The sequence below is a fragment of the Ochlerotatus camptorhynchus genome, unplaced genomic scaffold (genome assembly GCF_037179485.1).
Source record: "Ochlerotatus camptorhynchus isolate MF236.1 unplaced genomic scaffold, CSIRO-AGI_Acam_v1.1 ptg000518l, whole genome shotgun sequence".
In the NCBI taxonomy this organism is placed as follows: domain Eukaryota; kingdom Metazoa; phylum Arthropoda; class Insecta; order Diptera; family Culicidae; genus Ochlerotatus; species Ochlerotatus camptorhynchus.
Genome location: NW_027041002.1, coordinates 1 through 63,612, shown reverse-complemented (window position 1 = coordinate 63,612; position 63,612 = coordinate 1). Strand labels below are relative to the sequence as shown.

Below are 63,612 nucleotides of genomic sequence, written 5' to 3'. Positions count from 1 at the left end.
TGTGGAGTTTACATGGATATTCGCTAATAAAAATGTGAAGAATTTTATGAGTGTAGAATGACGGGATGTTTTCTGTTCAACGAGAGTTGCGAGTTGCTAAAGGCCGGCGCACATGGATAAGTTTTTTGGTTTTTTGACAGTTAGCCCATGCATTATCTGTCAAAAAACCCGGAAACTTATACATTGTGCGCTAGACTTAAGTCGTCCTCCAATTTGAAGTCGAGGAAGGGATGGAACCATCGAAGACGAGATTTTTCTGGCACAGGCTGTTGCTGTAGTAGTTGTTCTCGTTCACTACTGAAGCATTGTTGTTGCACTAGCTTGATTAGCGTCAATTCGGATTTGATGATTTCCTACGTGGTGGAGAGGGTGGTTGTTAGACGCTTAAACGCTGTCCAGACTGGAGAGCTATAACATTTTATAACGGTTGTCAAAAAGTTGCAACACAGAAACCACCATCGAGATAGCGAGTATTTCTAGTGGAAACTAACGATTTTAAATTTGCTCACTACTTGACTAGCCTATTGGTCCCAAGGAAATCGATTAACGTACTCCATTCTAGTTGAAATAGCAGCGCCGGTGGTGTAGTAGTAAGCGTGATTGCCTCTCACCCCAGCAGGCCTGGATTCAATCCCAGTCGGCGCCACCCGGATGTTCTGAGGCATAACATCGCTGATCACGCCTTCCTTCGGAAGGGAAGTTAAGCCGTTGGTCCCCAGTCATGAGTTGATGGGTCGATAGGTAGGATCCAGGTGTGAGAACTGTCTCCCTGGCGTCGGTAGCATTGGTGCTCAGCACGGAAAACAAGATCGACGGAAAATAAATGAAAGAAAAAAGAATTCAAGTCGAAATTTTAGTACTACACCTCGTACTACACTATGTTTGTTTTGATTCGCTATGAAAGTTTGACAGATAAAATGAGGGGTTTGTGGATTTTCCTATGTTTCGAGGGGTGCATCGATTAGCTTGGGACTGATGGGAGTACCAAAGTTGAACACGTTTCTATGGGACCTTCTACACGCAGAAAAAAATATTTTAAACGTAATAATATTTGACGTAAAATCAATAAGAATTGCATTTTGTTTTGGCTGCAAAGAGAAATCATTATTGTTTCAACAATCCAGTATGTTTGTTTCTGAAAACCCATGGATTGTTAAATCAAAAAGAAAATCTTTTCGAATTTACAAGAGCTTTCATGGTTTTGACGTAAGATGTCAAATTTGGCAGCTGGGTCAACAACAAAAATATGTTTGTTTTTAAAAGAGATTTCTTGTTGATTCAATCATATTTATTTTATGAAGTCTGACAATTCACGCAGTAGAAATAAAAATATGTTTATTGATTTAAAAAAATATGGCGAATTTTTTTTAATGTTTTGTTCTCTGTTACAGAATTGCAATTGAATTTCATGATTTTCAAGATCGACTTTCTGAGGCATAAAATCACTGATCACGCCTTCCTTCGGAAGGGAAGTAAAGCCAACAATCAATACGAAACTAACGATTTTAAATTGGCTCACCACTTTAGTAGCCTATTGGTCCCAAGCAAACGATTAACGTACCCTATTCTAGTTGAAATTCTATTACTACACTATGTTTGTTTTGATTCGCTATGAAAGTTTGACAGATAACATCAGGGGTGTGTGGATTCATGCAGAACATGCAGGGGTCTTAGAGTTACCTCTATGGTAAAGCTGTTGGTCCCCGGTTGGTCATGAGTTGATGGGTCGATTTGTAGGGTCCAGGTGTGGGAGCTGCCTTCCTGGCGTCAGGAGCATTGGTACTCAGTACGGAAAACAAGATCAACGGAAAAATCAAGGAAAAAACCAGAAAACTGATTATATTTAGCAACTGCAGCATACTTACTTACCTCAAGTCTCAAGATTTTCGGAAATCTTGCACTTATTTCCCGAAATTCACAATTTAAAACAATACTTACGTGGAACGCGGAAAAGAGCTGATTCAAACGAGAATAGTTTTGTTATTGTTTACATTTTTGTCTGGATGAAACGAGGGAATGGTTGGTAGTTTTTTTAGCATTCATGGCCCGAGTAATGGACACAGCAAATAAACGCTAAATTAAAATTAACTATTGTTGACTTAATAATAGAATATTGTTATTTTTACAATAGTTGCAGTTGAAAAGTGGCTTATTGAAACCAATTTAAAACAAAAAGAATCCTATTTTGAATTTATATGAATAAGTATTATTGAATGCAATATAATTTCAACCGGAATTGTTTTTTTTTTTAAATACAACTAAAGTTTTTTTTTTTTGGTTCGTTGCAAACAATTTTCTGTCCGTGTAGTCTTCTATGGTAGTACAGTGGAATCGACCCAGAAAAATATAAGGGCAAGGGCCGTTATTTGAAGCGAAGCCATAGTCTTCTCGTAGAGTTGAGCGCCAACAAGTGCACCGCACAGCTCGAGTCACGGAATGCTTTGTTTCTTGAGGGCAGTGATTTTCGATTTAGAGGTCAGGAGCACTACCTTGACGCAGCGATTGGAGTTCGTCGATCGAAGGTAGACACACGCACCGTATGCGTGATCGGAGGCGTCGGTGAAGACGTGGATTTGCAATGATGTTGGTGACGGAAAGAGAACGCAGCGTGCTACCCGAAGCTCGTTGAAGGAGGGAAGTTGAGACTGGTACAATTCCCAACGGGTCTTGAATGTGAGTAGAAGTTCCTTATCCCAGCTCCATGTCTTTCCCTCGTCGTCAACGAGTGTTCAAATCGCTTGCATAAAGATATTTGCTGTTGTTACGACGGGTCCAACAAGACCAAGTGGTTCGAACAATCGTGCTATGTACGAAAGTGCGATCCGTTTCGTCAAAACTTTCGTTAGATGAAAATTGGAGGAAGTTGAGTTTTGTTGCGAAGAACGTCGGTGGCTGGCTCCCAGTGCAGTCCAAAAGTTTTTATGCACTGATACCTGTCGGGGTCGACCGATGACTTGAGAGCCCTGTTCTCGATCAGGACGTTTTCTAGTACCGCTGGTTCGTTTGCATAAAGATATTTGCTGTTGTTACGACGGGTCCAACAAGACCAAGTGGTTCGAACAATCGTGCTATGTACGAAAGTGCGATCCGTTTCGTCAAAACTTCGTTAGATGAAAATTGGAGGAAGTTGAGTTTTGTTGCGAAGAACGTCGGTGGCTGGCTCCCAGTGCAGTCCAAAAGTTTTTATGCACTGATACCTGTCGGGGTCGACCGATGACTTGAGAGCCCTGTTCTCGATCAGGACGTTTTCTAGTACCGCTGGTTCGTTTGATGGTCATTTCCTGATTCGAAGGCTTCCCTGTTGAGGAGAGCTTCTGGCTGCCTGCGTACACTAATAGAATTCCACACATTTTTATAGACGAATTTCCATGTAAAATTCTACATGATTTTAATGTGACCACACATAAACAGAATCCACCCAGAAGCAAACATTCAATTTTTGAATCAAATGAATATTATGTGACATGACTTTTATGTGTACACATATTAAGTATGTGTCCGACACATAGATATCATGTGTGGGACACATAAAAACAATCTTTGAAATTTATCAGTGTAGAGTTATTGATTTTTTCACCGCGTTCGCTCCGTAAAACAAGTTGTTGACGTAAAAGTCCTTACAAAGAACGTTGGCAGCTTCGTGGAAATCGTTTTGCTCGCCATCAGCCAGTAGCTGCAGCACTCGTGTAGCAAGAAACGGAGCGCTAGCGGTACCGTAAGTATCGGTGTTCAGCTCGTATTTTTGAAGAGGGGCTTCTGGTGATGGACTCTACACGATATGCTGCAGCTTGTTTTTACGTTGGTCCGTCAGAATCTGCCGATCATTTGCTTGATATTGGCGTTGAGCAGGACTGGGTGGATTCTGGATCGCATTGTAATTGATCGCAGGTCTTCCTGCACGATGGGTCCGACCATGCGTGCGTCGTTCAAGGATGGTTCACTCGCTGTACAGCAAGACGCGTCGAAGACCACATGTACCTTCGTAGTAGTTCTGTCCTCTCGTACAACTGCATGATGACGAAGATGGTAGCATAGATTGTTGGTAGTCCTGTACAAGTTCCATGTGACCCAGCTGAAGATATGCATCCATGAAGTCTCGGTACTGATTGCAGAATTCATCGTTTCGAGTAAGCTGACCTTGCAGGAGACGGAAGCGACGAATAGCAGTACGACGATAGTCTTCCTTCACAGGCAGAGATACGACATAACGACCTTCGAGAGTTCGATAGAGCGTTCGACGAAAGTACTCTACACATGCAGTTTCGTCCACCGAGTAACCAGTACTTACCTCTATGCTTGAGCTGTCCTCTTCAAGGGACCAGAATTTCTCCATTCTCCATTCAAATCGGCAACAGTACACACAAAAAACGAAAATTGTATCAGTAAAAATATTAACCTTTCAATTTAAAAGTACCCCAAAATTTGTTACTTGAACTATGAAAATATTTGAAACAACAAGGTTATTTTCAATCCAAAAGTAGATGTTTTGATTTTAACTTGTAGTTGTAAAAGTGCAGATTTTCAAATCAAAAATTGTTTTACTGTCAAAACAACTTCTTCGGGGGTAGGTTACTACTCGTTTCTGGTTAGTTTTTGAATAACGTGAGTAAATAAAAATAAAAACGCGCAAAACGAGAATTGAAAAGCTTGCTTTATTAATTTCTATCGACCAATTTTCAAAACAAATCCCTGCTGCATTCACCGGATCATCCGTGAGCTAGACCGGCTGAAAATATAAATAAGATACGGCGATACCACAGCACAGGATGAATATGGTAAGTTTATCTACGATAATGCCTTGTTCAGACTAGAGAGTTTTTTATGATGATAGAATCGCTTTCTTTTCGGAAATTTCAGCATCTGTCAAAAGTAAGATCATCGTTCCGGATTGGGTCACACCGGACTCTGAGCCAGATGGCTGAAACGGTAGCACCACAGTTTAAGGTTGAAGCAGGGGGAGTGGATTGCATGGACGGCTCAACAGATGCTGACGAGGATGGTGGACAATTCCACAATTCAGTATTTTTAATTTTGTTTTTGTTAGTTTTACATTTAAAAAATATATATATACGTAATAATCAAAACAATGAACTTTATGTTTAAAAAGAAATAAAATTTTATTTGATTAACTACGCTCTCATTTTGAAATAATATAAAATTTATTTTGACCTAACCTACTCTTAATTTGACAGTTCTACAATTTCATTTCAAAAGTAGAAACTTTTAATTTGACATTTATAAAATTTAATCATAAAAGTTGTGACTTTTAAAATCAAAGGATTCAGCATTTTTATTTTAACTGTTCATGTCTTTTGCAATTGAAAGTTTCTGACTTTCTACCAAAAAGAACCAATGCAAACTTTTAATTCTACCAATGGTTTTTTTAATTCTATTAACGTTTATTTTTTGTGTGTAGCCTCGACAGTAGCGACGTTGGCAACGATCGGAGTGATTGATGGACACTAGGTGTTTATTGATATCGATTGATTATGATTTTGAAGATTTCCTGCAAAAAGGTGAAGGCGATACGAGTAGATGGGTTTAGATGCAAGAGATGAAAAAAGATTTTTCGTTGGTTGTTTCGCTAGTGTGAAATTTTTCGACCATTTAAAATCGGGATTTAGATGTGTCGCACTCTTCGCCGACTCCCTTGGTACCGAACAGCAAGAAATGATGCGGCGTTATAGTACGTTCAGACTACATAGTTATAACATGTTATAGCGCTATCTTGATGGTGGTTTCTGTGTTGCAATTATTTGCCGTTATAACATGTTATAACTGCTCAGTCTGGACAGCGTTTTAGAGCCACTTGCTCCGTAGACTCCAGCGAAATGTAGGTGAGCGGCCTTGAATTTACATTCGCCTCTGCTTCTGTGGCAAGGGTGGGGTCCCGTGACTCGCACCTCAGGTATGGGCGCCATCATGGTTGGTTGTGGAACCGCCTTCCTAACACGACAGGTCACACATTGCTTCGACACTTGGCGTATTACGGTTCGCAATCCTGGTATGTAGAACCATTGACCGTTGAGCATACTATTAATTCAAACGCTCTCATCTACTAACGGTGATAGCCAGTATAGTGGACTGGACTTCGGAATTGACAATGGATTGCTGGGATACATCTGGTTACATTTCAAAATTGCGTACTAGTCGGGATACATTTCCGCTTGTACCTGCCGCCAGAGCAAGTCTTCTGCATCACGCAGCTCCATGGAACAAAAATTCAGCTCGCAACTCGATGTCCGTTTCCTTCTGCTTCTGAGACGTTTCCTTTGCCCTCTGCTCCTTTGGCTTATACAGAAACTTCTGTGCACTATACCAAGGATTCTTCGGATCGAAGTTGGGTTCGTCTTTCCATTTCGTGGCCGCGTCAGCAATGTTCAGTTTGGAAGGCACGTGGTGTTACTCATACACGCTAGTAGATGTAAGAATCTCTCTCACTTGAAAGGCCACAAATTGTTGATACCATCGACTATCGGGTCGTAACCAGCACAGAACGGAAGCGTTTGTTAACCTGGATCGAGGGGGTGACATATCTAAATCTCAAGTTTAGATGCTCAACAAATCTCACACTAGCTAATCAATCTTCGAAAAATCTTCTTTCATTTGTCGCATCTACTTGCATCGCTCATCATCTTTTTGCAGGAAATCTTCAGAATCGTCATCAATCTTCTTTCTATCTACTCATCGTGCGCGCAGCTAGCCACAGTAAAACACAATCTTTTTTGTATCGTAGATAGAGTCGTCCCCCTCGACCTGGATATCAAGTGAAGTCAACACTGAGTCGAGCAGTCTTGTTCCGATCATCGCCGCTTGTAGCCCCAGACGTGGCACGAAGAGGGTCTTCAGCGGAGTGACTTATGTTTTAGCCGCCACCAACGTGCATCAAGGAGAACCGTTGTCCACGAAGCGAAGATGCAACACTGCTGCACAAGCCACTTCACTCGCATCTACGAATAGATGTGCCTCGACATTGTGACTATGGCATGACCAAACACTCCCGGGTAACTAGCTCAGTAGCATGAGACCCCTGAACTGTGTCGCAGGGCCGGCATGTTACTGAGTATTCGGAGGTTGGCTACGTGGACAAAGTATGAAACACAGGAACATTCACATTTTCTAAAACATTTATTGTCCTTTTCTGTGGCGTGTGGGTGTAGGTTTACCATATATGTGGCGTGTATGTGAGGGTTTAAAATTCGCACTGTACTCACTGCTGCAGCGGGATCTCTTACGACGTCGCGTCGCTGGCGTTGGCCCACACGGCCGAGGGGGCGACTCTATCTAAGATGCAGGAAATTTTTTGCTTTGCTGTTGTGAGATGCACTCGCGCTGAATAGATAGAAACAGATTTTCTGCAAAAAGGTGGAGAACAAAGCGAGTAAATGGGTTTAGATGCAAGAGATAAAAAAAGATTTTTCGGACACAGCAAAAAAAATGTAATATCGATCAACGTAATTCAAGCTGATGTACACACAAAGAAAAATCGTTGCTTAAATTAAAAAAACCATTGATATAATTAAAAGTTTGCATTGGTTCTTTTTGGTAGAAAGCAGTTAGCTTTCAAAACGAAAGTCAATCAAATGTCAATTCAAAAGTTTTCCGGCCATTAATTTTAAAAGTTTAAACTTTCAAAACGAATTGTACTACTGTCAAATGAAAAGCCAGACAGTGTTGAAAGAAAAATATATTTTTTTCTAATTCAAATCAAACTTTTAAAATGACCTGTGGTATTTTCAATCGTAAAATTAAATATTTTCAGAAAAAAAAAACAGCATTTTCAATTTAATCACGTCGCTTTACATTTTAAATTCTAATATATGTTTTTATTTGGTTAAAACAATCCAGAAATATTTTTATCACTTGACATAAACAACAATAACAATAAATCATTATGACTACCCGATTTTCAAAGACGTCGTGCCGGTGGGCTGCTTCCTTCCGGACATCAGTCATTGATTCGGCAAAGGGGGAACTATTTGATTTGATGCGCTATTTGTTGTTGAAAAACTGAGGCAAATTTGTGATTACTGCTGTATTCCCATCACCGGGTTGATCACGTTCATGATAAATCCTCCATCACGCACAAGGGGAACAGAACAGGCATCTTTAGGGTGACGTAAGAAAATCTGTGGTGGAATTATTCGAATAGGCTTGAACAACTCTTGAGGTAATGTCCTGGATAATGCAATGCATGATAATTACCTGGATACTAGATGAATTCAATCCGTTGAGTCAAGTTTGTCCAAATCTGGTGCCCTGAACTATGATGAAGTCCAACATTGGCCCTGCGAAACATCTTCAAGAATGTCGGAAGCTGAAAGCAAAAATCTGCATCCCGGCTAGCTTTCCGGTTCCAGTTCTGCAGAAATAAAATGAATGAAAACTGTGTATGCGATCATTCCTAAAATTTCTCACCTTAATGATTTTCTGCCTGGTAAATCTGGTGGAAGCTGGGGTGGAAGCAAAGTGAGTGAAGTGTAAATTCCATTCAATGGAAAACTGCTCCGCCTTGTTTTGTGTCGCTCGTCAAATTTAGCGCCAAACTGAAGTCCAGTGCTGCCAAAAACATCGTAATGAAGAGGTATTTTTGACAGTTCAACAACTTTTATTTAAAAAAATCACTTTTAAAATTACGAGTGGAAAATTAAAAGAAACACTTTCAAACCAAAAAAATTACTTTCGTTTAGAATATTATTGATGTTAAAACTACACAATTTGGGAAACTTTTAATTTAAAATTGCATTATTTTTATAGCAACAATATTTGTTATTTGTGTGTATGAAATAATGATGTAATAGCCAAAAGCAGATACAATATTACATCAATGGATGTAATTTTGTTCGCAAAATCGATGTACATCGTACAATGTGATATTACACAACCGATGGATTGACCTGGTTGCAGCAGTTTCGATGTAATATTCAACAACTTTTTTTGCTGTGTAGGTTGATTCGCTAGTGTGAGATTTTTTGATTATTTAATATCGAGATTTAGATGTGTCGCACCCCTCGCACACGGCTGCTCCTGCACACCGTGTGGCTGGAAACTTGCAGCCCGGGCTGCAAACAGCGGATCTGGTGGCGTTCATCAGTGGCATACGGCTCAGCAGGCGTTGCTGGCTCGTTTGGCAACGGCAGCGGAAAAGCCCGATCTGAGTAAGCCAACTTGTCGGATTGAAAACTTGTTGGAACCAAATCGACTTCGGTTAGGCATCTTGAAGGCATTTGCGATTGCGACAACTGTCAAACTTTCCGTTTCCGTTCCACTTCCGTCCACATTGCGTTTGGGCCTTAAGGCTGTGAACCATTTGCCGAGTTAAATTTAACTCGTGGTTAAAAGTGACATTTCGAAAGTTATTCTTGATGTTCGAAAATCCCTGTGCTGTCGATCGACAGGTTTTCGAGAAGAACTCAGCCACGGTTGTCAACATTTAACTTCTTGTCTGTCAGAAGTAACCACGCTCTGATAGCAGGGTTAATCGATAACTTTCCATCTGTCAAATTTTAACCAAAAGTTAAAATAATCCACCAAATGGTTCAGAGCCTAAGTGTGTATAATCGTTTTTTCCCTTCACTCAAAAAATTTCAAACGTCATCTTCATGTGTCTCACACTTAATTTTGCGCTTATTGTGAAACACATCCATTTTATCTGTGAATCTTATGCTATGAATCATGCCTGAACACTATGGATTTGAATTGTGACACACTTGGATTCGCCTCTTATGGTGATATCAATAGCTTTGCACATCATAATTCAATATTCTGCAATATTGTACTTTATCGACTTCTATTTTACCGACTCTAAAAAAGAATCGACAAAAATGTAAACAAAACACATATCTTTTTAATGGGTCTGTTGGGGTTTTCTGCTGCCGGAGTCTTCGTGCGATCTCACTGTACCACAATTGTTCTCATATATGAGGCTGGTTGATAGGATAAAGTCACAAGTCTTGTTTTCGATGTTTAACTTTCTGAGCAAGCAATTCACATCGCATTGAAATGCAAAACACTTTAAATCCGTAGTGTGATTCAATGTGCAATACACTTGAATAGATAGTGAAACATATAGTTGAAGATGCTATTGGTTGTTTGCAGGTTGTCTACACGCTAACAGCATAGAGGTAACTCTAAGACCACTGGGTCCCGAAGAAAATCATTATTATTTTTGGCTCACTCAGTACCAGAACAACGGTCCCAAGCAGTCCCAAGCTATTTCACTCACCCCTGCATGTTCTGCATGAATCCACACACCCCTGATGTTAGCTGTCAAACTTTCATAGCGAATCAAAACAAACTTAGTGTAGTAATAGAATTTCAACTAGAATAGGGTACGTTATTCGTTTGCTTGGGACCAATAGGCTACTAAAGTGGTGAGCCAATTTAAAATCGTTAGTTTCGTATTGATTGTTGCTAACAGGTTGTCTACACGCTAACTTGAAAGTACCCATTAATTGAAGAAAAAGACCCATTTTGAAGAAAAGTGGCTTAGCTCATTAAATGAGTAATTTTTTTACCCATTAATGAGTATCTGTTACCCATTAATGAGTAATTGTTAATCATTAATGGGTAACAGATACTCATTAATGGGTAAAATTGTTTAATCATTAATAAGTTAAGCCACTTTTCCTCAAAATGGGTATTTTTTACTCATTAATGAGTACTTTCAAGTTAGCGTGTATACCTGCATGTCAGTATAACAATTGACATCTTTTTCTTTTTTTTTATTCATTTTATTTATTTGTTAGGCTTAACTGTCAAAATCAACACTACGGAGCCAATAGTCTAGGATATAAGTTTCGAGATAAGTTTACAATTCATTAAAATTAAAAGTTATTCGGGTTCAGGGCCGGAGCGTAAAGTTTTTCTCGGTGGTGAATTTTCACTGGCGTGCTTTTGTAGTTTCTGTTGTTCTTTGATCAGTTTGGTGTGTATTTTCACCATTCCGGTGGCAGAAACGTCATCCACGAACATTTTGGCTTGAAGCCAAAGTTGTTGGTTCTTTGGCTCGATTATCTGCCAATCTAAGACAGCTGAGAAATTATGCTCCGTTCACATAGATGTTTGATTTGTAGCGTGGCAAAATAATCGTGATAAATGTTCAACAAGCACGTACTTCTAGGAATTAAATATTTTATATATATATATATATATTTTTTTTTAAATTAGGTAAGCTAATCATTAAAAATTTAAGTTTCATTAAGGGGAGAAATACAAGTAAAAGTTTTTTTTTTTATCGAGTTTTTATATTTTACTTTAAATTTTTTGAAAAAAAAAGCTACAAGCACGAGGAAGGAGTGATCTATGGCCCCGGTATCACCGATTAACCGTAAGTTCCAGAAATCATGTTTTTACACACTTAAATTTTTTCGCCGAGATTCCAACAGCCGAGTAATTCTGCAATTTATTTTGCTGAGATTCAGTCAAACAATATAGCATAAAAACTGTAGGCAACAGTGCTGACACCACCGATGGTGGTGGCTTCAGCAACCCTCCTTCTTGGCAGAGCTGGCAGAGGATTGATTTTCACATGCTCTGTCCAATTTCCAACTGTTTGTTTGTGTCGTTGCTGGTACACAGCAAAAAAAAAGGAATATCGATCAACGTAAAAAAATGATGTAATAGCAAAAATCAAATACAATATTACATCAATGGATGTAATTTTGTTCGCAAATCATCGTACAACGTAATATTACACCACCAGCGGAATTACGTCTGTGTTGTTTGAATGTAATATTCAACAACTTTTTTTTTTCTGTGTAGTGTAGAATCGTCTGTTTCTGCTGATTATTCTGTTGCCCTTCGTTATAGTACGTTCAGACTACAGAGTTATAAAATGTTATAGTGCTATCTTGATGGTGGTTTCTGTGTTGCAATTAGTTGACAACCGTTATAACATGTTATAACTCTCTAGTCTGGACAGCGTTTTATCCACTTCGAAGTCCAAAATCGTAGTTGGAACTACAACTGCATCCATGTAGATTCCACGCACACCAGTAAATAAATCAAGCTGATATTCTACACGGAACCGAATTTTGTTCATTTAAATCAAAAATAAAAATGTTCATTCTATAAACATATGAATAATTCAAAATAAATTAAAACCATGTTTGCAACAAAAATATACATGTTTGAATCAAAGTCAGAAGCATGTTTATTTCAACAATATAGAATTTGGGTAAGCGATGTTTAGCATGCCCTGCATTTTTTCCTTCTTGTTTACATTCGGAAAAAAATTGCCCCAGATTTGCCAATCAACTGAAAACCGCCCGCAACAAAACCGAAGTCATGGATGCGGAAACCCACCTAGGTAAGTATCTTAACAAAGGGAAACGAAAATCCGAAATGGATTTTGAATCTATTCCGGAACCTCCAGCACCTCCCCCTCCCCCCCTGCAAAAGTCATTTCTTCCTGTTTGCTGCGAGCTTTTGTCTTTGATCTTCTCTTCTGCCACAAACAGATCCGAAACATGCTTCTCATTTACACCTGCCTTGTGTTCTTGCTCTTTCCGTAATTGCTCCAACTTCATACACTTATTTTCCATTAGCTTCGAAACTTCAGCAAGCTTTATCATATTCACACAATCCTGTCTCGACTGATTAATTGGTTGGATCAACTTCTTACTAAAATCAGTGCTGCATTCATCCTCCTTCCTTACCTAACTCAACGGTTTCTCATCATCCTCATCTTCTTCCGATTCCTGCATTTCCAATCCTCTATTGCCACGAGCATTGCAATCAAACTGAATTCGGGATCTTCCTGCAGATCGTTTTTTCTTCTCTTGGCAATCCATTTTTCTGCTTTATCTTACATTCAAATGCTAATATAATTTAAAATTAAGTATGTTTCTTTCAAACATAAGAAGCATGTTTAAAATAAATATATTTATTTGTGTTCGCATTGTTGTCAAACCAAACAAAAATATTCACGTTTATTTTCAACACGAATATTTTAAAAACAAACGTAAAATTATTTTTATTTTAAACATTAATATTACACGACTTCAAACATGGAATACGTTTGAAATAAACCTTACCCCACTAATGGGTAAAGAGCTTATACGTCAAATCATGGGGTACTTTTTACCCATTTCCAGAATGCATTGTTTTCCGTAACTGGGTAAAAGGTACCCCTTTTTAAATATATTGATGGGACTCAATCTGAAATTTGAGAATTAGCAATAATTTTAAAATCAATCAATAAAATAGAAACTTCAGATTACTGAACTTGGTTTTTATTGAACATCATTGCAATAATTTATGAAAACAACGATGAAACCAAACGATTGACTATCTGACGGGTGCTGGTCGTTGTGATTCCATAACATATGGGAGCTTATTACGGATGTCACTTCACGGTGAAAACTTGTCACTTGTCGTCACGGTGAAGTGATTACCATTTGATTTGTACGGCAATCACGGCTCTTATTATGAGTATCACTTCTTTATCACCGTGTAGTTGTGGAACGATACAACAGTTACCACTTCAACCCACCTCTACTCCTCTCTATATATCTTGGCCCACTCGGGTTACGAGAGAGAAGGCAACGAATATCATTATCATTCCAAAAGTAACTGCTACCGCGTTCGGTTGCATTGTATTTTGCGCTCGATCAATAAACGTAGTTAAAGTGATTTCTCGCGAGTTCCATTATTTCCACAACAGGTCCGAATCCGTCCGCTGATATTCCACTTCGTTGCCCTGACTCTACCGTCGGTTTCGTCAGGTTATGGGCCCAGCGGGATCGGACAGAAATCTGGTGAAAAGTTTTTGACCCGAAGTGACGCCATTTTTTTTGTGCTGCTGCCGCCGCGTGCGAAGTGTGGAGATAGTGATCGCGAAAGACCCGAGCGAGAGCCATTTTTTTTTTCAACCGTGTGTGAATGAAAATCGATTTTGACGATGGCGGACGCTAGATTCTCGATTCCGAAGCTTAACGGAACAAATTGGGCTTCATGGAAAATACGAGTCGAAAGTTTGCTCTGCCGGGAAGATTTGTGGAGTGTTGTTGAGGATGCTCCCCCGGGTGAAGCCGATCGTACCGCTGCGTGGAAGACGGGCGATCGGAAAGCAAAGGCGACGATTATCCTCTTGCTGGAGGACAGCCAGCTGCCGGTTGTGAAAAATTGTGTGCTAGCGTACGATGTGTATACGGCGCTGAAAAATTATCATCAAAAATCGTCCCGTTCAGTGCGCGTTTCGATTCTGAAGAAGCTTTGTGCGTCAAACTTGTCGGAAGGAGGTGACGCCGAACAGCACCTAGTGGAAATCGAGGAATTGTTCGACCGTCTCGACGCCGCTGGTACAGAGTTAGACGCCAGCACGAAAATTTGCTTGCTGTTGCGTAGTTTGCCGCCGTCGTTTGACGGACTAGTTACGGCGCTTGACAGTCGCGTTGGGGACGATGTAACGATTGATTTTGTGAAGTCGAAAGTCGTTGATGAGCACCAGCGGCGGTTTGTTCGGTATTTTTTAACCGAATTCGGCGTTTGCTTTGTTTTACAGTTCTTACTGTAATCTTTTCAACGAAGTTCGTCAATATAAAAGCCAGATTACCGTCACTTCGGTAAAACATTACCGAATGTAGGTAAAAAAAAAATTTATTTACCGAAAAATCTGTAATATTCTTCATTTACCGATTATTTTCGGTAAAAAATTACCGAACAAGGAAAATGTTGCTGAGTGTGAACAAACTGCAAATTACAGAAACGTTTACCGAACTTCAGTAAATAATTTCGGGCTGTCAATCGAAAGACGGTCATATTTATATCAAGTGTTAAAGTAAACAGTAACAATGGAAAGTGACCGGAAAATCCAGTGAAAACAATGTAAGTGTGTTCGCAAATACAGATGAATAATGCATCTATTAAATATTCCTAATGAGATTGATAGTTACATTTATTTCATTTTTATGATTGCTCTTCAGACACAGCCAGGAATTCTGTGCTTTTGGGATCAGGTTCTAGTCAATGTTTCTGGACTGGCATCCGCATGGAAGCAGCCACCTGTGAAAAAAATACTCCAGTGAGCAATATATGTTATTTTAAAATATATTTTTACCTAGATGTTTACTATTGAATAAAATCTCGTTAATAATAATGCAAAAAGAGATTTAAATTTTAATTCACCGGAAAAAACAAAAAATACACAAAATCAACAAATTTTCATTTACGAGACATTTCAGTAAAAAATTACTGAATAGTTCGGTAAATAATTACCGAATTGTTCGGTAATTTTGACAACTCATCAAAAAATCTGTTTACCGATCGTTCGGTAATCGTTTCGATTACCGAACTGATTACCGAACGTTCAGCTGTTGAAAGTTCGGTAAAAAATTACCGAATACGGTAATAATTTCTAAGTGTGTACCAGCAACGTTACCGAGCAACAAAGATATTTTTCACCCAATATAGGGTAAAAATGTACTCATTTTTTATCCCTGAACAGGTTTCGGAAATGGGTGAAAAAGTACCCATTATTTGAAATTTTCATTTACGCATTTTTTGACAGCTCCATACACTACCACAAAATGGGTACTTTTTCACCCATTAAGCTTAGTATACAGATCGAAGCGAAACGAAAATTGAAGCACGCGAAAAATCATGAAATTTCGCTAGCGAAAAAGGTTGTGAAAAAATGTTTGTGGAACATTTTCCAGTTTCCTTTTTTCGCAGTGTGAAACGAAATCGGTCAGTTTACACCTCCGGTGAAGTGAAAATCTGACAGATACGGTCTTTCTCGAAACGTCAACTTTTCGCTTACCTGCTGCTCTTTTCGCTAGCGCTGCATGCACGAAAAAAAATGAACGTAAGCGAAAAAGATACGATCCACAAAATAAGATTTCGCTGGATCGTATCAGTTTACAGTTCAAAGCGAAGCGGAATATTTGCCAATTGCGTTTTTCACGCAGGTGAAAAATGTAGTATTTTGTATGAGATTTTCGCTTCGCTTCGATCTCTATACAGGCCTTTAATGGGTACGCACCAGTTACAGTGCATGGAAGTTTCGTTTTCAGTGCATCGAAAGAAAACACGCATCTGTCAGCTTGGCAGAAATTTTCACATCTCAGCATCGAATTTCTCGGATGCCGTGAGGGGAATTTCTTTACAATTTTACTGCCATTTGCCCCGTTAATCGTTGTTGCAATCACTGGTGGGTATTAGTTTTCAAATATTAACCTTAGTTTTTAACGAAAGTAAACCGTAATTCATGATGATTTAATCAGCTGCTTTAGTACCATTTTGTGAAACATTTTTCTTACGTAATTGTGAAGATTCTTCATAACAAAAACTTCTCGCCTTCTGCCTATCAACAGATCGAAAATGTCCGGTTTATTCCGAATTGGAATTCGGTTTCTAAACCGATCGGCATCGACGAATCCGATTCTTGACTCAAAACTTTCCTCGCCGATGGTAATATCCGCTTGCAACATCTCGGGTAAAACACTGCGCGGGTCGAAATTGAGCAAACCGAAACCGTTCCCGTACCTCGAGAAGGAATACACCGCATTTCAAGCATGCAAGGATGTCCTTTTCAAGACCACTACCAATCGATTCGATGAAAACACCAAGGTATTGCGAATTTCACACCAAACTGGACTTATAAGCGGGGTTTCACTTATTAAAAAGTGTGATAAAAGTTTCCTTCTAATCGTATTGTTGTCTTCGGTGGACTTATTTCTTATGCAAGCAATAAGTACTCCGAAGATACCAAAACGATTTGACGGAAACGTGCACTTCTATCACACTGCATTAAATGGAGCAATCAACAATACTCGATTACTTTTTCGAAGGGACGTATCAGCTTTTGCAAACAATGCATTCAATCGTCGGTTCGGCGTAACTGGTAGCTCACCCACGCATACTAGGACCACTTTCAGGTAGAGAAAATTTCCCCTATCTGATGGTAGTGTTAGCATGCGTGAACTCTCTTAGGCGTGGACGAGCTACCATTTACGTCAAATGACTTTCAAATGAAATGTTTACAAAAGCTGATTCGTCCCTTCGAAAAATTTGTGAATGAATTATTTTAAAAAATTAAGTTTTTTTTATGGTAGGTCGTTGTTGTGGATGGTCCAATCGCGGCCGGTAAGTCGACATTCGCAAAGGAGCTTGCAACCGAATTGGAGATGAAGTACTTCCCAGAAGTTACAATGGATAATTACTACGTCAACTCATATGGGTACGATTTGCGCAAGCTGGATCCACAGTTGCCGCCGAATATGCAAAGCTTCGATGTAAGCAAATTCCTGCAAAATCCAACACATAAGAACGTTGCCACGTTCCAAATCCGTATGCTGATTCAACGTTACTCGCAGTATATCGATGCTCTGGCTCATCTCTTTTCGACCGGGGAAGGAGTCGTGCTCGACCGTTGCGTGTATTCGGATTTTGTTTTCGTCGAAGCCATGTTCAAAAACGGCTACATATCCAAGGGTGCCCGTTCGGTTTATTACGATTTGGTCAAGAATACCTTCTCCGAACTGATGAAGCCACATTTGGTCATATATCTGGATGTTCCTGTTAATGTTGTAAAAGATCGTGTCAAGAAACGAGCCAATCCAGCTGAAGTCGGCTCTAAGGTTCTCACCGATAAGTATCTGCAGGATATGGAGAACATTTACAAGCAACAATATCTCAAGGATATCAGCACCCATGCGGAACTGTTGGTGTACGATTGGTCAAACCACGGTGAAACTGAAGTCGTCGTTGAAGACATCGAACGAATCGATTTTGATCGATTCGACAAGGATGATACGCATATGCGCGACTGGCGTATGGAGAATGAGGAAGAGTGGACTGAAGCACGGGCCCGCTACATGAACAAGCCGGACTTGATGAATTACTTCAATGTTCCACGTTACGACGTGCCCGAGTTGATCGTTACTCCAGAGGACTTCAAGGATTGGTACGAGCTGTGGTCTGAGGCTCCGGGCATGAAGTACCGCAAAGGCTACAACGAAGAATGTGGTGATGACGGTATCCTGACTAAAACTAAGCTGGAATTCCGCAACACACTGTAAATAAAATGAAATTGTTACGATTCCATGTTCCCTTGCGGTCCGAACCCTTTTAGATTGATCAATAAAATGGAATATCGAACCTTACCTTCACATTGGATAATATGACTAGATGAACATTTCAAAATTTAATAGTTCTATCAAGCATTTATAGATTTTCTTCGTCGACTTTCTCTTTGCATCTCCACGGCCATCGATGAAAAGCTATTCTAGACGAACAATTCAAAATGTCCTAACAACTTTGATCGATTCTCTTCATCGACTTTCTCTTTCGTCAATAACTCAGCTGCAAAAACAATCCCTGTTTGGTAGTACTGAACCAGGGAGGCAACTTCAAAATCATCTTCAGAACTTTGTTCTGAATCCTTTGAAGTGCTTTTTCCCTGGTAGTGCAACAACTAGACCATATTGGCACAGCGTAAAGCATGGCCGGTCTAAAAACTTGTTTAAATATTAGAAGTTTATTCGTCAGGCAAAGTTTGGATTTCCTGTTTATAAGGGGATACAAACATTTTATATATTTGTTACATTTGGCTTGAATGCCCTCAATGTGATCTTTAAAAGTTAATTTTTGGTCAAGTATTAATCCAAAATATTTCACTTTGTTTGACCAGGAAATTGGAACTCCGCTCATAGTGACTATGTGACTACTACTAGGTTTCAAAAACGAAGCTCTAGGCTTATGTGGAAATATTATATAAGTTGAGTTTTGGAAGCGTTGGAAGAAATCATCCATTTTTGTAAATAAGAAGAGAAAATATCTAAACTTTTCTGGAGTCTGCTGCAAATAACACGAAGACTTCTTCCTTTAGCGGAAATGCCTGTGTCATCAGCGAACAAAGATTTTTGGCAACCCTGAGGCAAATCAGGGAGGTCCGAAGTGAAAATGTTATACAATATAGGCCCAAGAATGCTACCCTGAGGAACACCTGCTCTAACAGGTAGTCGATTAGATTTGGAATTTTGATAATTTACCTGCAGAGTTCTGTCAGTTAAATAATTTTGAACTAATTTCATAATATAAAGTGGAAAATTAAACTTAGTTAGCAATCAAACCTTCATGCCAAACACTGTCGAATGCTTTTTCTATGTCTAGAAGAGCAACTCCAGTTGAGTGGCCTTCCGATTTGTTTGAACGAATTAAATTGGTAACTCTTAAGAGTTGATGAGTAGTTGAATGCCCATGGCGAAATCCAAACTGCTCATCTGCAAAAATTGAGTTCGTATTGATGTGAAGCATCATTCTATTTAAAATTATCTTTTCAAAAAGTTTACTTATTGAAGAAAGCAAACTTATTGGACGGTAGCTAGAAGCTTCAGCTGGATTTTTATCCGGCTTCAAAATTGGAACAACTTTTGCATTTTTCCATTTATCAGGAAAGTATGCAAACATCTGTTAAATAATTTTACCAAGAGAGACAAGGTACTCTCTGGGAGTTTTTTGATGAGGATATAGAAAATTCCATCATCACCTGGAGCTTTCATATTTTGAAACTTTTTAGTTATAGACCTTACTTCGTCCAAATCAGTCCCCCAGGAATCATCAAAAATATTTTCCCAAGTGAAAATATTCAGATAATCCCGAGCAACCTGATTCTCAATAGGACTAGTAAGACCCAAACTGAAACTATGGGAACTCTCGAATTGCTTAGCAAGTTTCTGAGATTTTTCCAAATCTGTGATCAAAATTTTACCACCTTCTTTAAGGGGTACCGAAAATATTTTCGGTACGTTTTTATTTTTCTAAAAATATTGGGAAAAATTATCAAAAATCCAAGAAAATCAGTTTCTTCCTTAGATTTTTGTCAAAAATTACATGCAAAAAATTTTTTCTATACCATCATGAAAAAAAATTGGACTCTCAGAAAAACCGAAAAGTTGATGTTTTGTGGTTTTTTGAGTCCAACTTTATTCCATAATGACTTATAAAACATGTTTTTGCACGTGAATTTTCTTTAAAAAATTAGAAAAAATGTGATTGTTTTAGATTTTTGATACTTTTTTTCAATATTTTTAGAAAAATTAAAACGTAATTTTTTTTTCGGAGCGGTCTGCTTCCCCTTAAGCGCTGGAATAGGCTTTTGAGGTTTTTTCAAAATTTTTGTGAGTTTCCAAAAGGGTTTGGAACTCGGGTCTAATTTAGAAAAAATATTTTCAAAAGTTTTGTTCCTCAGGGCAGAGAATCGTTTTTTAATTTGTTTTTGTAAATCCCGCCAGATAACTTTCATGGCAGGATCACGTGTTCTTTGATATTGTCTCCTACGGGCATTTTTAAGACGGATCAAGAGCTGAAGATCGTCGTCTATTATAATTGAATCGAATTTAACCTCGCATTTTGGTACTGAGGTAGCTCTTGCTTCAACTATAGAAGTAGTCAGAGATTCAAGAGCATAATTAATTTCATGTTTGGTTTGCAAAGGAATGTTTGGATCGAAGTTATATTCCATAAATGTTCGATATTGCTCCCAATCAGCTCTATGGTAATTGAAAATAGAGCTGTTGGGATTACAAATTATTTCTTGGGATACTTCAAAAGTTACTGGAAGGTGATCAGAACCGAAGTCAGCATGAGTAACCAATTGGCTACAAAGTTGACATGAATCAGTTAAGACCAAATCAATAGTTGAGGGATTTCTTGCAGAAGAAAAGCATGTTAGACTGTTTGGATATTGAATAGTGTAATAACCTGCAGAACAATCATCAAACATAATATTACCATTGGAATTGCTTTGAGCATTATTCCATGAGCGGTGTTTTGCATTAAAATCACCAATAATGAAGAATTTAGACCAATGACGGCTAAGTTTCTGGAGGTCACCCTTGAGAAAATTCTTTTGCTGGCCTACGCATTGGAATGGCAAATAGGCAGCTATAAACGTAAGTTGTCCAAATTTTGTTTCAACAGAAACTCCCAAAATTTCAAAAACTTTGGTTTCAAATGAAGAAAGAATTGTATGTTTGATTCGTCTATGAACAATGATGGCAACGCCACCACAGGGTCCATCAAGACGATCATTTCTATAAATTAAATAATTTGAGTCCTTCTTTACCTTATGGTCAGGTTTAAGGAACGTTTCAGTTATAACGGCAATATGCACGTTATGAACACTCAAAAAGTTAAATAGCTCGTCTTCATTATCTTTAAGAGATCGAGCATTCCAATTTAAAATGTTTAAAGCTTTAAAATCCATTACAATATTATTAGCAAATTTTACTCCAGTTTGAATAGCATCAAACATGGAGTTAGATTTAAGCATATCAGAAATCATTTCAATTAATGAATTCTGTAATGTAATGCTTCCTAAGTCGAAATTGTCAAAATTTCCGTTAGAACGTTGGCTAGTATTTTGATTTCTACCCGCTGCAATAGCAGCATAGGTAGCTCCATTAACTCGCTGAACATTGTTAGCAGCGAGGGGAGTAGGTACAGATGTAACATTTGAAGCAGGGGTGATATTTGTACCTACGGGTACGAATGTAGAATTTGTTCCTCGCTGACCGTTGTTAACAGCAGAGGAATTTGTACCTGGTCGGAAACGTGGAGCGTTTCCTACCTGACGGTTAGAACGAGATTGTATGGATCGCTTTGCGAGTCTTACATTCCCAAAAATTGGATTTGTGGTTTTCACCACAATTTGAACATTTAAATTTCTTAGGATCTTCCTTCACAGGACAGTCGTCCTTTGCGTGAGAGGAATCACCACAATTCATGCATTTAGCTGGCATGTAGCAATTTTTAGTTCCGTGACCCCATCCCTGGCACTTACACGGACAGAAAATTGTTTGCATTGAACCAAAAAAATCTTTAATTGTATTTAAGCAAACAATTCCAGTTGAAATTATATTGCTTTTTGTTGTTTCAATAATACTTATTCATATAAATTCAAAATAGGATTCTTTTTGTTTTAATCAGCCACTTTTCAAATGCAACTATTGTAAAAATAACAATATTCTATTATTAAGCCAACAATAGTTAATTTTAATTTAGCATTTATTTGCTGTGTCCATTCTCTGGGCCATTAAAGCAAAAATAACTACCAACCATTCCCTCGTTTTCACCCGGACAAAAATGTAAACAATAACAATACTTACGCGTTCCACGTAAGTATTGTTTTTAATTGTAAATTTCGGGAAATAAGTGCAAGATTTTCGAAAATCTTGAGACTTGAGTTAAGTAAGTATGCTGCAATTCGAGCTGCAGGTAATAAATATAATCAATTTTTCTGTTTTTTTTTCCTTTATTTTTTTTCCGTCGATCTTGTTTTCCGTACTGAGTACCAATGCTCCCAACGCCAGGAAGGCAGCTCCCACATCTGGACCCTACATATCGACCCATCAACTCATGAACCGGGGGCAGAAATTCAATTACAATTTCTGCAATTTTGTTTCAAAATGAAAACGAAACATAAAAAAAATTGCCATATTATTTTTACATAAATAAACACATTTTTATTTCTACTGCGTGAATTTTCAGATTGAATCAACAAGAAATCTCTTTTAAAAACAAACATATTTTTGTTGTTAACCCAGCTGCCAAATTTTACAGCTTACGTCAAAATCATGAAAGCTCTTGTAAATTCTAAAAGATCCATGGGTTTTTAGAAACAAAAATACTGGATTGTTGAAACAATAATGATTTCTTTTTGCAGCCAAAACAAAATGAATTTCTTATTGATTTTACGTCAAATATTATTACTTTTAAAATATTTTTTTCTGCGTGTACGGCACTGAGTGAGGTTTTGGAAATTTCCTCCAGTCTTCCTGAAGTGTTCGCACTTCACTCGGACATGGAGCATAAGGCTAGCTTTTTCTAAGGCCTTAAGGTTGTTTAGTTCACTAGACTTGAAGTGAACTAAATAAAAATAATTAGAAATCCCGTTGCGCGAATCGCCAGGACGGGATTTCATTTTCATTTTGATTACTTGGAGTAGTTTGGAGTAATTTTGCCAGTTCATCTTTGATCTGATCCAGGGATTCACCACTGGGCAGTCCTTTCATGACAACCTTGAACACACGTTCAGTTTTGGTGTCGTAAGTAAAAAATTTGTGCTTCTTCTCAGTAAGATACTTGAGAAGACATTTAAAACGCTGTCCAGACTGGAGAGTTATAACAACAATCAATACGAAACTAACGATTTTAAATTGGCTCACCACTTTAGTAGCCTATTCGTCCCAAGCAAACGATTAACGTACCCTATTCTAGTTGAAATTCTATTACTACACTATGTTTGTTTTGATTCGCCATGAAAGTTTGACAGATAACATCAAGGGTGTGTGGATTCATGCAGAACATGCAGGGGTGAGTGAAATAGCTTGGGACTGCTTGGGACCGTTGTTCTGGTACTGAGTGAGCCAAAAATAATAATGATTTTCTTCGGGACCCAGTGGTCTTAGAGTTACCTCTATGGTTATAACATGTTATAACGGTTGTCAAATAATTGCAACACAGAAACCACCATCAAGATAGCGCTATAACATGTTATAACTCTGTAGTCTGAACGTACTATAAATCCGTCCAAGGTTTCAGCCAATACACGGCATTCACCCCGACGTCCAATTTGTAGTGAAAACTTAACTTTCACGAAATTCAAAAGTTCCATGCGAAGAGCATGGAAATCGGAAGTGGTTATCACAATAGGGGGAATCTTTTCCTTCTTGGCATTAAGCCGGGAAAGTTTACTAGAATTTTTCTTGGATGATGGATCATTCTCATCATCCGTGAGCAAATCAAATTGATTACTCAAATTAATTTCATCAGAAGGGGGGTCAAGAGTTTGCCCCTTTCTTTTGCGTTTAGGCGCCATGACGGCAGTAAATTTTTATCCAAATCGACTTCCAAGCAGATTACTATAAGAATCTGAAGGATCGAAGAAGAATTTTCCAAATCGATATCCAAGAAGGATTACCTCGGGTAGGGTCCAAACAAGGATCGAAGAGGAATAAGAGTTGAACAAGGTAGAATTTTTTTTTTCAGGTTGAGCACTGAAAAGTGCTGTTTAAATTTGTTGTAGCTTTAGGTAGTAGTAACACTTCCGTAAGCAAAAAGCAAATAGATCCGCACGGCAAGAGGCACGAAGGACTAGCCTATGTTGGCAGCTTGAACACTTTCGTCTGGTGCTACACCGAGCAATCGGCCTATTTAATAGTTTTTCGTCGATGGATTTAGTCGGCCAACTTTGTTGTTTAATCGGCAGATGATTTCAAACCTTAACATGTTTTCTGTAATTTAACTGTCTTGAAGTAGCTTTTTATTTAGGAACAATGCATCACAAAATAATTTTATGTATTTTGTACAAGGTTCATCCATGCTGACAAGAAATTTGCATGAAATTACATTGAAATTAAACAATTTTGCAAACAATCAATGAAATTGTCAAGGGCTGTCACAGACTTATCACCGTCGGTTAGTGCTTATTCCTGCCATAAGTAAAAAAAATGGGCGTTGTTTCAACAATTTCAACAAGTTGATACCGTAAATCTGACCATAACAAAAATTTCATTTTCATTTTCATTTTACAGCGTTTGGTGGGGCAATGGGAGCGCAAGTCAATCCAAAGCCGAGGATAAAGGACGGGTAATGGCTGAATAGTCTATGCGGACCACTTGAACGCCATGGGAAAAGGAAGGGATTGAAAAGGCCGGTTTTGGGGGGTTTTAAGGAAATGGCACATAGTGATGCTAAATGTATTGAAACCGAAAATCCATCTCCCACTGATTCATCCTTTCACATATATACCAAATTGATATTTTAAAGCAATAATCAAAATAAACAGACAATACATGAAAAGGCTAGTTGTCAGTTGCTTTAGAGCAACCGTAACGGTACGCTGCTAAACTCATTTTAGCAGCCCTCATCATAGCGCAGCTACCGTATCGGGGGTTGCCATACGAGTAACTAAAATAGCAGTCTGCTTCTCGGTGAGAAGCGCGCTACCAAATTTAGCAGCGCGGGAGAAAGGTTGCTATTCGTAGAAATGTCAAAATGCTCACTACCGGTACGGACAAAGGTGAGTAAATTGATAACCACGATAGCAGCGACCGGTGTGGAGAAGAGTGACTAAACTAAAATGAGAGCGCTGTGCGCTGTTAAAATAGTCGCGCAAATGACAACGACCGTTACGGTTGCTCTAAGCTTCCCCTCTGCATCCTATATGTCTTATCTAAAAAACCAACTGCCAATGGTTTGAATGTATCAATATATAAATTGGAAAAGACGTTCCCCACTCACTTGGCCAGGTTTCAGAATCGACCAGTGGGCAGTGCGCTCTACACTCCAAATTCCCTTCTTTCAAATTCACCCCAAATTTGTTATTTTACCCCTTTGAGTGTTGATTAATCACAATGAAACCTTGTGACACACATAAAAAATGTAACATCGATCAACGTAATTCAAGCTGATGTATGAAATAATGATGTAATAGCAAAAAGCAGATACAATTTTACATCAATGGATGTAATTTTGTTCGCAAAATCGATGTACATCGTACAATGTGATATTACACAACCGATGGATTGACCTGGTTGCAGCAGTTTCGATGTAAAATTCAATTTTTTTTTGCTGTGCAGAGCACGGACTTAAGTTTACTAGAGTATTAAGTAATCTAGGTCCTATGTAGGATTATATCTGAAAAATCCAAATCTGGCCAACGCCCACCAAAATGCTGTTAGATATTCTTGCAAGAAAATCGGATGATCAGGAATTATTTCAAAGACCATCAGTTGATAAAATACAGTACAGAAAACAGATTAACAGAACACATTAACAGAACTCAACCAAAATATGTACCAAAATATTTAAAGATTGAAATAATTTTTCTGGCTATTTCCCGGTTATTTTCGGTTATCCCGGTTTTCCGGTTGGGTCTTTACCCTGCAGATTAGATTCCCGTTTGATTTTGGAAATCCGTATCACAAAATCGCCCACCGGTTCCTTTTTTTTTGCCGTTCGACGACGACGGGTGTGCTTTCGCAAGAGTGACGTTTATTTGATACGTTTCTTTGCACGGGTGTTTTTTTTTTGTAACTAGCGTAAGTGTGCCTGCGATTTGCATTGAGTGACGGAGATTGTGAGTTAGCTGAAGGATGTCTCGCTGGATATGCCCAAGACTGGACGGGCGGTAGCTGGTGGCCGTGAACGGTTCCTGGGGAAAGCACTAGATGCGAACCTCCTCCCAGATCACCATGGCAATACAGGAAGTATCACAACAAAGGTAATTGCTATTAGATATTTTGCAAACAGTGACAGATAGCGGACATGAAGAACCAGTGGAGGTGCCAGGCAAAGGTGTTTATCCTAGACAAATGGTAAGCTACAAATTCTCTGTTGTCGTTGTCGAAGGTGCCGTCGTAGTCACTGTCGTAATCGCCGTCGTAGTCGTAGGCAGTACACAGCAAAAAAAGTTGTTGAATATTACATCGAAACTACTGCAACCAGGTCAATCCATCTGTTGTGTAATATCACATTGTACGATGTACATCGATTTTGCGAACAAAATTACATCCATTAATGTAATATTGTATCTGCTTTTTGCTATTACATCATTATTTCATACATCAGCTTGAATTACGTTGATCGATATTACATTTTTTTTTGCTGTGTACCGTTAGTATATTTAAAATTAAACATCAACCGCTGAAAATATGAATTATCGCGTATTTCTGTTGTTCATTACATTCCAAGTGAAATTCGAGAACGTAATTTCATTTGAATAGCTTGTTTAACCAGGTCTTAAACAATCGTCACGTCGGTCAAAGCTTGTTATGATTGTCTGAACCATGCGTAAAGAGAAAATCGAAACATTGAACGTCGTGTGAAAGTGGATCTTAATGAAGGCCTAAGTACTCTTTCGTAGCTTTTAGTTTTAGGATTTCAAAGATCGTCGGTTGCAGTGGCTTGCTTACTGAGGAGAAAAACGCGGTCCCAGATCCTTTCATATTGAAAATATTAAAATATCGCTTGTTTATCGTGTATTTTGTAAAACTTTTCGTTGTCGTCGGTGCCGGGTTTGAATAGTTATAAAAACTTGAGTAACGCTATAATGTGATATGAGAGGCTCGGTGGCCTTAGAGCAATCGTTTTTGCTTACTGAGCAGAACATCATGAGTCTAATCTCAAGCCCATCCACATTCAAGATTCGTCAATGATTAAAAAGGAGCTCGTCTGCCTAGTGGCAAACGTTTTTGCTTACTGAGCAGAAGACCGTGGGTTCAATCCCAAGCTCCTTCGGGTTATACGATCGTTAGGACATCAATTCAGCTTATCGTTTACCAAAACGAACCCTGCTGCTAACCCAACATCCCTGTGATTCCTCGTGGAAGTGCAGAGGACTCCTCGGCTTCCATAAAAACGAGTGTCACGTCAACAAATTCCTACCCATTCCTTTCTTGACCTGCGTTCAGGCGCGGCTGGCGCTGGTATTGCCTAATTCGAGATCACCAGTTTTTACACCTTGAGGATGATTGCTAGTCCCAAGCATCGTCTATTGGTTCTCTGTATAATTACACCTGGTCTGGCAATAGCAGAGTATCAACCGTGGGCGGTCAATCATGCTCATGGGTGGTTACCCTGCAGATTATTATTATTATTCTTCAGAATAATCACCCATATTCTTGTTTTCGTTCGAACCGTATTTTCCATACAAAAAACTATCAACCAGAAGAATTGCCAAAATACCCAGAGAACATTATGCAGGTTTTTGATGAATTGAAGGTCTTTGGAATAATTACATCTGTGGACTTCAAAAAATTCTTGTGACCTTCAGAAAAGTTTAAAACAATTCACTTAAATTCTGTGTATTACACATGTACACGCTGGGCACGACTGTCATCAGGATGTGGAACACATGGATTTTTCCTTAATATCGACAAATTTTAATTACCATAAGAGGAGATACATGAAGTACGTCACGGTTTAAGAACAGAGAAGGGGAGAGGTTACAAATGTGACAAGCAATGCAGAAAGTATATAACATGGGGGAGGGGGTTGATTTTTTTCTGAATTCTGCATGACGTACTTATGCTCCCCAATCTTCAAATACACACTTAAGAATAAAGAAATCAACCAGATTCTCGTGTTGCCTTCCGTTCGTAATATTTATGTAAAGCAGCATCAAATACTCCGCCAACGGTCCGCTTTTTCCATATATCGATTTTGGGTTCCTTCTTCTTTGTTTCTTTCATGCTTCGATTATCCTCTACCTTAGTAATCTCTTTTCCATTTGCTTGGGTTGACTTTTCTACGTTGTCAACTCCATTGGTTGGGCCCTTGTGATCTTCCGTTTTTACCTTTTTCTCAGGCGATTCTTCAATGGACTTTTTTCTGTGCTTACGCTTCTTATCGTTATCATGCTCTGAATCACTTTCGCTGCTGCTGTTTGAATCAATACTGAAGTCTGAATCAGCATCCAAATTCGACTGGAGATGCACCTTTTTAGAGGAATCATTCTTTTCATTTTCGTCATTTTCTTCATCATCGGAACGTCGTTTGCGATATCTTCGTCCCTTAGACTGTCCGGCTTCTTTGCTCTTCAGTGCTTCTAACCTTGCGCGTTCTTCCTCGTCGGATTCACTATCATCCTTACGTTTTCGGTCTTCTTGTTTTGACTCTTCATCCGAAGCACTGGAATTTCCTTGTTCTCTAGCAGCATTTTCGTTTACTATCTGCTTCTGGTTGCTACCTTCTCTCATTTTCTGCGAATAAATGTGTCTATAGAACCCTCCTAGATCACTCTGTTTTGTAACGTCACCAATATTCTCCAAATATTCCTCCCGCTTTTCATCCTCTTCAGCTTTTTTCATCTCTTCTAACTTTGCTCTGTAGGCGGAAGTTACAAACGATTCCTTATCTTTGTACATTTCACCCTCTTCTTCTCTTTCTTTTTGAACCTGCCGTTCAATACGTCTTTCCTGCTCCTTCTTGCGTTTGTCAGCCGTTTCCAGTAACTTGCCGATATACTTTGGTTTTCGCTCTTCTTTAGATTTGTCAGCTTTCGATTCCTTTCGCTTGTTATCCATATCGTCATACAATTCATCATACTGATATATAGTGGGATCTTCGGCCAGCACTTTGGCTTGTACCGCTTTTACTTGACGCTTCTGGCTTTCTCCAAGCTCTAAGTTGACAGATTTTTTTGGATCCGATGATTCGGAATCCGAATCACTCTCAAAAGCCGCATGCTTCGTAATTTTCGTTTTGTTCGCTTTAGGATCAATCAAGCCGTACCTATTCAACAACAAACAATATTATCATTATTATTGGTGGCCGTGAACGGTTCAACAACCGTAATTAATACTCACTGTTTTGACATAATTAAATACAGTACAATATTTTACTAAGTAAATGGGAAATCTCAGAAAATTTTAAGATTTATATTTTGGAAATGCAAAAAACACAAGGATTTTTTTTTTTTATTATTTGACAGCAGTGCACACGCTATTTCAAAACTAATAAATTTGGGTATTGGCGTTGACGGCGACTCTGTAGCTCTTTACTCCTATGAGAAAATCCATAAGCAAACGTCAGACTGTGCGTGAAACATGGCGGACTTTGTACTATCCTTTCACTCCACTGAAAATTCTCATAAGAAACTGTCTATATTTGCTGAAAGAGAAAATTTTTCGACGGTGCCGTCAACGCCAATGGAATCCACCCAGATCTGTCAAACTTACACGGAAAGACGAAACAACTCAAAATTTAGATAAAAAGTACTTATAAATAAGTAGTCCACCAACACTACACAGCAAAAAAAGTTGTTGAATATTACATCGAAAATGATGCAACCAGGTCAATCCATCGGTTGTGTAATATCACATTGTACGATGTACATCGATTTGGCGAACAAAATTACATCCATTGATGTAATATTGTATCTGCTTTTTGCTATTACATCATTATTTCATACATCAGCTTGAATTACGTTGATCGATATTACATTTTTTTTTGCTGTGTACTGTTTTGAGTGAAATTTTGTTCTCATTTATGAGTACTTTAAACTTAATCTCGTAGTATAACCCGATCACTTACTTTTCGTTAATTATACTCAAACAGTAATCTTGAGAGAGTTCTTTATTTGCGGACTTTTTATCTAAATATTTGGATGAAAAATCGTAATGTGCGCCATGTTAATTTCAGCTTTGTCGTTTACCAAAAGCTGCAGCTATTTAAGTGAAAACATGTTAAATTAGTACGGAATTAAGTATTAGGTACAGTAATGAAGGTCATAAACTAAACTATAGTTCTATTCTAGATCTCCATACAGACCAAAAATATCTGGGGAGTGTCATTCGTCATCCTTTCATTATTAAGTCGGACAAGACCTCAGACAATACAGGCCATTACGAGCGCAATGGCCTCCACCTGCTGATGATCTGTCTTTAGTGAAGTGCACCATTAACCCAGTATCTGAGAGCAGTGGGAAAGTGAGGGTAAAGCTTTTAGTTTTTTGACTCTGCTTTGCGAGTTGATTGGTTTTTGTCTCTTTTTCTCCTACCTACCTAATTTCAGTGTGATACATCTAAGTAAACAACCTGAAGTCTTGGCAGCCGAGAGTGGAACCAAGGAGTTCGCTTCGAACTTACCCCCAGCGATAATCCCCCGGTTAATTCAACGTGCCGGATCTCCTCTGGCAATGACCCGGAAATCGTTGCATAGCTAGAAACTGACCACAACCAGCTAAAAAATTGTAACCTCTCCTTGTTTATAAAAATGTTTACCTGTGCACCACTTTAGAATAAATAAAACTACTGTATTGTTTATCTAATGCTCAATTATCATAAATTATTTGGAAGAAAATCAATTAAAACATTTTTTAGAAATAAATTTTAAAAATAAGAACCTGGTTTTAAATATTTATTACCCAATATTCACTCTTAACGAAACACTTACATTTGATTCAAAATGAAGTCTTCGCAAAATACTACACTCAGGCAAGTTGACTGGCGAAATTAATAAAATTTGCCTTATGATGCCTTAATTTTTTCCTAAAACATGATTCCATAAGCCTGTTATGGGTTTCATATGGTTTGAATGACTTTTATGAGTGAAAAGGAAGAAATCTTTATGAAATACATATAATTTTCATTGGGGCGCATTATGATTTTCTTTCCTGTAACCGGTGCGAAAAAATCATAAAATTAATCTTATGAAAAAAAAAGTATGGCGAACACGAGGGCGAACATTGTGTTGGACGAATTAAGGTTGATCGCAGATTTTCTTGCAGAAGCACCCGCAATTTGCTTGGATATTTTTAAAGGTAATGTTTAATAAAATAAATAAACAATTTACTTATTGCAAATTAAAATTTAATTGCAGGTGCTGGAATCAAAACCGTTCATTTATTGACGTATAGTGAGAGCGAGTTGAGTGCAGCCATCAGGGCTGGCCCTGATCCGACGCTCGAAATCGATCAATTATGGTTCTCGATAGAAGATTGGCGTAAAAGGAACGTAAGTATTCTATAATAGTATTAATAAGCTATCCTAATTAATCAAAATTAGATTTTTTATTTAATATATTTCAGGGTCTGGTTAATCTCACAATTATAAATAACGAGCTATCGGCACAAGCGGTTTCATATTCTGGAGACTGTGCCTTGGAAGACAGACAGGCGGAAGCAAGGCCGGATGCATATTTTGAACCTGAAAAATATTTCAGTCATTCCCTCACAGCAAATAACATTGGCGGTTATCCAGTCACAGAGGAGGAGGTCCGTCTGAAGAGGGTTTGGCCTGTAAACGATTAGCATTTGTCATCGTCACAAACATGTTTTAACATGTATCAAGAATTTATAGAAATGGCCAGAATAAAATTTATAAATTACTTTCAATGAAAAGCTAAATGGGGAATAATGCATTTTATTATAATAAATAACGGGTTCCATATTTGCGATGGATCGAATTCTATAAAGCTGATTGTAAATTTTCATAATGCTGCCTTATGAAAAAGGTATGATATCTGTTTGATGAAATTCAGTTAAATTCATAAGGCAAACTAATGAAATGCTTACCGATTTCTTGTGGCAAATAAACATAAGGCAAAACGATGAATCTCGCTGGATTTTTTACCTCAGCGTAAAAATTGAATACTTCGCAAAGAACTCAATTTTGTCTGGTTGCAGTTAGGTGTCAAGATGAGTACAAAAGACTTAATTCTCGCGTCACTTTTCAAATAGACCAATGTAACAAATGTAAACAAATCGAGTTAAGCGATACAAACTATTGCTCTTCTGTCATTGTATGTGATACAAAAACATCCATCCGAATTTACTTTCATTTATTTAAGATAATCATTGATCAAAAATTGTCCAATGTACAGTTTGAAATAATGGATACATGATTGTTACTTCGGTCATTCGGACTGCCTAACATTATTGGTGCTCATTTTCCAAAGGCGGGGCCAATCTAAAGTTAGGTACTATCATAAAGGTAACTCTAAGACCACTGGGTCCCGAAGAAAATCATTATTATTTTTGGCTCACTCAGTACCAGAACAACGGTCCCAAGCAGTCCCAAGCTATTTCACTCACCCCTGCATGAATCCACACACCCCTGATGTTATCTGTCAAACTTTCATAGCGAATCAAAACAAACATAGTGTAGTAATAGAATTTCAACTAGAATAGGGTACGTTAATCGTTTGCTTGGGACCAATAGGCTACTAAAGTGGTGAGCCAATTTAAAATCGTTAGTTTCGTATTGATTGTTGGTACTATACTTTGAAATCTGTGAAAGGGAATCTAGTATCATGTAGACAAAACGTCCAATGTAACACTCATTGATTATGTCATTGAGAAAAATCGTCCAATGTAACATGTCCGATGTACAACTCGACTTGTCAAAACGTCCTATGTGGTTTTTTCTATGTTGTAGCATGAAATTCAAAGTAAATTGTGATTTTACCGTTTCTTCTGAATTTTCAACGTTATACACTGGCTACATTAAAAATAGTATTGCAAAATGTATTGTTTTTAAACAGTTAAAATAATAATCTGTCGAACTTCAACTTCGATTTTCTTAAAATGGTGGATATGTTACATTCCCGCATAAACGCGAACCATAAATTTACCTTACCTAAAATGGTTAAAAATTGTTTATAATCCCCGCTAAACTTTAACTGAAATGGTTATGGAACTTTACATGAACGTTCAATGATAAAGTTTCAACCTTATGTATTATGGTTTTTTGGAACTGGGCCTTACAAATAATGGGTTGTTAAGAACCATTACCATTCCAAATTCTTGTTTTCTCCATACATTTTCAGAAAGAGAACTATATAAGAACGTTTTTACTTATGATTTGAGAACATTAATGGTAATGGTTATGGTAGTCAGTAAGGTCCATTAATGGTTTTGTATTATCGCTCAACTTTACGTGGAATATATCGTGAATTGGTAATCAGTAAATTACAGGCAACCAATTCGCGATATATTCCACATAAAGTTGATCGATGTTACAAAACCATTCGTGGACCTTACTGACTACCATAACCATTACCATTAAAGTTCTCAAACCATAAGTTAAAAGGTTCTAATATAGTTCTCTTTCCGAAAATGTATGGAGAAAACAAGAATTTGGAATGGTAATGGTTCTTAACAACCCATTATTTGTAAGGTCCGCTTCCAAAAAACCATAATACATAAGGTTGGAACTTTATCATTAAACGTTCATGTAAAGTTCCATAACCATTTCAGTTAAAGTTTAGCAGGGATTATAAACAATGTTTAACCATTTTAGGTAAGGTCAATTCTCGAGTAACATTTGAAATGGGCCTATGTCCAAAACGTAAACAAATCGGGTTTTGATACCATTCCTTAGCACTGCTTGATAGCTACTAATCGTGTAGGACAGTTCCGCATAATCGAGAAAAATCATTAAAAATAACTCGATTTTCGAAACGGCCGATCAACGAAATTTTTCGATTCATTAATAGGCCCGCACGCTAAAACGGCCAACCATTCATTTATTTCATTTCATTGATAAGCCTAGTGACGTAGAAGGGCCGATGATTGAAAAATTTCAAACCAAAGCTAGGCCCTACTGCTTGAGGCAGGGCCGATGATTTGTTTTGAATTTATTTGACGTTGCGAAAAGGCTTAGCAAAGGGCCTACCATTTATGATGACAAGCACAACGGCTTAACAAAAAGGGCCTATCCATTGAAAGATCACAAAAAAGGCTTATTAATTTATGAAATTATATTGTTATCGATTTTCATATAATTTTGAAAGCTTTTCGCATATTTTGGATGTTGTATACTGAGATACAGTTACTATTGTTATTGCGAACAATATAAATGCCTAAAATACTTCAATCTTCTTAAATATGAATTGAATAATGGCGGTCAACATTTAAAATTCATTTTCTGGTTTGTTTACGTTTTGGACATAGGCCCATTTCAAATGTTACTCTAGAATTTATGGTTCGCGTTTATGCGGGTTGGTCTATTTGAAAATTGACGCGAGAATTTTGAGTTGTTTCGTTTCTCCGTGTATATTGAGGTTCGCACTGGGTTGGAACTGGTTAAAATAATAATAATAGAATGATAAAAAACGAATACGCTATAAGTGCCCATGTATAAATTTCGAAGGAAAGCATTGTTTTGCAAATTTTTTTACCAGCTACTAAAAATATCAATTTGTGTTTTCCAAATGATGCATTGTTCTGAGAAAAAAAAAAACTGGAGATTTTTTTCGATGGGTCCATTCTTTTTATCCATAGACCAACATTAGAGCCATTTTCTCTACCTACCTTATTATTAGATGATCTTTTATTTTTCCTTGCATCCATCGTAATTGACTCGTACTAGCTGGGAACTAGTTTTAATGTTTGTTAAACTTCACTTTTAGACCTCATGAATTACAATATTTTAGAAATCTATACATGTTATTAACCTGGGATACAATGGTTTCAGCTAGAAATACTCCCTCTGATGTCGTTTTCGTTTTTGCGGTGTAGTTACACCGCACTCAAAAAATATTGAAATCTTAATAGTATAAAAGTTACGCTAAATCGCAACTCTCCGTACCGACGCAAAGGTCGGTATAAATGGAGAGAATGCAAACTTAGTATAAAAATGGTTTATGCGTGCCATAGTATAAAATCGAAATATACTTACAATGTATAGATACGGTTTAATCGAGAGAATGTCTTTTTCGCTTCTTTATTTTATTTATGGTAAATATTATTGTTTTCAAATAGAAATAAAAAATTTCTCAGGAAGGTTTTTTAATTATTTTATTTTTTATGAATATTATTTAAAAAATACTTACCATTTCGATGTTTATTAAGATGAACTCGTGCTCACGAGCTCACGCAGTCCTGCCCAGCAGATCACAGGCGCAGTTGAAATCCGCCGGAACAAAGCTCTTCACAAGCGCGAAGCTGCGAAGAGAATCCAAATGTTATTTTTCCTGTCATTTTAGTAAACACTGATCGAATTCCACTCCGTTATTCGGACTTAGTATAATTTTGACGAAAATTTTAATCGAACCAATGTATAAATTTTGAAAAACCATAAAATGCATAAAATTTAATCTATATTCGTTTTGTAATATTTTTGAGTGCACAGTTTTTTTTTTAAATTACGAAACTGAGTAGAAATTACTAGATTTTGAGTAAAATAGAACGTGCGTTTCGATTACAAGCAAGAAGCGTGTTAGTTGTAAACAAACATCATCGAAACATCAAAATATTCTGATCAAAGCTTTTAAAACAACTTAATTATTTATATATTGCTACACGAGTTGCTACAAACGAATCAGGTCATGAATAAACCCAGTTACTATCCAAATTACTATTCCCTTGATGACGTGATGGTAACCCAGGAACGAATTCCATGTCGGGCGCTGCATAATCTCTATCAAATGGGTAGGTACTCAAGCATTATCCAGACAGTAATTTAAACTTGTAAATTGTAGGATTCTTGGATTCCTCTGAAAAGTCCGATCACTTAGAGCCTAACCAACAACTCGAACTTCCTCTCTGGTATCTGCTGCAGCAGGATGAGCGAAGTCCAAATTTTGCGTGAGTTGAGCTACGGTTTCCTATCAAAGTGAATATCAATAATTTGCAAATTCTCTCTCCGTTTTTAGATTGATAGTTCCGGAAATTTTTACTGCGGCATATAAAGAAATTTACAAAGCGGACGCTAGCTACGTTGAGCTGGGCAAACTGAATAAATTTTACTACGAATTAGGCATGCATCTGTGTAAATTCGACACCGGAGATGACCTAGCGGAGATGCTATTCGATACTGCTCAAGAACGCGTGAAAGGAATCAAAGACATGTGCAATAATGTCAGCAGCGAAAATTTAATGGACAATAAGAAGCTGGAACATTTGGAACGTATGTTGTACGAAGCAGGAAGTAAAACTCACAAAATGTTTTCCGACTGGCTTCAGGAGAAATCGGTCAACATTAAATCGACAGAATTGGTTACGAACCACCGTAAAAGGAAACGCGATGCTCTGGATGGGGAGGAGGGTTCTTCGCAGTCATCACAACGAACTTCGATATAAGTTTCTTTCTTTTGCCTTTTTATAGCTCTAAACTGACTCGTTTTGTTCTTACGATGAGTTTTTATTCAATTAAATTTTGTAGCTTGATGTTCTAAACAGCAATTAGCTTTGCTAGCGTATTTCTCCTTTTTTGCTTCGAAAAATCCTTTAATGATGAGGCTCAGCATTCGGAGCTCCAACCTCCTGTTCTTCGGGGTTGTGCGGCCAAAACGATGGGCGGTTGATTGCATCCAAAGCTTGCTGTAAAATAAGTTCAGTTTGAGTAAATCTAAATTCCGAGAGTCCAATTCGAATAGCCTTACATCTGGATAGGCATCGCGGTAATCTTCCATGGTCATCTGGTCGAATGGCAGCAGAGCCTTCAGGGCTGCAATTTGGCTCTGGTAGTCAGTAATTCTGCCCTCGGAAACCTTGACAAACTTGGAAATTTCTTCATGGACCTGTTTCTCCTGGGCTTCTACCTGGGATGTTACGTTGTCAGCTGGATAAGGAACCTGCAGGGCTTCATACGCCTTTTGAAACTTATCTACCATACCAGCGACAGGGACATTCTTCTGGTAGAAGGCCCAGTCGAGCTTTGGTGGAGTTTCAGGGTTTGCCATGACGCTACAATGAAGTGACATTTATTGTTTAAAGCATTCAGTAATCGTGATTAGGTAGATGAATACAGCGTACAGTAAAACTAATAGGTAGACCTGATATTAAGTATGTTTTTAGTGGTTTGTTACACTACAATCTACCGACTCAGTTGTCTTCAACATAATTTATTTGAAAATGTTCTCTACAAATAGGAAGTAACATTTCATTACAACAGAAAATCACGCCTGCCTGCCACGACAATTAAATAGTCGGGAAAACGAAAAACAAAAAAACTATTTTCGTCATTATTGATTACGCAAACCATCTTCCATTTTCTCTGTTGCGGCATAATACGTACCTTCGTAGATATTTGTCGCTCATCGACTTGAATGCGGTAAGGTTAGTTTTCTGGTTCTGCGGAACGCGTTCGGCCAGGGCGGCCCAGTTGACGCTGGATTGAGCGATTCTGCGTGCGGCCATCGTTACTGATGCAGATGCTGACGAAGTAAGTTTACTCAGCTAACACACCTAGTTTGAATAGAATGAATTAATGCGAAAATTCCACTAAAAACTTTCCAGCGCAGATTACCTATCGATGTCGTTCGAAGTGCTAAGATTTTCGACTTACGTAATCTGTCAAAATGGTACCAGAGTTGCCAACATTATTTTTCTAATTGGAAAGATGCGGAGGATTCCGCACGTCATGTATAGAGATTGCTAAAGTGTGATTGTGTCAGTGATTTGTTTTCATCTGGAAAATTTTTCACTATGAAGTTTTTTTTCCCGATGAAAACATTTGCGTAACGTACACAGAAAAACAAAACTACCCACCGCTTGGGTTTTTTAAACTCAAATTTGAGTTATTTGACCTCTGTCCGTTTCATTTCCTCTCGCTATTGTTGTCAAAAATAGAACGAAAGATTCGACTCAACCGTCTAGTTCCGTACAAGAAGCCAAAATTGAGTAATATGCGATATACCCAAATTTGAGTTAATTGAACTTAATTTTGGGTAGAAAAAATTGAAAATTACTTAGCGATGGGTAATTTTTTTTGCCGTGCCTAAATGCAAACTACTTTGAGCCGGTTTACCCAAATTTGGCTTATTGTACGGAACATGGGAGATGAGTGAAAAGAACTTAATTTTGGGTTGTTTTGAATTTCTGTGTAGTGTGCATACGATAAACGTCAGCAAGCTCTATAAGAGCAACCGTAACGGTACGCTGCTAAACTCATTTTAGCAGCCCTCATCATAGCGCAGCTACCGTATCGGGGGTTGCCATACGAGTAACTAAAATAGTAGTCGGCTTCTCGGTGAGAAGCGCGTTACCAAATTTAGCAGCGCGATAGCAGCGCGGGAGAAAGGTTGCTATTCGTAGAAATGTCAAAATGCTCACTACCGGTACGGACTACGGCGAGTAAATTGATAACTGCGATAGCAGCGACCGGTGTGGAGAAGAGTGACTAAACTAAAATGAGAGCGCTGTGCGCTGTTAAAATAGTCGCTCAAATGACAACGACCGTTACGGTTGCTCTAATAAAAGCATAATAAATCCACACTCAAAAAATTCCACACATTTTTATTAGGCGAATTTCTATGTGAAATCCCGCATAAGCGCGAACCATAAATTGACCTTACCGAAAATGGTTAAGCATTTTATATAATTACTGCTAAACTTTAACTGTTGGTTATGGAACTTAACATCAACGTTTGTTTGATCAAGTTTTAGCCTTATCCCGACCAACCATTTCGTTAATTTTCTTTAATTTTCTATACACCGATCTTCAAAGCCATTCATAAGAAAAATCGATAGCGATCGTCACCATTTCATGAATAATTGTATAACCGTGAAACGTTTATAAAGATCATTCTCAAAATATTGCTACCAATCGTTACGATTGTGTTGCCAGATCAAAATATCGATTTCTGTTGTAAAATCAAAATATCGATACACAACTGCTGATTTTATTTGTGATTTTTTATCTGCATAATTTCTAGTTTCGATCCCATGCCATCTGGGGTGTACTGATTTCGTTGTTGGTTGCTAATCCTCGGGTCCACAGCTGCTGTTGATGAGCTTATCAACGACAGGCAAACACATGTGTGTGGTATGTGGTGTATGTGGTGTATTGAAATTTCTGTACATGAATTCAATATTTATATAAATTTATTTGTCATAACGATCAACTAGTCAGCCATGTAATAGTCTCAAAAATGTAATAGAGGTCAAAAAGGTATCAATTTACCTCATTGGGTTCTGTTGGTTACGCCCGCTCCAGATGTGTGTACTCCCACCGCTGATCTACGCCACTGACGAGTGAGTGCAACCACACCCATCGCTATACGAGGGATTGTCACGCGGTGAGAGGAAAAAGTGGTCAGGATGTAAACAAATCGAATCTATGGAAAGAAGACAAAACAAAAGTGAAATTGCCCTGCCAATTGCGAAAATTAAAACTACTTATATATATACTTATTATATACACTAAATCTACTGCTTAAACCTAGTGAACTAAACCTAGTGAACTAAACCTAGTGAACTTGAGTGCTAAATATTAGTTGCAAATTATTGATTCTTAATCTAGAGGTGAGAATATGAAATAGTATGACAGGAAGATTCTTAACCTATTATGTGCTATTATTAAGGTATCGATGAACCACTAGAACTTCTACTTGCCTTCTGAATAAGTTATATGTGGCCCGGAAAAAGGTGAGGTAAAAAGAATTTAAACCTAAAACATGATCCTTAACACAAACATCTAAATAGGTACCTACGCCTAAACGATTACTTATAACTACCAGCAAATTCGGCTGTTCTGTTACCGTTGATAGGTGAGACTTTATATCTAGAGCCAAGGCACACATTAGTAAACTAAACTTAAACCTACAGATTTCCTAAACCTACGAGAGTTGTTGGATCTCTCAAGCAATTATATTGCCATACAGCGAGAATCACTAAATGTAAGCATTACATGAAAATTATCCTAAATTAGCCTAACTTAACGGAGTATTCCACAGGAATTTTATAACTTTCATTCGCTGAAATACATTGGTTGGTGAATAAAGTTTATAGAATTTGATTCATTTTGGCTGTTACCAACAGGTTCCAAATGTTGAGAATCCCACCACGCATGCTATAACGGGTTATTAAATATATAGACGTAAACTTGAAGAACTACAATTGTAAACATTTGCTGCGTCGCGGCCATCGGTCTTCTCGTTCATTTACCGGCAGATTGCTTCTTCTGATGAAATGCTGAATATGTCGATAAATAATTTAAACATTGCCATCTGTCACCTGGTGTGTCTCGAACTCTCTTGCGATGCAAGTCGATAACAAGGAGATTATAAATGTGCATCGATAGCAATCTTTGTTGTTCTTTGTCAAAGTTCAAAGTTACGATGATATCAGTATTTAAATATTTATTGATGAATATTTGCAAAGAATACTAAAGTCCATGTGACATATCGAAATTAAAAAAAATTAGTATGGCACCTTTATAGATTACTATCATATGACCGAGGAAGAAATTATCTTAAATGTAAGTATCGATCAACAAAGATTTTTAAATGTGTACATCGAAATCATAGAAAATTTAAAGTAAAGAATTGCCGACATAAATCTTTATTTCTGTATAAAGAACTTTGAAGAAGTTTCACGAATGGTTGGTCGGGATGTATTATGGTTTTTTTTGGAAGTGGACCTAACAAAATTTAATAATGCACAGAAAAAAAAAGTTGTTGAATATTACATCCAAACTGCTGCAACCAGGTCAATCCATCGGTTGTGTAATATAACGTTGTACGATGTGCATCGATTTTGCGAACAAAATTACATCCATTGATGTAATATTGTATCTGCTTTTTGCTATTACATCATTATTTCATACATCAGCTTGAATTACATTGATCGATATCACATTTTTTTTTTGCTGTGTGGGTTAATACACACTTAAATTTTTTCACCGAGATTCCAAATGACTCCCACCGCGGGGTGCTAAATGGGTGTGCCAAATAGCAACTTTACCGTGAACGCACTCCCGGGCGAGCTCCCGGGTAGTAGCAGGTCTTCAAATTTGAAGACCGATTTGCAACCCGATATGGGTAGCTATTTTCTCGGCTATTTTGTTTGACAGCAGACCAAGAAAAGCGCGCCGAAGTTTTTGACGTTGGATAACGTCTTTCGGCAACATACGGGGATACAAAATTGAAAACAGTCATTTTGGATGCGTTACGAAAAATTAAAAGATTTTGAACGATAATAACTCAACCGTCTCTCGATAGATTTACGAGATAATGGCATCAATCGATTGGAAATATTTGCTGAATGTTTCAAAACTATTGATTTTGTTCTGTAAACTATTGAAAAATGGTTAAAAGTAAACCAATGTCTAAAGATGGTGAAAATCGATTGATTTTTTTATACACGGAACCGAATTTTGTTCATTTAAATCAAAAATATAAATGTTCATTCTATAAATATACGAATAATTCAAAATAAATTAAAAACATGTTTGCAACAAATATATATATGTTTGAATTAAAGTCAAAAGCATGTTTATTTCAACAATATATGATTTGGGTAAACGATTTTTAGCGTGCCCTGTCTTTTTTCCTTCTTGTTTACATTCGGAAAAAAAATTGCCCCGGCTTTGCCAATCAACTATGAAAATGGCCCGCAACAAAACCAAAATCATGGATCCGGAAACCCACCTAGGTAAGTGTCTGAACAAAGTTCAAGCTCGATAAAACCGGAGGAACCCCACAGTATCGACGTCACTCTGTCGTTTCTGATGCCGATCCCTGTATCATCCTCCTTCACAACTTCACAAGAAAAACGAAAATCCGAAATGGATTTTGAATCTATTCCGGATCCTCCAACACCGAACGTAGAAAGAGGCCGGTGTGAGGACCAGCGTTAGAAACGACAAAGTGACGCTAATATCACAAAGTTTCACTGGTTTTACTGAACTGGAATCTCCGGACACTCATCCCGACGGGTCCCCGCATGTCGGACCAGGACCCAAACAACCACAGGCCACCCTTAATCGCACCCGAAAAAGAGCAGGAGTTTAGATGCCCTGTCTGCAGATCGTTTTTTTCGTCTCATTGCAATCCATTTTTTTTTGCTTTATCCTACATTCGAATGCTAATATAATTTAAAATTAAGTATGTTTCTTTCAAACATTTGAAGCATGTTCAAAATAAAAATATTTATTTTTGTTCGCATAGGTTTCTAACCAAACAAAAATATTCACGTTTATTTTCAACACGAATATTTTTAAAATAAACGTAACATTATTTTTATTTTAAACATTAATATCACATGACTTCAAACATGGAATACGTTTGAAATAAACCTTTTTTATTTTTGTGGCCAGAACAAACTGAGTTTACGTTTAAATTTACCTAAAATATTTTTGTTTCAACAATAAATTTTTCTGCGTGTATTAGAATGTTTTGGTTCTATCTCTTTCACTCTATTCAAAACTGAAATGCATAAAAAATGACAAAATGATACGCACTCTTTGCACACTGTCAAAGAATCATTGTACACAAAATCAACTTTGTTCAAATCAAAACAAAAAACTAACCCATCTGGTGGATGATGGCACAAGCTTCCAAGAAAATTCTATTACAGTGAACCACATTATTTAAATGGATTTCTTCGCCAGTTAGTCGTCTGTCACTTCGTTTGTGCTATAAGTCAACTAATAAGTAGACGCCTTGCAAAAAGTTAATAAAGATCATGTGTCAAATGAAATGTATGAGCGGTCACACATACCTTTTATGCATTCCTATAGGACCTATGTGGTTTGTCTTATGGAATGTATAAGGCTGATGTTTTGGCAAAAATGTATAAATGAAACACACACACTTAGATTTTTTTTGCCGAGATGGGCACCACCAAGCAGCTCGGTATTTTATTTTGCTGGATTTCAGTGAAAAATTTGCCGAGATTCAGCAAAAAATATGTTTGTAAACTGATATCTCGGCAAAATTCCCATTTGTTAGCTGAATCTCGGCAATTATTTCACTGAGTTCCAACTAAATAAAATGCCGACCTGCTCGGTGGTGCCCGTCTCGGCAAAAAATCTAAGTGTGCATGAATAAAATAATTGATTTCGTGCAGCAAAAAAAGTACCGAACAAGATTTAAGAAATTTGGTGTGCACATACCTACACACAAAAAATTATCGTTAATAAAATTAAAAAAAGCATTGGTGAAATTAAAAGTTTGCGTTGGTTCTTTTTGGTAGAAAGTCTTCAGCATTCAAAACAAAACTCAGTCAACTGTTAATTCAAAAGTTGTTTGCTCCCTACTTTTAAAAGTTAAAACTTTCAAAATGAATTGTTGTACTGTCAAATGGAAAGCGTGGGAGTGTTGAAATTAAAAGCGGATTAGATATTTTTAATTAAAACAACTTTTAATACGAAAGAATGGTATTTCGGATCGTAAAAATATATATTTTCAATTTAAAAACAAGTATTTTAATTTTTACAATATAATTTTCATTTTAAGACCTAATTTGTATTACATTAAACATTATTACTATTCAAATGATTTATTACTAAATATATTTTATTTACATTAAAACTGGATTCCGTTATCTGGTTCCGGACTAAGCTGCTCTGGTCATCCGTCTGATTTATCCGAAAGAATTTGATCTCATCAGCTGATGCTGCGGACATCCTCTATTGGGACCATTTCGTCCACCCGGTTTCCTAAAGCGTCGGTGCAGTGGCCTTGGAATCCTCCAAAGATTTTCTTTCTACGGACTGATTCGCTCGAAGTCGAGTTTCTTAGCATAAACGTCCTGGTATGCTTCTCAATTGGGTTGTACATCGGAGAATTTTCTTCCTGCCTCAAGCGTGGCTGAATCAGCAGCTTGTTAGCCGTGTACGCTTCCCGATTCACAACCTACCTTTTCCGTTGAAATAAGCTCGTTTTTTTCTGCAAAAATACAACAAAAACTGTTTTATTTCCTGACGGTGAGGGTTTTAAAATCTATTCTTACTTATTGCACCTTTCGACATTTCCAGAAGCTATTTCGTGGCGTTGATCCATAAGCAGTTCCAATTGTCAGGATCAGAATGCATGTTTGTTCGAGCCGGACGTCACACTTGCGGAACCCTTGCTCGCTGACCATTCAGGCACACTGAGCTTATTTCGTTGGTTGCTATGACACTTGAAATTTGTTGAAATTAGTGGTGGCTCGAGTTGTGGTGTACCGCTCTGCTAGTAGCAGGAACCGATTCCAATGACATAGATAAACCGGCGGAAGAAAAATTTGGACAAGTGGAAGCACTCCTGCTGCTCACTGCTACGTCTTGTTTACTTTAGCACGTGTAAAATTTAGCAGAAAACTAAGGTGCAGTGCTGCCAAAACTTTGCAATTAAGAGGTATTTTTGACAGTTATACAATTTTTATTTAAAAAAAATCCACTTTTAAAATTACAAGTCGAAAGTGAAAGAAACACTTTTGAACGAAAAAAAAAAGTTTCGTTTTGAATATTTTCGTAGTTAAAACTGCGAAATCTGCGAAACTTTCAATATAAAATTGCATAATTTTTAGAGCTACAATATTTGTTTTTTGTGTGTACACTAATACAATTCCACACATTTTTATTGACGAATTTCCATGTTAAATTCCACATAATTTTCATGTGGCCACACATAAAAAGAATCCACCCAGAAGCACACATGAAATTTATGAGTCAAATGAATAGTATGTGTGGTTACACATGGCTTTTGTATTCACGCTGTGAGTTGAGTTTGGACCTAGGGGAAGTACAACTTGATCTGCAGTCTCTAACTCTAAAGGCCGGAGCACAATAGATACGTTTTCAGGTTTTTTGACAGTTAGACCATACATTATCTGTCAAAAAAAACCCGAAAACGTATGCATTATGCGCTGGCCTTAAGACTAGTAGGTCCCGAAGAAACGTGCTCAACTTTTTGGCTCAGCTCTGGTACTATCTTCGGTCCCAAGCTAATCGATTCACCCCTCGAAACATAGGAAAATCCACTAACCCCTCATTTTATCTGTCAAACTTTTACACAGCAAAAAAAGTTGTTGAATATTACATCGAAACTGCTGCAACCAGGACAATCCATCGGTTGTGTAATATAACATTGTACGATGTACATCGATTTTGCGAACAAAATTACATCCATTGATGTAATCCCGCATAAACAATAACCATAAGAAGCACCTAACCACCAATTCGGGATATCATCCCAACTTTATGCGGTATGGTCGTACCATCTATGATATCGTAATTGTATGGTACCCGTTTATTAGGGATATTGTATCTGCTTTTTGCTATTACATCATTATTTCATTCATCAGCTTGAATTACGTTGATCGTTATTACATTTTTTTTTGCTGTGTATAACGAATCAAAACAAACATTGTGTAGTATTATAATTTCGACTTGAATGGGTTACGTTAATCATTTGCTTGGGACCAATAGACTGCCTAGTGAGCCAATTTAAAATCGTTAGTTACGTATTGATTGTTGGTATTACTTATGCGTCTTTTCAGAAACATATGGGAATTCTGGAAGTGAACCATATTGTTAGTTTATAATATTCGCCTTCACTAACCTTTGCACCCTTCCGAGATGTGGCTTCGGATTTTTTTCCCCGAGATCCGGCTTCGATCTGGCTGCCAGAATCCAGCTTCGGCCTCCCTGCCGGGATCCGGCTTCAGGCTATGCAATTTCCTAAAAAAAAAAACAAGTAATTAAACAACAATCAATTCACATTTACTTATATCAAATAGCCTTTAATTTTCCCGAAATAAATTTTATTTTTACTCCTTCACTTCTTTTATTTTCACTTCTCAACAAAAACACACAAAAAAGTTGGAAGGGTTGTATACTAGATACGACCGTAGGGTTGGCGTTGGATAACGTCTGTTATGTGTTGTACTTAATTGTGTATATTATATTTTATGAATATTCCTTAATAACTCTTTTGCGAAAGTTTGCTGGCCCTAAAAAGGGCCGTTTTGTTGGGCTGATGTTGTTGACAATGGAACGGGCGACCTTGTTGGAAGCTTATATAGAAGAACAGAAAATATCAGAGGTGTCAGATACTCGCATACGTACGTTAAACTCTTTCTTGATAATGTTGTTCCAACGCGCTCGGCGTAGTTGCCCTTGCGGAGCAGACGGTGAATACGACCGACTGAGAACTGCAGCAGCTGGGCATTCCATGACGGCGGCCCAGTATACCGGAGCACTGGCATCAACGCACTCGGCGTAGTTGACCTTTCGCCCCCAGGCTCTGCTGCCACTGCTCTACTGCCGTTGCTCTGCTTCCGCTGCTCTGGTACTGCTGCTCTGCTGCTCCGCTGCTGGGTCGACGATCGGATAGACAATGATGGAACGGGCGACCTTGTTGGACGCTTATATAGTAGAACAGAAAATATCAGAGGTGTCAGATACTCTCATCTGATGTCTCGGTTGGAGAAAGTATAAGCACAAACGAAGTGACAGACGACTAACTGGCGAAGAAATCCATTAAAATAATGTGGTTCACTGTAATAGAATTTTCTTGGAAGCTTGTGCCATCATCCACTAGATGGGTTAGTTTTTTTGTTTTGATTTGAACAAAGTTGATTTTGTGTACAATGATTCTTTGACAGTGCGCAAAGAGTGCGTATCATTTTGTCATTTTTTTTATGCATTTCAGTTTTGAGTAGAGTGAAAGAGATAGAACCAAAACATTCTAATACATTTGGTGAAAATGCTAGTATAATCCAGTAGTAGTGTTGCCATGTGGTACAATCCAGTAGTAGTGGTGTTGCCATGTGGTACACTGAAAAATTGAAATAGCAGGTTAGTCACTAAAGTTTTCGAGCCGCTCCGTCTGTCACTTCGTTTGTGCTTATAGTACGTTCAGACTACAGAGTTATAACATGTTATAGCGCTATCTTGATGGTGGTTTCTGTGTTGCAATTATTTGACAACCGTTATAACACAAACGAAGTGACAGACGGAGCGGCTCGAAAACTTTGGTGACTAACCTGCTATTTCAATTTTTCAGTGTACCACATGGCAACACCACTACTACTGGATTGTACCACATGGCAACACTTTTACTGGATTGTACTAGCATTTTCACCAAATGTATTAGAATGTTTTGGTTCTATCTCTTTCACTCTATTCAAAACTGAAATGCATAAAAAATGACAAAATGATACGCACTCTTTGCACACTGTCAAAGAATCATTGTACACAAAATCAACTTTGTTCAAATCAAAACAAAAAACTAACCCATCTGGTGGATGATGGCACAAGCTTCCAAGAAAATTCTATTACAGTGAACCACATTATTTAAATGGATTTCTTCGCCAGTTAGTCGTCTGTCACTTCGTTTGTGGTTATAACATATTATAACCATAGAGGTAACTCTAAGACTAGAAGGTCCCGAAATAAAGTGCTCAAATTTTTGGCTCAGCTCTGGTACTCTCTTCGGTCCCAAGCTAATCGATTCACCCCTCGAAACATAGGAAAAACGAATAACCCCTCATTTCATCTGTCAAACTTTCATAGCGAATCAAAACAAACATTGTGTAGTACTAGAATTTCGACTAGAATGGGATACGTTAATCGTTTGCTTGGGACCAATAGGCTAGTCAAGTAGTGAGCCAATTTAAAATCGTTAGTTTCGTATTGATTGTTGTTATAACTGCTCAGTCTGGCCAGCGTTTTATACATTTTATGAATAATCAGCAATATAAATTTGCAAAAAGGTATAAGGAGATTTCTATCCGTGTGGATTTGTTCGGTGAAATATAATTTTTACCAAATGATTTGTAAACAGTATTATTTTACCAATTTTCCGCAATCATAAGTGCTGAATTTCCATAATTTGCAGAAATTTACCGAAAACTGTAAATCAAATTTGCTGATTGAAACTGTAAATGGCTGCGATTCCGAGCGATTCCGCCATTCTGTAAAAATTGTAACGAATGTACTGTATAAATAATCTTTTACAAAGAAACAGCAATAAAGTACAGCATTTCCGTAAAACTTACTGAACAGATTTGTAAACTTTGTGCTGTCAAACTCAACCTTTCCTGCCATTTCGTTGTTGAGTGTTCTTCGGTCCAATTTACACCGAAAATTTAATTTGTTTTCATTTCTGGGTCATTTTCTTTCAGACGCCATGAACGTTAGGAAATTCAATTTCCCCCTCAAAAGTGAATTTTAGCACGGTTTGCTGAGTCCGACTTCATTACTAATTGTTTTTATTATGTTTGTACGAACGCAATATGGAAATGCCTATTCAAAAATAAATGGTTAAATCTAGGGGCCAGACAGCTTTAAATCATGAGTAATTTTTAAGCAAATTTTGAGTAGCTCTGAGTTACTCGCGCTGCTCAATGATGAATATCGTTGTCAACATGTCAATATGTATCGCAGCAACTCAGTCAACGAGAGAAAAGTTTTGATCGAGTTATGTGTCACTCACCGGTGAAAGTTCAAAACAATTTTGTAATCTGTTGATACCTTGTCGTAATTTTCTTTTATTCTAGCGTATCAGTTGCATTGCTGGAATTTTACATAACTTTAATTACTTTGGTCAGCCATGATTGAGAAACAACCCAACAAATAATTTGAGTTGATTAACAGCTAAAAAGGCCATTTTTTAGCTGAAGAAGCTTATTTTTGCCTGAATAAGCTCTTATTCAACATTCAATGTTTGTTGGGAAGTCGCTTCTACCATAGAATTATTCCAGACATCGCAGCTTGTCTTGTCAGTGGAAGTGGCACACCGACAACCCTGCCATTAGTTCCTGAAAATCCATGAGCTTTATGGATCAGTGTAACATATAATTGAAAATACTTTCAAAGAAACTAATCAGTTGTAAATAAATAAAACATCATCATTTATTTCTTCATAACTGCATTTAAGGACAATTTCGAAATTTTGAACATATTTGAAAGATATATATGAGTCAGCTTAAATTGTCCAAATTCGTTTCAAAATATGAGGTTGTACTGGAACTGTGTCAATCGTTGGCCATTTGATAGGGATGTGCAGGTGGTTCAAAATGCTGCAGGTCCGAAAAAATATGTACATAGACTCACCAGAGTTGACCAGGTTTCTATCCTTTATTTTTTGCATTTTACTTGTGGTTCTACTAACGCAAACAAAACAGGAATAGTTCTTGATGATCTGGGAATAATAATACGGGTTTTAATCAGGGTAAATCTTAACAACGGTATTAGCGCAGAATATTAGTTAAAACACAATTCTTGCCGTTACTACCGAATGTACAAATAATAGGATGACTAACTATACAATTACTCCCGGATCATTCCTGTAAATCCATATTAATTGTTGGAATTCGTATGATCGATGTTGGGATATAGACATACGTTTTCAGTTCGTAGCAGTATCTATATATACTTTAAAAAGAAAGCTTTTTGGAGAGAAAAATAAATTACTTGCAATTAAACAACCATAAACTGCAGCTGAAAGTCTCTTTGATAAAGAAATCTAAATCTAAATTTTAAACAAAACTGTTCATGATAGCTGACGTTATTTTGTTTATAAATACGACAGATTGAAAAATTAAGGCTACTTCGTTATTTTTTGAGTATCTACGAGTAACTCACAGTTACTCAATGTTAATATATTAACTCAGAGTACAGCTGACTTGCCCCTAGGGTTAAATAGTCGAATGAATTTCTGGGTTGGTGAATGAAAGAAACAATAATTATTAGTTAATCAATAAAAAAAATATTTTTTATGATTTATTCTGAAAACAAAGTACAGTAGATTCGGTAAAACATATACTGAACGCTATGGTAAACTATACCGATCGTTAAGTAAAATTTACAGTACGCAAGTCAGTAAATTTTGACAGCCCACAAGCGAAGAAAATGGACCGAACGGATTGTTAAATGAAAAATTACCGAATGGATTACACTGATAAATTAAACTATTCCCATTTTGCTTGAAATTTAATCAATCTGGCATTGAACTCAGTTTAATCATATCGAATGATTAAAAATTAATACTCTCTTTCTAAAAAATAAGCATCTGACTTTAATCCCAGTTTAATCATGCTTGATTAGATTGAAGATTATCTTTTTTGAATAAATTTTAATCATTTTTTATACTACATATTTTAATAATTTTTGATTGAATTTTAATCTTTTTTGATTATATATCAGTATTGAAAAAGAATAAAATTTAATACTGGAAAGATTATTTCAAAATTAATCATGCATGACTACTGCCGAAGTAATCATGGCTCGGACTCAATAAGGTGAAGCGGGAATCTGCATACTTTTCAAGCTTTTTTGATTTAATTTATCTTTGAGTGTAGTGTGTGCTCTTTTGTGTGATTATCGGTATTTTTTACCGACTTTTTGGCATATTTGTCTTAGCGTGTACGGCAGTGAAGCACCGGTGTAACTACACCGCAAAAACGAAAACGACATCAGAGGGAGTATTTCTAGCTGAAACCATTGTATCCCAGGTTAATAACATGTATAGATTTCTAAAATATTGTAATTCATGAGGTTTTAAAAGTGAAGTTTAACAAACATTAAAACTAGTTCCCAGCTAGTACGAGTCAATTACGATGGATGCAAGGAAAAATAAAAGATCATCTAATAATAAGGTAGGTAGAGAAAATGGCTCTAATGTTGGTCTATGGATAAAAAGAATGGACCCATCGAAAAAAATCTCCAGTTTTTTTTTTCTCAGAACAATGCATCATTTGGAAAACACAAATTGATATTTTTAGTAGCTGGTAAAAAAATTTGCAAAACAATGCTTTCCTTCGAAATTTATACATGGGCACTTATAGCGTATTCGTTTTTTATCATTCTATTATTATTATTTTAACCAGTTCCAACCTAGTGCGAACCTTAATCAACGTTTGTCAGGAAACAATCAGACTCAATCTTGATACCCGATCCAGGTTGGATCTGAATAATAAACTAATGCGCTATTAGGTTGTATGACTAAAAGCGTTTACTTTACTTTTCCCGTAAGAAAAGCGCGGTAAAGTAAAGTCAACTTTTTTTTTATTCATATAGGGTGACTATAGGGACATTAACTCTAATATCACTGAAAAGAGCTTGACAAAGGATTGATAATTTGATTTGGTTAGTTGCAGAAGGCTTCAAAACATGATTCAAGAGGTGGTAAACCTGTCTCGGATAGTAGCGGCTCCCAACCACGAATTTTGTTAAAACCGAAAGAGCATACAGACGTCCAAAAAAAAGGAGAACCAACTATCACGATCGCTACCAAAGTTTCCCAGGCAAGATCGGATCAACAACAAACCGTCAAGGAAGGCATCAAGCAACGCACGCCACACGAGACTCCTCAATCACTCACAATAGTGAATCGTATGGTTAAATCGGTTAATCTTGTTAGCAGCAACAACACCTTGAACGTACATGCGTTCGACTATCTACAGGAAAACAATTCAGACTTTTTTGTAATCGGGGCCATCGGAATGCAGGGTTCTGGTAAATCTACTGTCTTGAATCTTCTTGCTGCCGATCCCACTGAAGAGACCTTTAAACAAGCTGCTTTCCACGTTGGCGGGGGCGTTTTTCCAGTAACGAGCGTTTTTACGCAATGCGAGACCGGTGAATTTGAAGATGGTAAAATAAAAACTGTATTTCTGAAAATTGTATAATTCAGTAATTTTGTTAAATTTGACTCGCAGAAATTCGCATACATATTACAAAGGACCGCCTCATTCTTCTGGATAGTGCTCCTGTGCTGTCGAATCGTGGTAAGAAAGATTTTGTTTTGAGCGAGCTGGATGATATTCGTCGGATAATTTTCCTGCTGAGTGTTTGCCACGTTTTGGTAGTAATACAAGAGGATTATTTCAACATCAATTTCGTTAGGCTTTTACGCTGTGCTGAAATGATGATTCAACGGGATCAGAAAGACATGCAATTCTTAAATCCTAGAATACTCTTCGTGAAAAATAATTGCGCGCGAAAAAATTTCGCGTTACATGAGAAGAAATTTTACGAGACAATGTGCAGGCAACTGTTAGGAGAAACAAAACTTAAAATCAATTCTAACCAAGATGATAAAGAGCAGATTAATATATTGTATTTTCCAAAACTATCTTACGGTAAGATCGTTACTACTGACTTGCGTATTTCAATCACATTTTCAATCGTATCTTTTGGCAGGCAACTTTCTTTTCACTGATGATGAAAGCAGCTTTTCGTGCATACAAAAACTTCGAGAACGTGTGTTTATGACCCCCACGGATGATACTGAAGAAGGTCGAGATATTCTAACGGAAAAGTCATGGTCTCAAATAATTCACCATGTTCTAGAGGGGCATAATAATAATTACTTTCTGCGGAAATATGAGAACTTGAAAGAAAAGTATAACTTGCATAATCATGTTAATGTTGTGGAGAATGCGGCTAAAGAAAAAAGCTATCTTAATTTCGTCGATACCTGAGACCGATGATGAGTTATTGTTTTTCTTATTATTTTAATGTTCTGACAAAACAAAAAATGCTTTCTGCAGAAAAAAAAAAACTTGAGCTTTTAAGGTTACTGAAATGTTTTATAATACTCCCCCTTATTCTGCGAGTCACGTGACTCTCTGTCACCGGTGAGGTGACAATTGTCACCTCGTGTGAGGTGACTCTCCATGTAAATCAAATGGAGAGTCACCTCACACGAGGTGACTATTGTCACCTCACCGGTGAGAGAGAGTCACGAGACACAAGATGACACTAACTACTAAATCCTCAGATCGATCCGTTTTAAAAACACATAAATTAAATTAAAATATTCGAGATCTCGGCTCGCCAAGATGTCTCTAACGGGCCGCATAGGTTGTTTTCCTCGGGCCCTGAGGGATGCTTATAACTCGGATCTAGCAACACAATGTAAAGTGCATGACCAAAGCACGTGGCCGATATCGTGATAGCCACTACCACAAGCGCACAAATTGCTGCCTGCGAGCCCGATTCGGAAGAAATGCGAGTCTAACGAGTAGTGATTGGACATGACTAGAGCTGGTAAATATCACGGCTATCATGTGACGAAGAGAAAACAGGTCCTCTCACTATCACGAGACGAAACTACCTATCATTAGCTTTCTTGTCATTTTTCAATGATCAAGCACTCATGAGAATAATTCTTATTTGGTTTTGACATCAACATATCTAACTGATTTAGATAAAATTAAGCAAACAACCGTATCTAATCGATAGAGTGAATACATTATTAAGATTTCTTTGGTACAGGTAACTTTCATAGCATTAAATGAGCTAGTAATTACGATGATCACAACACTTTCACGTTCTGTCATGACAAAAAATTCGATGAGATTTTGAAGAAAAGCTCTATCATCGTTTTCTCATCCAATGATAGTGACAGAAGTATCTCTGTAAATATCGCGTGAGATCTTTCATTGAAAATGACATTTGCCAGCCCTGGACATGAGTCTTGATATGACACGTATAAAGTCACGGCTCATGTCCAATCCTTTGAACCATGGCTTGTTCGACACCTGTGAGAGAATAGAATGTAACCATCTTCCCAGATCACTCTCATTCCATTTTTGTTGCCAGTTGGTGAGGACGTGCTGACGGGTAATTGAGAAAAATTCCGCAAAGGCGATTTGTCGATCAAAAATATCGCCTTCCGCTATGGATGCTATGGGCGCTATGCCCACCTTAGCTAGCGAGTCCGCTTTCTCATTACCCGGAATTGAGCAATGAGATGGGACCCAAACTAAGGTGATAGTATAGGAGCAGTTAGATAAAGTACTCAATTTTGCTCGGATTTCGGTCAGGAAATACGAGGAGTGCTTCATCGGCCTCATTGATCGAATAGCCTCCAACGAGCTAAGGCTATCTGTAAAAATAAAATAGTGATCAGATAGTAGTGAGGCAATTTGCTCTACTGCGTAGAATATGGCTGCTAGTTCCGCAACGTATACGGAACAGGGTTTTTGCAGTTGATATGAGGCGCTATGAAATTCGTTGAATACTCCAAATCCAGTGGAAGCGTTTATAGTTGACCCATCTGTGAAAAAACTCTTATTGTTACTAACATGGTGGTACTTGTTTGCAAAAATTAAGGGAACAACCATCGACCGATGGTGATCTGGTATTCCACGGATTTCTTGCAACATGGTCAGATCAAAATTTACAGAGGAACTATAAAAGTCTTGGAGGCAAACACGAGAGGAATTGAATGAAGAAGGGTCAATCTCCAGCGTCATGTACTCGTAAAAGAGACTCATGAATTTTGTTTGAAGATTTCTGTCGAGCAGCTTCTCAAAGTTTTCTACTACCAATGGGTTCATTACTTCACAACGGATAAGAAACCGGAAGGACAGTTCCGCGAAACGATCTGTCAGTGGGAGAACACCCGCGAGTACTTCGAGGCTCATCGTATGTGTCGAGTGCATACAGCCAAGCGCGATTCGGAGGCAACGGTATTGAACCCGTTGCAGCTTCAGGATGTGTGTTTTTACTGCGGATTGAAAGCAGAAGCTACCGTACTCTAGAACCGACAAGATGGTTGTTCGGTACAACCTGATCAGATCTTCCGGGTGTGCTCCCCACCAAGTTCCAGTAATTGTACGAAGAAAATTGATTTGTTGACATTTTCGTTTCACATACGCAATATGTTTTCCCCACGTGCTTTTGGAATCGAACCAGACACCTTAATACTTGAAAGATATATTTTGAATGATTGTTCTACCCTTTAGTTGAAGCTGTAACTGTGCAGGATGATGCTTCCTAGAAAAAAACAAAAAACTCAGTTTTCTCCGGAGAGAATTCGATACCCAGCTTCATAGCCCAAGTAGACAAATTGTCTAAGGTATCTTGCAATGGTCCTTGCAGGTCCGGTGCACTTGGCCCTATAGTGGACACAACCCCGTCATCTGCAAGCTGCCTTAGCGAGCAATTTTCATCAAGACAACCATCAATATCTTTTACATAAAAATTATAAAGAAGGGGGCTTAAACATGAACCCTGGGGGAGACCCATGTAACTAATTCTTGAACAAGTTGCTCAAATAGTTGTTCATAATTGGTGAAAGCCCACTATCGTGGAGTTTATCCGAAAAGACATCGATACAAACAGAATCAAAAGCCCCCTTAATATCCAAGAAAACTGAACCCATTTGCTGTTTTTGCGCATAGGCCAAGACAGTCGCTCGTTCCTTTGCCTCTCCGAAATCCAAATTGCGTATCTGAAAGTAAACCATTCGACTCGACCCATTTGTCTAGACGAAAAAGAATCATTTTCTCCAACAATTTCCGTATACAGGACAGCATCGCGATGGGACGGTACGAGTTATAATCCGACGCGGGTTTACCAGGTTTTCGAATGGCGATAACTCTCACTTGCCTCCAGTCATCCGGAACAATGTTGTGCTCCAGAAATTGATTGAATAAGTTCAACAAGCGTGTCTTCGCGACATCTGGGAGATTTTTAAGCAAGTTGAACTTGATTCTATCCATTCCTGGAGCTGAATTGTTACATGAAATGAGAGCAAGTGAGAATTCTACCATCGAAAACGGGGAATCTATTTCGTTATTACCCGACGGACGATCACGAACGTTGGTTTGAACCGACACCGAATCCGGGAAAACTTTCCGCGCGAAGCTGAATATCCAACTGTCCGAGTACTCCTTGTCTTCGTTAATCGGTGATGACGCGTTTCGCATTCTCCTGCCGACATTCCAGAGTGTTCCCATGGAAGTCTCTCGCGACAAACCATCGACGAACCGACGCCAGTAACCGCGTTTTTTTGCTTTAATTAAATCCTTAAAAGTTTTCTCGAGGTCGGTGTACCGCTCGAAATCCCCGACCTTGCCGTGTTTGCGGAAGCGTTTAAACGCGGCGGACTTCTCGCTGTTCGCGTCGGTGCAATCCTTATCCCACCACGGGGTGGGAGGTCGCTTGCGGACGGAAACACCCGGAACACGTTTCGTCTGTGCTCGCAGCGCAGAATCGATGATAAGACGCGCGAGAAAGGAGTATTCGTCCAGCGGAGGAAGTACGTCAACCGATTGACTGGCATCAAGAAGCGCGGTCGTGAATTTTCGCCAGTCAATGTTTTTCGTAAGATCGTACGCGATGTCGACCGAACGAGTAGAAGATGAACCATTGGTAATAGAAATTTTGATTGGCAAATGGTCACTACCGTAGGGATCTTGAATTACTTTCCACGAGCAATCCAACGATAGTGAACAAAGTGAGAGGTCTAATCTGCTTATTTTTGCTGGAGGTTTGGCTACTCGTGTTGCTTCCCCGGTGTTCAGAATTGTCATTTTGAAGAAGTCGCACATGTCGTATATCAAGGTTGAGCGGTTGTCGTCGTACAGTTCCCCCCAGCATGTACCGTGAGAGTTAAAATCTCCCAAGATCAACCGTGGCTCCGGCATAGCCGTGCAGATATCCGAGAAACTTTGACGAGAAATCGCAGTTCTCGGTGGAAGATATACTGAGGCAATACTGAGGCATTTACCTCGAATGTTAACCTGACATGCAACAACTTCAATGCCTGTCACCGAAGGCAGATCGATTCTGTAGAAGGAATGGAGCTTGTTGATCCCAGAAGCACCCCTCCATACGAATCTGCGCGGTCAAGGCGAATAATGTTGAAATCGTGAAAAGCAAGATCGTTGTCTGAAGAGAGCCATGTTTCACAAAGGGCAAATGCATCAGAAAGTGAGTTGTTAACTAAAAATTTAAATGTGTCAAGTTTTGGCATAAGACTTCTACAGTTACACTGAAGAACAGAGATCATATCCCCGACCTCATTCGGAGAATTATCCATCAAAGGATATGATCGATGCAAGGAAGGACCACCTAGAAGCTAGTTGCTTCAAAAGATTTTTCACCATTGGCAGCACTAAATTAATAATGCTCCTCGTTGAGTCAGAGATATTGAATATACTGAAGAAGCTATCCACAGTACCAGAAAACGTGAACATGGGGGCATGTTCTTGCTGATTATTCAGCTGCTTTTCTGGCCGAAAAACTGGGACATCTGGGGTTTTAGATGATCCTGGAAGTGACGGAAAGTTCTTGTCATAATTACAAGGTTTAAAACCCGGTGGAATGGGTTTCGGTGCATTTCCGTTACCTCTTGATTTTTCCAAGGTGGAAGGGTGGTCCGTACGAGTGGCCTTACGAGGCTTTTCGGTGGTGTGTTGTTTTGCTCGTTTTCTCGTATTGCCTTTAAAGACAAACGGACTACCCTCACCGCCCTCTGAGTCAGAGTCTAGATCATCAACTGGCAAAATGGAAAACGTGTTACTGATTATATACTATTAAAAGAGTTTTGGATCACCCTAAGTATAGCAAATAATAATAATAATAAAAAAACAAGAAAAAAAATCAAGCGAAAAAAAAATATTGGATTTTTTGGATCACCCTAATTAAACACCAGTATAATATTGGACCAGGGAAACAAGGGAGATGCTATAGAGATTGCTAAAGTGTGATGGTGTCAGTGATTTGTTTTCATCTGGAAAAATTTTCACTATGAAGTTTTTTTTTCCCGATGAAAACATTTGCGTATACGTATACGTAACGTAGTGTGCATACGATAAACGTCAGCAAGCTCTATACTGGCGAGAACAAAACAAACGACACGATTTATACCTATTGCACTGTGGCAGCAGCAGACTGGAAAGATATATTGCGCGTTTCACACCAAATTGGACTAATAAGCGCGTTTTCACCACATCTATGACACAAACGTCATTCCCATATACTTTGCGTGAAGCCGAAAAATCCTGGTTCTCTGGTTCGATCGAACCAGAGAACCAGGATTTTTCGGCTTCACGCAAAGTATATGGGAATGACGTTTGTGTCATAGATGTGGTTTTCACTTATTAAAAAGTGTGATAAAACTGCAAGTTTACGTCTAACCGTCTTGGTGTCTTCGGTGCACTTATTTCTTATGATGCAAGCAATAAGTGCTCCGAAAACATCAAAACGATTTGACGGAAACGTGCACTTTTATCACACTTTTTGCATTTTTGGGACAGTCCAGTTTCAGATGCAATCAGCAATAATTGTTTGATCCAACTGCTGCAGAGTCAATAACCTCGATGCTGGTGTGCCTCGGTCGACTCGGTAGGCAATATGACGCTCTTTCGTTGTTGCTATCGATGGGGTGATGTACCGATAGTGGTGATGATTTTGCTGATGATGTTGCGATGATGCTGGGTTAAAGCTGGACAGTAATGAAAGCACTCGGCATATCATTAACGGCTTCCTCACTCGCGCACTAGTTGTCTTAACACTATGCCAACTAACTTTGACGAGAAAAGGTGGGGAAAAACTCGAAACTCAAATGATAGTGTCGTACAACGAGACCGATGCGACTTGACCGGCTCAGTGTGCGAGACGGAATGAGAGAGCTGTTCTTACTTCATGCTAATTGAACGAGCTCAATCAGACACCGAAAGCATCACACCCTAACAGTTCTTGATCGAATCCCAAATCAGCTACAATAAAAAAAGACGCAACTGTGAAAGCTCCCACTGCCTGATGTTTATTTTTCGATTTATTTTTAGAAATCGATTACATATATGTGTCAAAAGAAGAAGAAGTAAATTCCATGTGATTTTCACATAAACTTTACTTCGATTGATTTATGACGCATACATTATATTGTGGTGAAAAGTAAAGCTTATGCCTATCGAGGGGAACGACTCTATCTACGATGCCGTAAATATTGTGTTTTGTTGTGGCTAGCTGCGCGTACGCTGAGTAGATAGCAAGAAGATTTATCACGATTTTGAAGATTTCCTGCAAAAAATGATGCGCGATGCAAGTAGATGCGAGAAATGAAAGAAGATTTTTCGAAGATTTATTCGCTAGTGTGAGATTTTTTGAGCATCTAGAATCGAGATTTAGATGTGTCGCCCCCCTCGATGCCTATGAGTTTCAAATCTATTTCAGTTAATTATTATAATTTGACCGATTTTCATTTATCATATGACGAGCATATAAAAGTTACCAAATTATCAGCATTGTAAATGTATCAGATATTCATATAGAATTTACCTGACACATTTTAAAACATATCATTTTCATTGGATTATCTTATAGCCGAAATTTATTAGACTTCTATCACAAACGAAGTGACAGACGGCGCGGCTCGAAAACTTTGGTGACTTACCTGCTATTTCAATTTTTCAGTGGCAACACCACTACTACTGGATTGTACCACATGGCAACACTACTACTGGATTGTACTAGCATTTTCACCAAATGTATTAGAATGTTTTGTTTCTATCTCTTTCACTCTACTCAAAACTGAAATGCATAAAAAAATGACAAAATGACACACTCTTTGCACACTGTCAAAGAATCAATATACACAAAATCAACTTTGTTCAAATCAAAACAAAAAAACTAACCCATCTGGTGGATGATGGCACAAGCTTCCAAGAAAATTCTATTACAGTGAACCACATTATTTTAATGGATTTCTTCGCCAGTTAGTCGTCTGTCACTTCGTTTGTGCTTCCACATAACAGGAATATGTCATATTGGTTCAGTGTACGAATCTAAACACTTCGTGCTCTAAAATGTTGATGAATCAGGTTGCTGAAACGATTCAGATAGTAAGGAAGGAATATCGAAAGATCATCGAGAAATGGAGAGCATACAGAAAAAAAAGTTGTTGAGTATTACATCCAAACAGCTGCACAGAGGTCATTCCGCCGGTTGTGTAATATTACCACAAACGACGTGACAGACGGAGTGGCTCGAAAACTTTGGTGACGCACCTGCTATTGCAATTTTTCAGTGTACCACATGGCAACACCACTACTACTGGATTGAACCACATGGCAACACTACACTCAAAAAATAAATCACATTTCCAATGGAAAATATCCATTAGCATTCCACATAACTTTCATGTGATCTCATAATTGGGAATCGCACTACAAAATCACATGAACCTTTAGTGTCCAACGAAATTTATGTGATTTATCACATAGAATTAATGTGATCATATGAATGTTATGTGAATTTCAGATACGAATCATTAATTTAGTTATTGGAAAAATATCATGTGCGTTCCCAATGGAAACTATATGAAAACTTTTTTCGGTGTACTAATGGATTGTACCACATGGCAACACTAATGGTGGTAAGCTCCAACCGGTATTATCCTCGGATTAAATCCCGATCAAGAATGTCCGGCTGGTTTGCTGTCGACATCAGAGTTAATCAACATAACTTTGAGCAAACATTTTTCAGATCATACAAACAGGGACGGTATTAAAAGTTAATCCGAGTTTGAGCTTACCGTCATAAATGAACTAGAATGTTTTGGTTATATCTCTTTCACTCTACTCTAAACTGAAATGCATAAAAAAATGACAAAATGATACGCTCTTTACACACTGTCAAAGATCATATTGCACACAAAATCAACTATGTTCAAATCAAAGCAAAAATACTAGCCCATCTGGTGGTTGATGGCACAAGCTTCTAAGAAAATTCTATTACAGCGAACCACATTATTTTAATTGATTTCTTCGCCAGTTAGTCGTCTGTCACTTCGTTTGTGCTACTAGTCTTAGAGTTACCTCTATGCTTGAACTGCGAAATGAACGTCCAGAAATCTGACCGATATCGGACTTGCTCTATTCGTTGCCAATTCAATTGAACGCCTACGACCAGATCGGTTTGAGTTGAATTCAGCTCACCTATCTCATCTAAATCCCGCTTAATGCAGACCTTTTCCATGCAGTCAATAATCATACAATAATAATTAAAAAATCCACCACTTGAAGATGTCAGGAAGGAACTCTCAGGTGGAAGCTTTCATGGGCGATTCTCTCCAGTCGAATGCATTATTTTATCAACGATGCTCAACCACCAATGAGACGTGACATAGGGAGATCGAGTACAGGTAAGTTGGCCTGCATTTCTCACAAGTTCCGGATCGAATCTCAATCCATAACCAGTAAAAAAGACTCACCCGTAACCCCCGTAACATACCCTTCCCGGGGCGATGTTTTATTTTTTCGATTTCTTTTTAAAGTCGATAAAGTAGATCTGTCAAGCCAACACATACACTCTAAAGTACATTGTTATTTTTGTATCAATAAATTCTCCAACCAACAGTAAAATAACAATTATATCATATCAGGCATAACATTTGATAACGGCACAAAAGCATTTGTAAACAAACTTTCTATAAGGCCCTTTACACGCGAACCAAAGTACGCCCACGCAAACCAATACCACTTTCGGAAAGGTGATAGTTGCTCCTATCCGATGATGTTGTTGGTTTGCGTGGGTTTACTTTGGTTCGCGTGTAAAGGGCCTTAGAAAGTTTGTTTACAAATGCTTTTGTGCCGTTATCAAATGTTATGCCTGATATAATGTTATTGAAAATAAATTATATGGGGATATCACGAAAATTTCATTGTGAAGATACTTAACAACGCCCCTTTTTTACTGTAAATTTTCCCTTTACCATGAAATTTAATGTTTAGTACAACATAAATCAAGGCAAATTTATTGTAGACGTAACTAAAGAGACTGGAATATACAAAGAGACGACATCTGATCCCTGTGAAAATAAATCATCTAGCAACCATGTTACGAGATACGCGCAACACTGTCATTATACAAACTTCGCTTGACTTTTGTTTTGGTCGCGGTTGCTCCGTTTGTTATTATTGCAAAAATATCTTGTGTTGTTTTATAATTGCGTTTAAAGTTTAAAAAATCAACAAATATTAAAGATGAAGTGCATGGCACCGTATTGCAGCAATAGAACAACGCCGGGATTCAAAAACATAGCCTTCTTCCGGTTCCCGGCCGACCCTAAACTTAGAGCAAAATGGCTGATATTCTGTGGCCTTTCGGTTGATTTCTGCCTCACGGATAGCAGTCGCCTGTGTAGCGTAAGTTGATAAATACATTAAATGCTAAATTTAACAGATTGTGATTGTCTGATTGCGGTAAATTGCAGTTCCATTTCGGTCCAGAGGATATTTATTTTGCCTCAGTGAAAGGAAAAATTCTGAAATGCAGAGGTGCATTGCCAATATACAGTTTCGTCGCGCAGATTGCCGATTTTCCTGCTTTGCCATCCAAAATAAAGACGCATGAAACATTCGGCGGTGAAGATATCACTATGCTAACAACTTCTGTGGAGAGGTCAGATGCTTCTATCGAATCTTTGGAATTTCTTGCTGGTCCCGCCATACCTCTCGACGAAGAACATCATTCCAATTCCATCGAGCATGAACGGATTTGCGCAAGAACTAAAAAAATGTATGAAGCGTAAGTATATATCTAGACTCGCTCACTCAAATCAGCGTCACCATCGGGTAGGGGAAGACTTCCACTTCACGTTGGTTATGTTGGTTTGCGTGGGCGTGCCTTGAGTTTCGAGAAATCATCGAGAGAAGTCATTGTTTACAAAAGCTGTTACGCCCTAATTCCAGCTCTATCAAGATATAATCGTCTATTTCCTGTTTGTGTATGGTAGCCATAATTATTTATTTTAGGCAAATAAGCGAGCTTGAACTCAAATGCAGATTTTTGAAGCATATTGTAAAATCCCAAGAGAAGCAAAACAACCAACATGAGCTAGCATTAAAGGCTTTAAACAAGACATTCAATACCGACCAGGTTGAAGTATTATCATAGAGGTAACTCTAAGACTAGAAGGTCCCGAAATAACGTGTTCAACTTTTTTAGCTCAGCTCTGGTACTCTCTTCGGCCCCAAGCTAATCGATTCACCCCTCGAAACATAGGAAAAACCAATAACCCCTCAATTCATCTGTCAAACTTTGATAGCGAATCAAAACAAACATTGCGTAGTACTAGAATTTTGACTAGAATGGGATACGTTAATCGTTTGCTTGGGACCAATAGGCTAGTCAAGTAGTGAGCCAATTTAAAATCGTTAGTTCCGTATTGATTGTTGGTATTATTGTACGATAAGCAGCGACCTAAGAAATGGAGCAATGCAACAATTACCGAAAGCCTGAAAACGAAATTCGCGTGTGGAAAAAAGGATATGAGAATGAGCGTCAAAAGTATCCTATTCCATCGGAGCGAACATTGCAAAGAAGGATGGAAGATATAGGCTCGAAAGTGGGATATTGTACGATGTGGTAGAGCTTCTGAAGTTGAAAGTCAACACGATGAATGATGCTGACTTGGACTGTGGCATCGTGTTCGACGAAATGTCTATCGAGGATGCCCGATCCTATTGTATTTCATCTGGAAAGTTCTATGGGAACGTGACAACAGAAGATCAAAGCGTTTTGGCCAACCATGCTCTAGTATTTATGCTAGTAGGAATCAGGAGTAGGTGGAAACAGGTAGTAGCATCAACAATCAATACGAAACTAACGATTTTAAATTGGCTCACTACTTGACTAGCCTATTGGTCCCAAGCAAACGATTAACGTACCCTATTCTAGTCGAAATTATAGTACTACGCAATGTTTG

The 63,612-nt window shown here is 38.0% G+C and overlaps 5 protein-coding genes and 1 pseudogene across 6 annotated transcripts; 4 read left to right on the top strand and 2 right to left on the bottom strand.

Moving 5' to 3' along the window:
• The first annotated feature begins 16,014 nt into the window (after window positions 1-16,014).
• Window positions 16,015-18,102, top strand: ND-42 (NADH dehydrogenase (ubiquinone) subunit ND-42). Its single transcript, XM_065236021.1, has 3 exons — window positions 16,015-16,153; window positions 16,317-16,572; window positions 17,058-18,102. The coding sequence occupies exons 2-3, from the start codon at window positions 16,324-16,326 to the stop codon at window positions 18,021-18,023; spliced, it is 1,215 nt and encodes a 404-aa protein (XP_065092093.1). The 5' UTR covers window positions 16,015-16,153; window positions 16,317-16,323; the 3' UTR covers window positions 18,024-18,102.
• A 9,783-nt stretch (window positions 18,103-27,885) lies between these two features.
• LOC135712928 (nuclear speckle splicing regulatory protein 1) lies at window positions 27,886-29,420 on the bottom strand. Its single transcript, XM_065236027.1, has 2 exons — window positions 29,316-29,420; window positions 27,886-29,241 (listed from the first exon to the last, which is right to left on the bottom strand). The coding sequence occupies exons 1-2, from the start codon at window positions 29,324-29,326 to the stop codon at window positions 28,077-28,079; spliced, it is 1,176 nt and encodes a 391-aa protein (XP_065092099.1). The 5' UTR covers window positions 29,327-29,420; the 3' UTR covers window positions 27,886-28,076.
• Window positions 29,421-35,723: 6,303 nt separating this feature from the next.
• Window positions 35,724-36,759, top strand: Psf3 (DNA replication complex GINS protein Psf3). Its single transcript, XM_065236022.1, has 3 exons — window positions 35,724-35,881; window positions 35,932-36,037; window positions 36,106-36,759. Exons 1-3 carry the CDS (start codon window positions 35,779-35,781, stop codon window positions 36,530-36,532), a joined length of 636 nt encoding a protein of 211 aa, XP_065092094.1. The 5' UTR covers window positions 35,724-35,778; the 3' UTR covers window positions 36,533-36,759.
• On the bottom strand, window positions 36,573-37,770 carry ATPsynD (ATP synthase, subunit D). The gene is made up of 4 exons (XM_065236024.1): window positions 37,701-37,770; window positions 37,470-37,639; window positions 36,835-37,138; window positions 36,573-36,772 (listed from the first exon to the last, which is right to left on the bottom strand). Exons 2-4 carry the CDS (start codon window positions 37,589-37,591, stop codon window positions 36,680-36,682), a joined length of 519 nt encoding a protein of 172 aa, XP_065092096.1. The 5' UTR covers window positions 37,592-37,639; window positions 37,701-37,770; the 3' UTR covers window positions 36,573-36,679.
• Window positions 37,771-50,584: 12,814 nt separating this feature from the next.
• Window positions 50,585-52,604, top strand: LOC135712927 (nonsense-mediated mRNA decay factor SMG9). 2 transcript variants are annotated; one of them, XM_065236026.1, is made up of 4 exons: window positions 50,585-50,761; window positions 51,263-51,758; window positions 51,824-52,246; window positions 52,308-52,604. In XM_065236026.1, exons 1-4 carry the CDS (start codon window positions 50,723-50,725, stop codon window positions 52,586-52,588), a joined length of 1,239 nt encoding a protein of 412 aa, XP_065092098.1. In that variant the 5' UTR covers window positions 50,585-50,722; the 3' UTR covers window positions 52,589-52,604. The 2 variants fall into 2 exon arrangements, with proteins under 2 accessions (XP_065092098.1, XP_065092097.1); XM_065236025.1 differs by having other exon boundaries at window positions 50,586-50,761; window positions 51,257-51,758.
• Window positions 52,605-62,450: 9,846 nt separating this feature from the next.
• LOC135712923 (uncharacterized) lies at window positions 62,451-63,468 on the top strand (annotated as a pseudogene).
• The last annotated feature ends 144 nt before the right edge of the window (window positions 63,469-63,612 follow it).

Bases quoted from the DNA above. Each gene is read 5' to 3' on its own strand.
- ND-42 (XM_065236021.1), top strand. From the start codon at position 16,324: ATGTCCGGTTTATTCCGAATTGGAATTCGGTTTCTAAACCGATCGGCA. The intron at 16,573-17,057 runs GTATTGCGAATT...TTTTTATGGTAG, and splicing joins GATTCGATGAAAACACCAAG to GTCGTTGTTGTGGATGGTCC.
- Psf3 (XM_065236022.1), top strand. From the start codon at position 35,779: ATGAATAAACCCAGTTACTATCCAAATTACTATTCCCTTGATGACGTG. The intron at 35,882-35,931 runs GTAGGTACTCAA...TGTAAATTGTAG, and splicing joins GCATAATCTCTATCAAATGG to GATTCTTGGATTCCTCTGAA. The intron at 36,038-36,105 runs GTGAGTTGAGCT...CTCCGTTTTTAG, and splicing joins GAGCGAAGTCCAAATTTTGC to ATTGATAGTTCCGGAAATTT.
- ATPsynD (XM_065236024.1), bottom strand. From the start codon at position 37,591: ATGGCCGCACGCAGAATCGCTCAATCCAGCGTCAACTGGGCCGCCCTG. The intron at 37,139-37,469 runs GTACGTATTATG...ACTTCATTGTAG, and splicing joins AGCGACAAATATCTACGAAG to CGTCATGGCAAACCCTGAAA. The intron at 36,773-36,834 runs GTAAGGCTATTC...CTTATTTTACAG, and splicing joins ACCGCGATGCCTATCCAGAT to CAAGCTTTGGATGCAATCAA.
- LOC135712927 (XM_065236025.1), top strand. From the start codon at position 50,723: ATGGATGCAAGGAAAAATAAAAGATCATCTAATAATAAG. The intron at 51,759-51,823 runs GTAAAATAAAAA...TTTGACTCGCAG, and splicing joins GACCGGTGAATTTGAAGATG to AAATTCGCATACATATTACA. The intron at 52,247-52,307 runs GTAAGATCGTTA...ATCTTTTGGCAG, and splicing joins TTTTCCAAAACTATCTTACG to GCAACTTTCTTTTCACTGAT.